The 70557-nt window shown below is 39.4% G+C and overlaps 6 protein-coding genes across 10 annotated transcripts; 2 read left to right on the forward strand and 4 right to left on the reverse strand.

The window, feature by feature from the left end:
* Positions 1 to 16852: 16852 nt before the first annotated feature.
* LOC133712373 (cytochrome b5) lies at positions 16853 to 19903 on the forward strand. Its single transcript, XM_062138482.1, has 3 exons — positions 16853 to 17164; positions 18908 to 18974; positions 19526 to 19903. The coding sequence occupies exons 1-3, from the start codon at positions 17078 to 17080 to the stop codon at positions 19774 to 19776; spliced, it is 405 nt and encodes a 134-aa protein (XP_061994466.1). The 5' UTR covers positions 16853 to 17077; the 3' UTR covers positions 19777 to 19903.
* Positions 19904 to 24400: 4497 nt separating this feature from the next.
* On the reverse strand, positions 24401 to 27601 carry LOC133711954 (cyclin-dependent kinase inhibitor 4-like). Its single transcript, XM_062138023.1, has 3 exons — positions 27058 to 27601; positions 25085 to 25288; positions 24401 to 24939 (listed from the first exon to the last, which is right to left on the reverse strand). Exons 1-3 carry the CDS (start codon positions 27456 to 27458, stop codon positions 24870 to 24872), a joined length of 675 nt encoding a protein of 224 aa, XP_061994007.1. The 5' UTR covers positions 27459 to 27601; the 3' UTR covers positions 24401 to 24869.
* Positions 27602 to 31752: 4151 nt separating this feature from the next.
* On the reverse strand, positions 31753 to 35836 carry LOC133712694 (E3 ubiquitin-protein ligase PRT1-like). Of its 3 annotated transcripts, none has more exons than XM_062138798.1 (7): positions 35670 to 35836; positions 35163 to 35191; positions 34880 to 35059; positions 33975 to 34361; positions 33699 to 33881; positions 32746 to 32861; positions 31753 to 32221 (listed from the first exon to the last, which is right to left on the reverse strand). In XM_062138798.1, exons 1-7 carry the CDS (start codon positions 35753 to 35755, stop codon positions 31952 to 31954), a joined length of 1251 nt encoding a protein of 416 aa, XP_061994782.1. In that variant the 5' UTR covers positions 35756 to 35836; the 3' UTR covers positions 31753 to 31951. The 3 variants fall into 3 exon arrangements, with proteins under 3 accessions (XP_061994782.1, XP_061994783.1, XP_061994784.1); XM_062138799.1 differs by having other exon boundaries at positions 35666 to 35789; XM_062138800.1 differs by lacking the exon at positions 35670 to 35836 and adding an exon at positions 35351 to 35644.
* Positions 35837 to 36688: 852 nt separating this feature from the next.
* LOC133709716 (uncharacterized) lies at positions 36689 to 39579 on the reverse strand. Its single transcript, XM_062135552.1, has 5 exons — positions 39285 to 39579; positions 39069 to 39191; positions 37760 to 37870; positions 37276 to 37342; positions 36689 to 37181 (listed from the first exon to the last, which is right to left on the reverse strand). The coding sequence occupies exons 1-5, from the start codon at positions 39420 to 39422 to the stop codon at positions 36892 to 36894; spliced, it is 729 nt and encodes a 242-aa protein (XP_061991536.1). The 5' UTR covers positions 39423 to 39579; the 3' UTR covers positions 36689 to 36891.
* A 1047-nt stretch (positions 39580 to 40626) lies between these two features.
* Positions 40627 to 49039, reverse strand: LOC133709444 (stomatal closure-related actin-binding protein 3-like). Of its 2 annotated transcripts, none has more exons than XM_062135190.1 (13): positions 48850 to 49039; positions 47973 to 48276; positions 47736 to 47864; positions 46268 to 46360; positions 45815 to 45955; positions 44675 to 44743; positions 43936 to 44019; positions 43032 to 43212; positions 42331 to 42447; positions 42124 to 42176; positions 41410 to 41544; positions 41069 to 41218; positions 40627 to 40964 (listed from the first exon to the last, which is right to left on the reverse strand). In XM_062135190.1, the coding sequence occupies exons 2-13, from the start codon at positions 48255 to 48257 to the stop codon at positions 40932 to 40934; spliced, it is 1470 nt and encodes a 489-aa protein (XP_061991174.1). In that variant the 5' UTR covers positions 48258 to 48276; positions 48850 to 49039; the 3' UTR covers positions 40627 to 40931. The 2 variants fall into 2 exon arrangements, with proteins under 2 accessions (XP_061991174.1, XP_061991173.1); XM_062135189.1 differs by having other exon boundaries at positions 42124 to 42182; positions 48850 to 49037.
* Positions 49040 to 49296: 257 nt separating this feature from the next.
* Positions 49297 to 51452, forward strand: LOC133709445 (transcription termination factor MTEF18, mitochondrial-like). Of its 2 annotated transcripts, none has more exons than XM_062135191.1 (2): positions 49297 to 50675; positions 51166 to 51452. In XM_062135191.1, exon 1 carries the CDS (start codon positions 49405 to 49407, stop codon positions 50581 to 50583), a length of 1179 nt encoding a protein of 392 aa, XP_061991175.1. In that variant the 5' UTR covers positions 49297 to 49404; the 3' UTR covers positions 50584 to 50675; positions 51166 to 51452. The 2 variants fall into 2 exon arrangements, with proteins under 2 accessions (XP_061991175.1, XP_061991176.1); XM_062135192.1 differs by having other exon boundaries at positions 49297 to 50645.
* Positions 51453 to 70557: the final 19105 nt, after the last annotated feature.

The following is a 70557-nucleotide window of genomic DNA, read 5'->3' on the forward strand; positions in this document are numbered from 1 at the left end:
GATTTGGAGCGAGTTGGAGGTGGCCGAGGATGACGGTCCATTGCCTGCGGCGGATAAAGTAGTCCGATAATGCAACTCGTAGTTGGGGTGATGAGGTCGATAAAAATAGTTGAATTTCCCTCGAAACAAAGTAGAGGATTAAAAGCAACACCACCAATTTGCATATGTAAGTTTGACCAAATTGTAAGCAAAATAGGCTATATATGTATATGTGTGTACAAATGGTCAGAAGCATGAGGTTTAAATGGTATCTGGGCGGTGGGGGTACACACATATGCCATGAAGTGGACGAGGTACCTAATTCATGAAGGTAGATGCGTATGCACATGCACCACAAAGCAGCCCATAACTAAATTAACATATATGTGAGTTGTGCATAAAGCATGGCACGTGCACCCTTTATTAATTGTCAGAGGGTATGGGGCTTGAGTCTAAGCTATTTCAAGTGTGATGTTGACAGTCTCAGACAGCTCGGGAGCAGAGGCAAAGTGATAGAAGAGAGAGACTTAGCTTAGATTGTGAAAGCCATAAAAGCTCGGGGCCTGTTTGGGTTGCTGTTGATGCTAGCGGTGCGTGCTGGAGGTGCTAGCGGAGCTGGTTACCGCCTGATGGTGCAAGCAGATCTGTTTCCCTCTGGTGGAAGACTTGCCGGCGGAAGGACTGGCTGGCGGAAGCTGGGGCTCAGCGGAGGTGCCAAGCAGCGGTGCAGCGGAGCACCCCCGGCGGAGTTTCGACGAAGGCCTGCAGAGCATGAAGCATAGTGGCTGCAGTTCGCTTTTCGGGGCAGTGGAGGAATTGGGCGGGAGAATGATGGTGGTGACTGTGCCGAGCGGAGGCGCTGACTGGAGCCGATGCTCGATGAAAGTTCGGCGGTGCACAGTCCGGCGGATACAGTGGTGGTGGTCGGTTGAGATGCCAGCTGAGCTCGGTGGGCGCTAGCGGAGGTGGGTGCTAGCGGAGCTGTGAGCGACATAGTGGCTGGCGGAGCGGAATGCAGCGACGGTGCATGGACTGAGGTCGCCGGGGCAGAGGTGGGCGGAGCGGAGCTCTGCGAGCAGCAGTGCAGCGGTGGGCTTGCTGCCGTCACTGGAGATGCTGAAGAAGGCCAGCGGAGGAAGAAGACGTCAGGTTCCTGTTGGCATATCGAAGGAGACTGCTGGGCGGAGCGAAGGAGAGATGGCTCAGCGGAAGAGCGAAGTGCGGCGGAGGATTTAGGCCAGCGGAGGCGGTGGGCAGCGGTAGTGGAGGTTTCGCCGCTGGTGCTCACGAGTCCGGCGAAGTTGGGCGGAGCGGATCCGCCGGCTAAGTTGGGCGGAGCGGAGGAGAGAGATAGCTCAGCGGAGGTGGATTTCCAGCGGAAGTTGGAGCTGCAAGTTGAAGCTCAGCGGTGCTGAAGTCTGGAGGGAATTTTGAAAACTGGATGGGTGCCCAGAGAAGTTTTCTGGGTGTCCAGAGAAAATCGCCACTGATTTTTTTTTTTTTTTTTTTTTGAAGGTTCAGCGTTGACCAGCCATGCTGAGCGTCGACCAAGTGTGACCAACTCCGCTGGGCGTTGACCAACCCCGCCGGGCGTTGACCAACCCCGCCGGGCGTTGACCAAGCCCGATTTGATGTTGAACGAGCGTCGATCGGCCAAAGCTCGTGGTAGGTGACGAAGCCTTTGTGTGCCGGCTTCCCACAGACGGCGCCAAATGTTAACGTTAGAATCCGGGGGGACTCTAGTTAGCATCAAAGAGAAAGAGATAGAGAGAGAGAGAGAGAAAGAGTTGACACGAGATGTATAGTGGTTCGCCTCCGCATGAGCGGGAGACTACGTCCACTTGAATGTTGTACTAGTGTGTCGAGCCTTGCGGCCCAACGAGATTACAAAAGATGTAATGGGATGAATGGTGTTTAAGTGGGAGGAGAGTTCCTTTTATAAGTGAAGGAAGCCATCTCCTTTACATTGTTTTCGATGTGGGATGAGATTATCACTATTCTAGTATAGAAAGCCTAGTTTGTGAGGGCAACTTTGCAAGGGCGGGAACGTGGCTTCCCGGCGACGGATTTGCCTCTTCCGGATACCGTGGCGTAGCCTGAACATAGGGCTACACGATGGATGTCGCGGTTGGGCCTTGCCATGTCTCGTGGACGTCCCAAAGTGGGTGTTACTTATGCTTGGTGATGATAGCAAACTAGTCTTGCTAGTGTAGGTATAAACACCTCTCTAAGAGCAACTCCTCTCCTTCTCTTTCTCTTACCGGTGATCACACTCCTAGTCCTAGTCTTCTCAGAAGCCGACTTTCAGTGCCACCAAACCCTCTGTCAACGTGCTTCGGTCCTAGTCTCCTCGGGAGCCGACGGTAGTGCTGCGACCACAACGGTTACAGAACCAGCCAAGCAAGGGTAACGCCCTAGCAACCCAGCCAAGCTAAAGTCACGCTTTAGCAAGATCTCAATACTTCCCGGTGATTTCGCTCTGCTCAATCTGCAATATTGAGTATCGACTTGTGAACAAGAAGAAACTTCAGCAAAGTCCTCGCCACGAGGCACAAAGAATCCCACGACGAGGTTGGTGCTCTCCTCTTCTACAATCGCTTGATAGAAGTCAGGTCAAGGGACACCCCCGACGACCGCACCCGAACGGTGCTGGCACGCCCGCGCAGAAAAGAGACTGTTGACCAGCTGCAACAAAATTGGAGCCAAACATATGTCACGAAAGCAGTGTAAATGTAATAGTAACCGTAACCGGTGATATGATCATCTAGGAGAGGTGATTCGCTCACCAGGAGTTCGAAAGTAACCGAGGGTATCAAAAACTCGAAAATTAGCAAACGAACTTCTAAGAACCAGAACCAATACCAGATCAAAACGAGCAACTGTCTCAGATCTAAGATCCGGAATTGAGTGGTTCCTGGATCCCAAATCTGGATCCAAATCCGGCCTGAAGCACTGAGGTTTGACAAAGCTGGCTTGACACAGATATAAGCCCAAATAAATCTACTGTGGACACCCTCGCTCCAACCCAACTCTGGACACCCGAAATGCAGGGCACCTCTCCTGAGCCGCACCGCCATGCCGCCGAGCCGCACCGCACCGCCGCTGCCATCCCCTGCCCAAGACCGGATCGAGGATCCCCTTGCAACCAAAGGGTCCAAGTACGGCGCCTCCATCCTTCACCCGAAAGGGCCGATCTCTTTGTCGATACCCATGACAGCCAGGATCGCCACTGACGTAGAGAAATCAAAAGCAGTTTCTCTAACCATCGCCGGATTTCAGTAACAACCAAAGCCGATTTGCTGTAGCCGAAGAAAGTCCGATCGTACCTCTTACCGGAAGCCTCCACTTGGTACATCCCGGATCCCACATCTGGTTTGGATCCACCAAACCACGGCACCGCCGTCCGTCACCATTTCTGAAGAGGGTGGCACAGGCACGAGGAAAACCCGAAGAGGGAGGATCCCACTGACAAACCGATGAAATAAGGATACAGCAACCGGATGGTTGGAAGGGAGAGGTACACGAGTCCAGAGAACTCGCCGGGCAATGACTGCGAACACCATTGACACAAGCCAAAGAAAACGGACGGCAAAACCCTAGGGTTAGCCGCCGCAAGGAAGAGAGAGCGAGCTCTCATTTTTTCAAAAATAAATAAGTTAGAATTTAGGATCCTTGACCAAAATTAATAAAAACTTGTAAATGAAAAATAATTTTGTGGAGGAGTATTAGGGGTAATGTTGTTGCCAAATGATTTGAGACTTTTTATTAATGTACAATACAATATAATGATGCGTTAAATTTAATTAAGTTCTTTGATTGACGGTTCAAGATAGGAAAAATATGGCGCTCTTGTGTGAAATAAGAGATGAATGTTTGGTTGGCATATTAATGGATGTCTATATATGACAGGTGTTAAAATTGGTAAATTAACATCGTTGGTTTAGTATAAATGAATGAGGATTAGAAAAGTAGGGTTCCAAGATGTTGAAATTATTATTATTATTATTATTTTAGAAGAAACGTCAATTTTATTAAAGCTAAGAGATTAAGTACATTCTCTAGAAATAATCTCCTTTAGAAAGGGAGGTGTAGAAGGAAAAACAACATTGCAAGGCCTGGCCTATTACATAATGCCCAACGAGCAAGAGAATGAGCAGCAGTATTTCCTTCCTGATACAAGTGTGAGAAAGTAAGTATGCTTTCACGAAGACATTGTTGCTGCTCCCAATTGGTCTACTTGCATTTTAGGTCATGAAGAGTTACTCTCTTCTTGCTTTTGTATTGTTTTCCTTTTGGTTATGTACAAGAGATGGGGGATGCTTCATTGGTTCGCTATTCTGTTTTTCTTTTTCTTGTACTTTACTGGTCGGACTTTGTAATTTTTTCTTGTTATTTAATAAAATTAAATAGGAGGACCAACAGTGGGCTCCCAGAGTGTGATGGACCCTTCACCTTCGGGTTTGAGAGTGGGACTTGTTCCCTACATTGTCCATCTCCGAGGAGCTAATATCACCTAATCTCTTATCTATTTAAAAAAAAAAAAAGTGAAATAATACTCAGAAAAGCAGCTTTGACATAACTAGATTTTCATTATCCAAACGATTAAAGATTTACTTTTCCAATATGCATGTCTGAGTGCTTTCTCAATATGTTAATCTAGACATAAGTTACTGAATCACATTACAATTCATTGTACAAACAGTTGGGTCAGTCTGAAATTCATTGGGTCTAACTGAAATAAACAAGCATGTTTGACAGCCTGTTATTAATTGGATAAAGGTTTTTAGTTTTTATAATTGTTGGTGAAGAGAAAAAAAAAAAAAAAAAAAAAATTATCTATTTCATACTTTTCCTGCTCTTTTTAACAGAAGTATCTAATATTCTCTCTTTTCTCTTTTCATGTTGCAGGTAGCTGAAACCTTGAAGATATAGGAATGCATAAATATTAGAAAGCAAAGTATGGCAAGTACAGTCTGATTTCTTTCTTTCTTCACTGCTTTTCTTTGTTCTACATAAATATATTCACCAACTCTTATTCCAAAAAGAAATTTGCATTATTTCTTCATTCAATTCCTCCATTCTTTAAAACTAACCATCTCTACAAATTCCTTACAGGTAATTCAATCCTCTTTGAGACTATTGTTTTCATAAATCGTACTATCTCCTTCACTCAAGAACCTATCCATCCAAGCCAGCCAGCAAAATTTAGCTAGGATTATGAATCAGTCCTGTTTGACACAAAAACCAGTTGGCTTGCAAACTGTCTCTTTTGAGCGTGTGATTGCGCGGGCGTGCCATCACTGTGGGGTGCAGTCGTCGGGGTAGTCCCTTGACCTGACTTCTTCTTCAAGCGTTGTGGACAAGGAGAGCACCAACCTCGTCACAAGGTTCTTCTCTATGCCTTCCGAGAAAGGACTTCTTGCCTTACGGATAAGGGCTTTGGTTGTGATCTCTTCGCGACACCGAATCGATACTTAGTATTGTAGACTAAGCAGAGCAATCACTGGGAAGTTTGGAGAAAGCACAGGGTTTGCTAAAGCGTGACTTTAGCTTCGCGGGGTTGCGAGGGCGTTACCCTTGCTTCGCTGGTAGTATCGGTGGCAGTAGCACTTAACAGTCGGCTCTTGGAGAGACTAGGACTGGAAGCACGGTCGCCGGGTTTCAACTAGGTTGAAAGTTTGCTCCCGGGGAGGCTTGATAATCTGAGAGATTAGTTGATTTGAGAGAGGTCATGATTTGTCCTTGAAACCTGGTATTTATACCTAGGGTTTCGACTGCTCCTTGCCATAGAAGGATTATTGATTGAAGTTTCCTATTCAATCTCCGCTACCTGACTCCCATAAGGGCTCGTTTTCCTTATGGGTTTCGGAATGGGTGAAGCTGTAACCCAATCCCAAGTAGACTTATTTTTGGGCCGCAGGTATCGGCCTACTATGCTGAATCCACTAAAGGTTCTTGCAAAAATTACTTTTGGGCTCAAACAAGTCCTACCAAAATTTAGCTGGCTGCCTTGGATATATTGGTTCTTGGCTCTAGCAGATACTACCATCTAGTATCAATGTAAGTATTGTATATACTGCATACATTTTTCTATTAGCTCCATTACAAACAAACATCAACTATAATAACATATTCAACATTATTTTCTGTCTTTTACTCATTCGATCTGCAGATGGCCAAGACCTGTCTTTTACCCAAAAACATAGGTTCTGTTGCATCTGTCGAGCATAACAAGAAGACAGTGCTTCAACATGTAACCTGTAATCAGTATAATAGAATAAGTATCCATTGTTCAGTATAATAAGTTCAGTTGAGTTATGGAATTATTTATATGATTTTCTTTCAGTTTTCGACTTTCAAAAGTTGATTGTTGTTATGCTTATTGTGTGATTTTTCTCGGGTGATGAAATGACGACGATCATATGGACAGCAATCAAACAAAAAGTATGAAGATTCGTTCTTTCCAGTGTGAACTTCGTTTCTGCTATGGTTTGGTGTAGAATTTTGATTTGAATTCAAGGGAAATTTTTTGTGTTTTGCTATAATTTTGTTTGTTTATTTGATTTTATTATGGTTGTTTCTTGATCACAGAAAATTAAAGTTTGCTCAATCTGAACAATCTTAATCTGCAAAGAAATTATGCTGCTAAAAAGCATAAAATAGAAATAAGGTATCAATCAGTCTCTTGCTTTTTCTCCTTTTTGTATAAACAATTTCAAATCAAACATGTGTCTGCTATTTCGTTTAGCATTATCATTTAGCATTTGTCTGCTATTTCTTGCATCAATATATCCATGTGTCTCACTCAAACTGTCTCATTATTTAAGCCGAAAGTAAGGCATAGTTTATGCTCCAAAAAAGTCGGAGCGATTCCGAAACCTAAACCTAGGTTTCGTGAGCAGTGCGGCGGCGTCCCTTGGCTCCGATCTGCAGCAGGGCGCTCCGGCGTCGTTTTCCAGACCAAGGAGGACGAGCTTCGATCTCGGGTTGCGTTGTGGTCGAGCCCGGTTTTGGTTCTTTCGGGCTGCGTTGTGGTAGACGACCGTGGTAGGCATCAGGCTTCTGGGGGAGGCTCTTCCTGCATCATCGGTTTCCAGTCGGAGTGAATAGGCGTCGGGACTAGAAGAAGAGATCGGTCGTGGTTTCGGGACTAGAGGAGGAGCGAGATCGGAGCTTTCCTGCTAGAGATCGGCGTTCGGATCGGCGGCTAGCATAGGCTTTGGTGGGTGGCGAGATGGCTGCCACGGTCTCCTGCCTGGGGAGGCCACCGGACTGATTTGGCGCTAGCGGGCGACTTCTCGGAAGGGCCAGATTCGACGGCTGGGTGTGAGGTACGTAGGGTGTGGGTAGTGGGCCTTGGGCCTCTGCCTTTCTGGGCGGCAGGGATGCAGTCTAGAGACTTGGGTCTATAGCCCAATTCCCCCTATTTTCTCACACTTGGGTCGGGTTTGGGCTTTTTGGGATGGTCTGTCCTGCTTTTTGTCCTGCATCTGTCCTAGAATGTTGCTGTGGGTGTGTTGAATGTCGCGACGTACACCAAAAGGGTCTTAGGCGTCAAGATGTTCAGGACATTGGTTTCATTTTTGGGCAGTGTAGGATTAGGGAGTTTTTTTTCAATTCTGCATTTTCTTTTTCAGCAGTTCCTTTAGGATTTTAGTTTTCAAGTATGGATTTCTTTTGGATTTAGTACTCTTCGTGAGCTTGCATTGTAATATGAGGGGTGCTTGTACCCTTCATGCTTGACCGAGTGAGGTCGTCATGATTTCGATCAATGGATTAGTCTTCCGTTGCCCTCAAAAAAAAAAATATATCCATGTGTCTCATTTCTCAAGTACGAAATCGTTTAAGAATAGTTTCTGTGCAGCTTCTGATATATATTGCATCAATACTATAAACTCTCAGTATATAAAATCGTGCTAATGCTCATTCTTTAAATAAGGTCAAATACTTCATATTGTGCTTCAGGTTTAATTCATTCATTATCAATCTATTTTAATTCCTGAGAACATCTACATTCAACAATTTTATAAGAACTGGTTGCTTTGACACAGTTTATAATAACAATATTGCATTCAATATATAAGTATACATTGACGCTCATTGGTATGTCTTAATCTGGTATTAGAGATTCATTGTATAGAATATTTGATTATTTGTCAGAATTCAAATACTATGTTTTCAGATTATGAACAAATGGTAATCTAATCTAGCTATGTAGTCCAAGTATTAGTAGGTAATTTGATCACTTATCTAGCTATGGATGAACATTTACTGCATTGTTTGTCAACTTTTGAATCTATGGTTGATTGCTTGAAATTGAGTGTAAGTTTTAGCTTTTGTTTGATATTGATAAATTGCATTTCTATAAATATGTAAACATTCAGTTTTCAAGAGGTTTCTTCTGTATGATTGAGATATCTTCTGTATGTAAATGAAACGAAAATCTGGAGAAAACCGAGATGCAGTTATGAATATGACATTGTTTGTGTTTGGTCGATAATAATGTACTTTTGTGGCTTCTGTATCAGGGCATTGAAAAGAGGAACTGATCGATAAAATTAGAGAGCAAGTTAATGGTGGTCGAGATGAGAAGAAGAAATTAGAGAATGCGACGGAGGTAATCGTTGATATGAATTAGGATAACTTAAAGGAAGATAGTGTGTTTCAAGGTGTTCGACTCTAAGAAGAAGATTGTTGAAAGTGTTAATCTCTTGAAATTTAGCTAACGATTCCATTGGAACACCCTATCTTCCTCCAAGTTATCCTCATTCAGATCAACGATCACCTCCGTCCCATTCTCTCTAATTTCTTCTTCTCATCTCCACCACTATTGTTCTCATATATCATACTATCTCCTAGAGTCAAGAACCGATCCATCCAAGCCAACCACCAAAATTTAACTAGGATTATGAATGAGTCCTACCAAAATTTGGCTGGCTGCCTTTAATGGATATGTTCTTCGCTCTAGGAGATACTACCATTTATGAAAACAACAAAAAACGTGAATTCTATCAATGTAAGTATTGTATATGCCACACATTTTTCTATTACCTACATTGCAACCAAACATCAATTACATTAGCATATTAAACATTATTTCCCATGTTCTACTCATTCTGCAGGCCATTCTTACAGTTCTGATCATGCTCCACAAACCAGATTCCAGACCTCTCTTTGCAACCAAAGTAAGATGACAACCGCACCTGAAGCTAGATACAACAAAAAATTTCATACCAGTCCAAATGTACAAACCAAACCAAACCCTTTGCACTATATAACATTACAAGCAATAATATTCTTATGTATAGAAACAATTACTTTTCTAAGTAATTAATCGATAATAGTAAATCCCGCAGCAAAGTGCGGGCTGTAGAGGTGGCAAACGAGCCACTAAGCACGAACCCGACACGTTTAAAAGCGGCCTGGCACGACCCGAGCACGTTAGAATAACGGGTTGGGCTGGGCCTAGAAATATTGGCCCGACCCAGCCCGATCTCGTTATAGGCCCGGCACGGCCCGAGCACGAAGTATACAATGATGAGATTTGAATATTAGACCTCTTTATTCAAAATCTCATGAGAATTCCACCAATGCTATTTCATTAATGTTGTCAAAATAGTGAAATGAAACATTATTATATCCTTGTTTTTACAGAAGTATTTTTTCTAAATATTAAATATATGTTTATTAATAAAGACTAATCTCACAATAATACAACTATAGAATGAAGAAAAAAATGATACTAAATCTTTATTTTATAATTTTATTAATAAAGATTAATCTCACAATAGTATACTAAAAAACAATATATTTTTGAGTTATTTTTTTTTCTTTCTTTCTTATAGTGGAACATAAAAAATTATTAGAAAACTAATCTTAAAAAGCTAAGATTTAGAAAAATATTGTAGTGTTGTAGAGAAACTGAATTTGAGAGAAATTTTCTGTCCATCCTCATTGATAATAGGGGCCTCTTTATATAGAGGATTACAATTCATAGAATCTCAATCGTACAAGGAAAGTAATCGTACATTGAATAGGAATCTAGATCCTTCTAATTTAACCCTATTACCACTAACTCAAGTAATCTAGAGTTTGGGCCAAACACAAATAGAGATATCCTTAAACACTCCCCCTTGTGTTGTCCAAACGCGGTGCTTCTCTCGTTGCCTCGTTAAAAACCTTGCCGAGTAACAAAAACCCAGTGGGACAAAAATAACCTCGGTCGAAGGGGAAAAAGAGCACAACACACCCGTCACGTTTCGAGGTGAACATGTAGACATCTCCCCCTGATGTCTGCGCCTCCCCCTGATGACTACGATCATGGGAGTTCAGATAATTTCCGCAAGCCAATTCTTGCCACATGTTTCTCGAACGTGGATTTGGGCAATGACTTAGTAAACAAGTCTGCCGCATTGTCCTCAGATCGAACCTGGTTCACTTTGATCTTGAGGAGCTTCTGTTGTTGCTGATTGTAGAAGAATTTGGGCAATATATGCTTGGTGTTGTCGTCTTTGATGTAGCCTTGCTTCATTTGTTCAATACAAGCAGCGTTATCCTCATAAATGCTCGTTGGCTCATCTGTGGTAGACTTCAAACCACAATTGCTTCGAACATGCGTAACTATGGACCGAAGCCATATACATTCACGAACTGCTTCGTGAAGAGCAATAATCTCTGCATGATTCGAAGAGGTAGCGACAAAGGTCTGCTTTGTAGACCTCCAAGATATCGCGGTCTTTCCCATGGTGAAAACATAACCAGTTTGGGAGGTAACCTTTGTGTGGGTCAGAGAGGTAACCAGCATCAGCAAAACCTTCCAAAACACTTATATCGTTTTGGGATGGGGAGAGGGAACGCAATCCACCATATGTGGCGTCCCCGACACTTGATGGGTCCGAATCCATCTTCTCTCTGTAGGGATAGAACAAGCCCATATCAATCGTACCACTTAGGTATCGAAAGATATCTTTAACACCAGTCCAATGGCGTCGTGTTGGTACAGAGCTATATCTAGCTAGCAAGTTCACAGCGAATGAGATATCCGGTCTTGTGCATTGTGCTAAGTACAATAATGCGCCTATTGCACTTAGGTAGGGCACTTCTGCCTCTAGCACTTCTTCATCGTCATCTTTTGGACGAAATTGATCCTTCCTTGGATCAAGACTACGGATGACCATTGGGGTGCTTGAAGGCTTAATCTTGTCAGTGTTGAAACGCCTAAGCATCTTTTGGGTATAAGCTGATTGATGAATCAGGATACCATCTCTACGGTGCTCAAGTTCTAAACCGAGGCAAAACCGTGTTTTCCCAAGATCTTTCATCTCAAACTCGGATTTCAAGTGTTCAGCGGTTTCCCCTAACTCTTTAAGGGTGCCAATTATGTTCATGTCATCGACATAAACCGCTACTATTGCAAATCCGGAACTTGTCCTTTTTATGAACACACATGGGCATAGTTCATTGTTGACATATCCCTTTCCAATCAAGTAGTCACTTAGACGGTTATACCACATCCGTCCGGATTGTTTCAATCCATATAGTGAGCGTTTCAATCTAATCGCAAACGCGCTCCGTGGTTTAGAGCCACTTGATTTGGGTAACTGAATTCCATCTGGAATCTTCATGTATATCTCTGTATCTAGATCCCCATATAGATACGCAGTAACCACATCCATAAGCTGCATGTTCAGTTTTTCGGAAACTACCAAACTGACAAGGTAGCGGAACGTTATGACGTCCATTACGGGAGAATAGGTCTCCTCGTAGTCGATTCCAGGGCATTGTGAGAAACCTTGCGCCACAAGGCGAGCTTTGTACCTTACAATCTCGTTTTTCTCATTACGCTTTCTAACGAATACCCATTTGTGACCAACTGGTTTGGTGTTGGGCGGTGTTGGCACAACATTGCCAAATACCTTTCTTTTCGCTAGAGAATCAAGTTCTGCCTGGATCGCATCTTTCCATTTTGGCCAATCAACTCTACGTTGGCATTCATCAACGGAGCGTGGTTCGATGTCATCGGTCTCAATAATCTCACGCACCACTGAATACGTGAATACATCATCAATGATGATGGAGTTTCTTTCCCACGTCCCATGTACACTAGTGTAATTAACAGAGATCTCTACGTTCTCAGGGATAGGTTCTGACATTGAGGCGTCCCCCAATGATGTCTCTTGGACATAACCATAATCCGGAACATTCTCATGGGACGGATTTTGAGTATCGATGATCAAAGGATTTGTTTGTGCCTCATTCGCTCTCTTTCTAGGGCGAGTATCCTTCGAACCAATTGGTCTACCGCGCTTCCTTGCGGGACCTGCGGCCATAGATGCCACATCATTGCCATGTTGGGCAATGGCGCCATCTCCTGGTGTCACAGGAGAGGCGTGATGTCCAGTATTTGGGACATCGATCCTTGCAGGCACGTTTGCAGCAGGTATGTGTGATCTCGTCACTTTGGCAACATCAGAAAACGCATCAGGCAGAGTGTCTGCTACGTTCTGGAGCTCGATTATTCTTCGCACTTCAAGTTCGGACTGTGCGGTATGGGGATCGAGATGAGACATAGTGGGGACAGACCACGACAATTCCTGTCGTTCCTGTTGAACATATGTGTTCTTATCTCCCCCTAACGATGGGAAGACGGTCTCATCAAAGTGACAATCCGCAAATCTAGCGGTAAAGAGATCGCCTGTCAAGGGTTCAAGGTAGCGGACGATCGTTGGAGATTCATATCCAACATAAATGCCCATTCGTCGTTGTGGACCCATCTTAGTACGCTGTGGCGGCGTAATAGGCACATAAATGGCACACCCAAAAATGCGTAAGTGCAAGATATCAGGCTCGTACCCAGTCACTAGCTGTAACGCAGAGTAAGATTGGGTGGCAGTGGGTCGTAGACGAATTAGCGTCGCTGCATGCAATATTGCATATCCCCAAGCAGAAACAGGGAGATTGGTGCGCATAACCAATGTCCGTGCTATCATCTGCAGTCGTTTGATAGCGGCTTCTGCGAGACCATTTTGGGTATGAACATGGGGAACTGGATGCTCTACATCAATCCCGAGTGACATGCAATAGTCATCGAATGTTTTCGATGTAAACTCCCCAGCATTATCAAGTCGAATTGACTTAATAGGATGGTTAGGGTAGTGAGCCCGTAGACGAATAATCTGGGCGAGGAGTTTAGCATAAGCAGCATTTCGAGTGGACAACAACGCGACATGTGACCAGCGTGTCGACGCATCAACCAATACCATAAAGTATTTAAAAGGTCCGCATGATGGTTGAATTGGTCCACAGATATCCCCTTGGATTCTCTGTAAGAACGGAATGAGTATTTTGGGATCCTTTGCGTAGGACGGTCTCGGTCCTAATTTCCCGAAGGAACAGGCTTTGCAGAAAGAGCGAGGGGCCGTAGAAGCAACCAATGAGGATTTTGGTTGGGCCTGAGCGTTTGTAGCGCTATTAGAAGCAAAGTGTGTGACTACATCTCCCATTATGGCGTTAGAGCCATGGAAATTGGTGTGTGTGGCGTCACGGCCACTAGGAGGAACAACCATGGCGTCATGCTCATGGTTGGCGCCATTAATGGCGTCATCACATGGGACTTGGGCGGCCCTATGGCGCCCCAAGACGGCTGCAGCTCCAGATGCTGCAATTGTTGCGGTCTTGCTAAGTCCTGGAATCAATTTTCGATTCTTGCTTCTTCTCACTTTGAAGAATGGATATCCGTGTGAAGTCTTTAGTATACGGAGCATCATCTCTCGACCAGGATGTCCTAGTCGGTCATGCCAAAGCCAATATGTGTCTGAATCCAAGAGATCTTCTCTTATGACATTATTGGATTCAATAGGTCGAATTGTAGTGACATAAAGTCCACTAGATTGACACATAAGCTTCTCTAAGATGCGCTTTCTTCCGCAATCATTAGAGGTAATGCAAAGGAATTCTATTCCGTTCTCACTATGCGTTTCCGCATGGAATCCGTTGGCTCTAATATCTATAAAGCTCAATAAGGTTCGATTTGCCTTAGGAGCGTAGAGAGCTTCAGTGACTTTAATCAAGGTGCCATTAGGCAAAAGGAAATGGGCCATTCCATGTCCTTGAACTAAACCTGATGGCCCAGCCATCGTAGTCACAGATGAATATGTAGGCAACATCTCCAAGAATAATTGCCTATGTCGTAGAATGGTATGCGTAGTCGCACTATCCGCAAGACATTGAAGTTCATCCATTCCTAAAAGAAAAGCTCGTAATTAAAAAGGAGTCATAAAGAAAAGAACTCAACTTTTATTAATAAGCCAAACGGAATTACATCATCGTTTCTTTAACCAATATGGCAATTGCCTACATCTCTTGGAAAATAAAAAGACTTAATCAAAATCGCCAGTTTCTGGGTCTTGATCCTTGTAGTCTTCCACCCTTAGATCGAGATCTCCATCTTGATCTTCTTGTTCCATGTAATTTGCCTCCCTTGCTTCACAATACATCTTGTATGCGTTTGCAACATTTTGGGATGCTTTACACGCCCTTGCCCAATGTCCTGGCAGTCCACATCTGAGACAAGCATCTTTACTGTCAGATTCCCTTGATCGAGGCGCTTTAGGAGCGCTTTGAGGGCGGTTATATCCTTTTGTGGCGTCACCACCATAACCGGAGGCTTGGCCTCTCTCTCTCTTCACATGTTTACCTCCACGGTTCCGTGCACGCCTATCTTGACGGTTTCCTTCCTCTTTAGGGCGAGAATATGGACCAGAACGTCCAGAAATATCCCTATTCTTAGGGTTTCGCTCCTTGCGTCCTCCCTTGGAGGCGCGACTATAATTAGACTCCGGAATTGACTTGGTTCCCACGGGTCTAGAGTTATAGTTCTTCACAAGTATGTTGTCGTGCTTTTCAGCTACGTTCAAGGCACCAATTAGCTCATGAAACCTTATGATGCGTCTAGCATTGACATCAATCCGATAGTTTTTGGCTATCATCAATGCAGAGACGGGGAAGGTGGAGAGAGTCTTCTCGATTAACATCGTATCAGTGATGTTCTGTCCACAGAATTCCATCAAAGATTTGATACAAAGAGCTTCCGAATTGTAGTCAAGTACAGACTTGAAATCACAGAAGCGGAGGCTAGACCATCTCACTTCTAAGTCTGGAAGCAGGGAATCACGGACGTTGCCAAAACGCTGCTCGAGTTCTACCCATAGTCTTCTTGGGTCTTCCTCATTGAGGTACTCATTTTGGAGCGCGTCATTCATGTGCCTTGTCATGAGGATGATGGCTTTAGCTTCATTCGCCTCTCTCGTAGCTCTATTTGCTTCAAAAGCAGCAGCTTGTTGAGGAGTACGCACGTCCTGACTTGGCTCTTGGATCGTACTCAGGATCCCATCAGCCTTAAGATGCTGGCGCACATCACGGACCCACTTGTGGTATCCAGCGCCTGTTGTCTCTAGTGGAGCGAAGCTCAACTTGTTCAGGTTACTCATCCTGAAAAACAACAAGAAAATAGGGTTAGTTTTGGAGCGAAGAAGGATACCACGAAAAACTATAAAATTTCTGAGCGTAGTTGCTTCCAAGAAATTAGGGATTTTCTGAGCGTAGTCGCTTCCAAGAAAATCCGATTCCAAGAGGGGTTTTTGGATTAGATCGAAACGACGATGTATGTGGTCGATCGTTTTCTTCTCAACAAACTCTAAGTTTGGAGGACTCTACAAGCTCCAAGCTTGGAGTGAGCACGAATCCCCACAGTTCGGCTATTGGTCTCCCCTATGAAGAAGAAAAGGGGGGTAGAAGAAGGGATATTGGAAGTCCCCGAGAAAAAGAAGAAGAAATTGAAAAACTTCAAAAACGGGAACTTTTAGAAAAGTTTACCTTGAAAAGATGCCGAAATTCTTGACCGGAAAAGATGTTGGTTGGGCTGTGCAGTGATACTGCAGGGTCGCTGCGAGGATGTCGCGAGGACGCTACGGAGATGCCGCGAGGACTGTTTCGGGGCCACTGCGGGGATGCGACTGTTGCGGGGATGTCGCGAGGACAGTTGCGGGGCCACTGCGGGGATGCGACTGCTGTGGGGATGTCGCGAGGCCGCAAGGACAATTGCGGGGATGCTGTGGAGATGCCGCGAGGCCGCTGGTGAGTCGCGGTCGCGAGAGCAGGCGAGCGCGCGCGAAGGTAGAAGGCAAGCAGTGCTTGCGAGCGCTACAGGGGCAGCGAGGCTAACCTGGTAGGGTTAGCGATGAGTTGCGACGCGGGGGCTGCGGGGGCAGTAGTAGCGCAGGCAAGGCAAATCTGGTGAAGCTTGATCAATTTCTGGGGTTTTGGTTTCTAAAGCTAGGGTTAGGGCTTGTGCTGATAACGTGTTGTAGAGAAACTGAATTTGAGAGAAATTTTTTGTCCATCCTCATTGATAATAGGGGCCTCTTTATATAGAGGATTACAATTCATAGAATCTCAATCGTACAAGGAAAGTAATCGTACATTGAATAGGAATCTAGATCCTTCTAATTTAACCCTATTACCACTAACTCAAGTAACTTAGAGTTTGGGCCAAACACAAATAGAGATATCCTTAAACATGTAGAACTTTATTTAATTTAATGTTCTAAGTAGTTAAATAAAATTAATTTTATTTACTCAAATTAAAATTTTAAAATCGTGTTTTATAATGGATAGGCACGAGCACGGCCCGTTTATTGATCCGGCAAGATATGAACTTGGACCATGAGCCAGACCAGACTTAATGTTTAAGTAAATAGGCCGGCACGTGCCTCGCACGATAATAAATGAGCGGCCCGTTTGCCACCTCTAATTACTAGAAAAATAAAAACAACCAAACCTTTGTACCAAATCACTCGGCTCATCACCAACCCATGCTCGCACTCTTGAATGTAGCCTACCCACCAGGGCACAACCATTTCCATCCACCTACTTCCAAAACTAACACCCTTTTCTCTCTCTCTCCTCATTATTTACTCTCTCTACCCTTTGCTTGGCAGCATTAACACTCCAACCTTCTTATTGACGGATCGATCTACATTGGTTTTGGAGCATACAACGTTTCCACCCAGGTTGCATCGGAGATTTCAAGAAAAGCAAAATGGGTGGCGATGGAAAGGTCTTCACTTTGGCTCAGGTCTCCGACCACAACACCCCGAAAGACTGCTGGCTAATCATCAATGGCAAGGTTCTCACTTTTCCCATTTTTCAACATAAAGCTCTCTCCTTTTTCTTTATTCTTGTCCGACCCAACTGAATCTGAAACAAGGAAAGGGAAATTTGAAGGCTTTGCATGTTGGGTTTGACCATTCATATGATCAAGTTTGACAATTGAGACATTATGGATCTTGTTTGCTTTTGATCTTTGTTCTTGAAGGTTTTGTTGTGGTGCATGTTAATGTTCATGGGCATAAGCCAACCCACAAATTTGTGTTAATCTGATAGCTCAAGCTTTAGCTTTTTTTGATATATTACTGGAGTGAATTGTCAATCATTGGTTGTTACTGCGAATTTTGCAGATAGATAACTTAGATTATTAACATATGTTGAAGTAGATAGCTCAGATTAGTGTTCATGCTCATAGCTTGTCAGTAGCTTGATTCTGAAAAGAGTAACCGACACAATTGGTATGATGTTTATACCTTGATCTCTAAATGGGTCAGTTCCAATCAAACCCTTTAGCATTGATTTATAAGGATAGATGTCCTCCTTGGATCTTAGATGTTGCTTCTAGCAATATCAATGCCTATATTGTCACTTTAGTTAAGTTGTCAATTTTGTTCCGTCTTCTTAAGCTTTGTGATTTGGCTAGAGATATCTCGTCCCTCTTTTGAACTCTGCAATTGTATTCGTAAACTCTGTACTTTGACATGTTATTGTAGTCCATGTTAAGCGATGAGACTCCCTCTTTAGTGATGGACTGAGTAAAAAGATTACTAAGATGACAATATTTCAGATCATCTTGTTTTGTTAAATTTCACAAAAGAGAATTAAATCAGAAGAGAGTGCGGTCCATTATTTTTCAGAACATCTGGTTGGGTTCAATAATGAGATTCCATAATAGTTTGACTCACTAAATAGAATCAATCTGAAGAGCTCTTTGATCATAATATTGACATCATCCCATCAACCAATTTTACTTGTCTGATAAAAAGCACTGAAAAATAGTCTTCTTCTTAATATATTTCTGCTGTTTTACATAACTGGAAAATGTTAATTTTCAAGAAGTCATTGCTTTCCTTCTATGGTTTGTGAACATGGTCATAGGGTGTTGGACTTTAAAATAGTAAAGATAACATTCAATATTTTTTGTTTGTCTTTTCCTTGTAATACAAGATGGATGCCATAAACGTGGTGTTTAAAGATCTAAGCCAAAAAGATGTTACTATTCTTCAAAAGTATTAATAACTATAAGTAATGCTCGTTAGCTTCTTTTGAGTTTTGATTATGTTCTCTACAAGGTTATTCTGGTTTAAATCTAATCATTACTTAAACAATTCCAATTCCAGCTTAGTTGTATTATTTCACTTTGCATTTAGCTGTTCTAGGTTGGGGTGAAGATGAGCATTCAACATAGATCTTAACGGCCTTTTGATTTCTTGCAAAGCTTTGTATTTGCTTTGGAGTTTTCCTTTGTATCATGATGTTATCAATAATATTTATGGATTCATTAAACTAACTACAAAACAGTACTATATTTGTTGCCTTTATCATCAAGCCAGTTTATTTGTATCGTACGCTTAACTGCCCAAAAGTGCATCTCCAGGAAATAGATGTTTAATTTAAGTCTTGAACAGCTTGAAACAACTTCGCTAAACACTAACCTATATTATGTAGCGCTGTTCATGTTTTCCAGCATCAAAAGCTGGTCTGCTACCTTTTAGCTGCCAATTATATCATGTTCTTATTGCCAAATTATTTCTTGGATCAGGTTTATGATGTGACCAAGTTCTTGGATGACCATCCTGGTGGTGATGATGTTTTGTTGTCAGCAACAGGTACGTAGTTGACTGAGATATCTTCCAGAATGAAATTTTGACTTTTATCTCAAATTAGCAAGCAAGTGAACAATTTAGTTGAATATTTGATTATCTTGCTGAATTATCTTTAATCAATTGGATGATTAAATTGCTTATAATGTAGTATCTCTATAATTATCATGCTGTAATTCCGGGACTGCTTCAAATGAGTCCATAAAAAGGGTGTGACCTTAATGGACTAAGTTGTTTTGTGAGACCCTTAAATGAGGAACAGTATTTCCAATTATAAATCAAGTGTGAATGGCTTTGATGCATTTCACTCTCTTTGCATCTCAGTTATTAATGAATAAGTAGTGTGACATCCCTCAATGTTGTTGATCCCGTTGACTTCGCCATTCTATTAACATGATCTACAGTCTGCGATGATCTGATGTCTGTATTTCCCAACTGAAATTGGTGTGCATGGGTGCATGCATATGCACGCATGTTATATGTGTACATGTTTTTTCTAGTCTCTATGCTCATCTATAGATACAAGAGCTAATTCATGTTTTTATGTGGCAATTCAGGGAAGGATGCAACTGATGATTTCGAAGACGTGGGTCACAGTGATAATGCCAGAGACATGTTGAAGGACTTCTATGTGGGAGAGATCGATGCCTCTACTATCCCCAAGAAGACCACATACACTCCTCCCAAGCAGCCTCAATACAATCAAGACAAGACTTCAGAGTTCATCATCAAACTTCTCCAGTTCCTTGTTCCCATTGCCATATTGGGTTTGGCTTTTGGTATCCGCCTTTACGCCAAGTCCTCTTAAGACTCTAGTCCTCTAGATTATGTTATTGTGTCAGTTAATTAAAATTATTAGACAAATGCTGTTGTGATGACTCACATATTTACTACTTGATTAGGTTTGCAATCCAAGACTTGCTTTGTTGTCTCTCTTTGTTTTCTTGCATTTGGATTATTCTTTTACTGGAATTCTTTGCCTGTCTTATCACCTCCTTGTTTGCAGTTATTTACCTCCCCTAGTCCATCATGTTTCAATCAGTTAATACAACTAATAGTAAAACTAAACCGGTGCACTATGTACCTTTTTCTTTCTTCATTGAGTTAGAAGGAAATGGAGAACTCGAACTCTGTCTTGGATCTGGGGTATACTCTTATAAGCCTACAAGTGGTTGAGACGTGAGAGCATATAGCTCCACAGTTGATCTTCAAGTTTGAAATCCCCTTCCCCAAGTAATTTTTTGGTTAGAAAATGTAGAAGGGTGACTCTTTTAAGAAGAAGCCACTACTTTATCTTCTGGTGCTATTCCATCAGGTTGGTCTCTTCCTTCCCCTGGATAAGTTTAGATCAACTGTGATATGTTGGGAGTGGATCTGCAGGGATTGGTGTTATAGCTCATGACTCCAATGGTTCTGTGGTGGCTGGGAAAACTAAAAGCTCGGCACTGGATCAGCTTTACAATCTTGAGGCTTGTGCAAATCTGGTGGGTTTACCCTTAGCTAAGGAAATTAATCTTCAATATCACTTTGGAATCTGACTCTGAAGTCTGAACAGCTATATAATGCAGTTGTGAGGGGCTATCCTGCTGGTGATTACCCTCTTGTTAAATGCGTCAGAAGGGCTAATCTGGGTTTGCTGAATTGTAGAGTGTGTCTAGTGAAGAGATCATCGAACACAGTTGCGGATTTGCTTGCTCGGCAAGTGAAAAAGGTGATGGATTTGGAGACTACTGAAAGGAATACACTACAATAGTATCACTGTTTTGCTGCTGCCTACTGTGCAGTTTTTAGGAAAGTTTCATAATGTTCCAAAAAAAAGAGAGAAAAGAAGAAAAGAAGCACGACTCTTCAAGTACAGAGGAGTCAAAATTGAAAAATCCAGAGCTTATGGCCAAATTTAAAGGCAGGGGTATGGGAGACCCATCACCAGAAAGTAAACGCACCAGAGGGTGGAAAGATGGGGTCGGCGGTGGATCCATTCCAGGCTACTTCTCTTTATGTGTAACCCTTTTAATTTGGATTTTTGAAATCAACCCTGAACCATGCATGTTCTGGAAGCAAATCACAGCATGATCCCCACTTCTGTCAAACTTTTTTCTGCTCCTGCAAAGAGCATTGACAGTGATATGTGTCCACCTTGTCCTCAAAGAAATTCTTTAAGATCCAGATGCAAAAAAAGTTGGAAATCTTCAAGATAAACGAGGTTTTGTAGGTAGGAGTTTGAAAACAGAAAGAAAAGAAAGAAAATTTCGATTCATTTAACTTTTGATGTTGTCTCTAACTTATTCTCCAATTTAAGATTTATGTGGTATGACACTGTAAATACATCTTATTTTATGTTTGATTATGTAGAATAATTACATCCAAAGTGTAGCTTAATTTTCACATTGCATCTCATTGTTTAAAAAGTCTCAACTTCCTCATCTTAGTAAGGGAGAAAGTAGCATTTTGCCATAGTAAGATTGAAACACCACCACCCGAATATCCCGAATTATTTACTTGCAAATTACCAATAGTAAGATTAATTGTTCAGCAAATCTGCAGAATTCTTCACAATTATTAACAATCTAGCATTGTGCTCTAACTTGAAAAGATTCAGAACCATGATGGAGAAGGGATTACCAAATCTTTTACCAAAATTTGTCTATGACTTGCTGGGGTATAACACAATAATCATCTCAAACACAGTAGTAGCCTGGTCATGATATCTAAGGCCTAATGGGACCTAGGTTTTAATATTGTTAAAGAGCATCCTATGGTTGTCATAATCATTGATCAATGCAGAGGCTAATCATCAATGCTAAGTAGTACTTCTATTTGTAAATGCATGGGTACCTTGTGCATTGATGAGATGAGATGTTTTCAAATTTAAAAAGCAAAGCCCAGGAGGGAGGAGAGGAGGGGGGACAGAGCCTCTGCAACAGTGATTCTGTGACTGTGTCCATGTGTGCATCAGAAGGAATACTGTTTACAGTTTACAGTTTACAGTTATACAGTTTATAGTTATATATGCAGAAATGCCCAGACAGTGACTCATCCCCGTTAATAAGCAGTGGTATTGGCTCCTCCAGAAGCATGCATATTACATGATAGCATGGAATGGTACCCTACCAACCGCTCAGCCTGTCTCATGTGCTCGTCTTCAATTCTTTCAAGTTCATCATCCACACCAACCTCCACCGCCACAGATTGATGAAGGAAATTATCAGTGGAATTGATGGGGCATTTTCTTTGGTGGGTTGATTATGTTATTTGAAAAAGCTTTTCTTGTGTTTGGCAACATTTGACTCATAAGGGATTTATGTAAAATCTCTAGTCGCAAATTCAAAGTTATCATAAAATGAAGACATTTACTTCAAAACAAGTTCACACATAAATGTATAGTAATCTAGATATACGTTTTACTTTTTGTTGTTTTTAAAGTGTAAGGAATCTTTCAAAAATAAAGTGTAAGGAATAAGGACAAAGTATTCAACTAATTGTCTCAAAAAAAAATTAAAGAACATTAAACAAAGCAAGTAATCTAATATGAAGAAATTTGTGAACCGCCATTGTATAACTGTAACCAATGCTCTGGCTAGAGTCCAACTTCTTTGTTGGGGTTTTCTCTTCTTCATTCTGTGGTAGAATCATCACATTCTTGTGAGGGCGTATATCATCAAATATAAACTCATAAAGACATGAGCAAACAAAAGTAGGTACAACAGTATCCAATTTTCTCAAAGTAATTGGTAATTGTATAAAGGGTTATAGATAATTCAACCATAAGATTCTTGGAAAGCATCATTTTGCTTCTTTATTCATTCTTATTTCATAATGTGACTCACTCCAACAATTCGTTTTTGGATAGTACAAAACTACAAATAAACACCAAAAAGGCCTGGTGCATGTGGGAGACAGCTTCCTTGTTTGGTCTTCCATTGATAAGCAAAGCAATGAATGCACACTTGAATACATAACAACAATAATAGGATCACTCCATGAAAACCAGAAAAGCTTTCATTGGAAATTGAAGATTCCTCGCTTTCATCCAATACCATTTAAACCGTAACAACCACCACCATCTTTCCTATCACTGCTAGCTTGTGATTTCATTTCGACCAAAAAAAAAAAAGTGCATAATATTAACACTTAGAGCAACTCCAACAGCTTCCCTATATTTTGATTTTTCTCTACTTTAGGGAAAACTGAGCCTCTTTTGCTCCAACAGATTCCCTATAACTATCCCTATTTTAGGGAAAGTGAGGAAAGAGAAAACCAAATTCCCTATATTTACAGCAATCTCTAAAATTTTAAGGAAGAATATGGAGATTTTAGAGATTGCTGTATAATAGGGAATCTGTTGGAGTTGGAAAAGAAAAAGATGCTAAAGCTTTGACTTTTGCTTCCCTATTATACAGAAATTATAGAGAAGCTGTTGGAGTTGCTCTTAACGATGCTTGCTATTCCTTCTAAATGAGGCAACATATAGCACCTATTGCATTGCTATCGAAACCTACAAAGTTCTGACTCCTACTTTTCGGATGCAATCTCCAACTTTATGAAAATCATCACAACGGATAAAGTATCAGAATGTAAAGTTCAGTATCAAAGTTGGTGCTTTTTTCTTTCTTCATTCTACTGTTTATGCTGCAACGATTGGCACTATTAATTAACTGAAATTTGTGTCTAGAATTCTGGACTGAAATTTATTACCAGCAGAAAGATAAATGAACAAGAAATAATCCCTAGAACTTGACTAAACACGAAATTGAGGTTTGATCAAAATACATTGTAGGGTTGAATCTTACCCTAGTAAATGACATTTAGTACGTATAAACCCTGTGATCATTAAGACATCTTTGTGCAGCCTCATTTGCGGAAAATCTGTGGCTCTGCGTTACAGACTCGAGGTTTGGATGCCTAGCCTTAGCAGCCCGCTAGACTTGTTTTTCCTAAAACGCTCAAAACGGAGACATAAACCTCATAACATAAGCTAAAGGATGTTCTACACTGTCATCTTATTGCATACAGTTCTGCATCCAGCAAATGAATGATCTGCCTTGCATATTGTTAAAGCAATGAAACTCAGTTTCAAGCAACAAATGGTTGCAGTTCACTTCCTCACTGTCACAATTTTTCACTCTCTCGACTCATCCGTCCACATTAGAATTTAGGAAGATGGAGGTTACAGGTTAGTAATCTCATTACACTCACTCAATTTAATGTTTCACGTTTCTGGTTGGCATACAAATTAAATTTTCTAGTGCATAGGAGAAGAAAAGATTCTTGCAATACATAACCACCATAAAGCATCAAGGCTACCCTACCACTACCGTCAAAAGCACCAAACGAATCACCAGGGAATATAAGAAAAGAACAGTTAGTACTTAATAATGTTGCTGAAGAACAGTGATATAATATGTTCACATGGAAAATATTACAACATGAAATGAGGGAAAAAGGGTCATATTTATTCCAGGAGTTTCACTAAAGTTGCATCAGTACAAGTATAGACAAAGAAGGGAGGAAGAAAGTACAGTGCAAGAGAAAAAGAGGGCCAATCTAAGTAATTTTCTGTACCACATAGATTGACCACCTAATCGACTCAGCCTAACCCTAAACCCTAAACCCTACTACATCCCGAACCCTCTTTAATTCCCTTCCTCACATGATCTGTTAGACAAAGGACTTTGATTTGTATCTGTTGTGTACTCATAACATATGTTATGTTACAGACCATTAGTCTACACATCTTAGCCAGTCCTACTTCTTTACAAGTAAAAGAAGGGCAATGGAAAATAGAAATAGCACCATCACCACAACTACTAAAACTAAAACCTGCTAGTTTAGATATCCTAAGCCCAAGATCAACCCAGAATGGGGAGGAAAGGAAGCCCTCACAGAGTGCTAGTGTGTCTTCTAAGGATCCAATTTCTCCCATTCATAACGTCCTGGTAGCGGCTTATCATTCACAGGGTCAAAGTTGTATCTGCAGATAAACCCACAATAGTAATATTAGATCAAATGGTGAGAGAACAAAAGCAAGCTTGTTTTTGGATAATATGCAAGGAAATTCAAATTCAAACTTCCAAACTTGAAGCAGTTTAAAGAAGTAGTAAAAGAGTAATAGTAACTTGTCAATGAATTGCTTCTGCTGCTCTTCTTCAGCACCAGCAAAGAACTCATCCATGTCATGTGCTGTTGGTATGTGTCTCTGTGATGAGTTCTGTATTCTCCGGTTAGCATCAGCTGAATTAGTAGGCCTAGTAGTAGAACCAGGGGTTCTGATGGTGTCTGGATCCCTTATCAAGCTGCAAGGTGTAGATTCCCTTGTGGTTCTGTCATAAAAAAGTCAATCTCATTAGATATCACAACCAAGCAAAGCCAAGCTAACATAAGATGATACAGAAATTCATTAAAAACAGCATACAAGTTCTGCTTCTCAAATGGTGGTCAAATATAGGTAAGCTTAATGCAATAATAACATCACTAACAAAGTGACTGTGAATTCTAATTTTCAAGAGCAAGAGCTTTTATTCAGGAGCTACAGACAACATCTAATATTATCCTTATTACTTATTGTCCGACTCAAACATGGAGGATATCTGACATGTATGGTCAAGCAAACAGGAGTTGACCAACCATAAGCTGTAATAACTCAAAAATATTGAAGTGCAAGATGCATTCCTGCTACCACATGGTATGGAGAAAATTTTTACTTGACAGCTTTCCCATATTTTTTACTGAAGCTCTCTAACTTGGGTCCCCCCCCCCCCCCCCCCCCCAATGAATCAATCGTTTTATATCCTGTATCTTTTCTCTGTTCCCAGTATCAAACAGACACTGAACTGTTTTCAACCATTACACGTTCAATGCATCAAAAACCAGCAAACAGATACTTGCCAAGATTGCTACTATATGCCACATGATCCAAGATGCAAAATTCTGTACGGAGATTTGTAAATTGAGGCGTTGAAGAGATTAGGTCCTATGCTCCAAGATAAGTTAAACGATCTCAACTGTATTGAGCCATAGATATCTAACAACTAGAAAACACAAGAGATAGCAGAATTATTTTAATGTTTAAGAACCATGTTTGCAGAGCACTCAAAAAAAGATCAGGGCATAAACACTAAAGTTTGAGAAACAGAAGCTCAAAATAGAAGGATAATGCACTCAATTAGCAATCATGAATAAAAAAAATTAGGAGAGAATGACATGTAGCGAAAACACTCGAATTCGTAGATGTCTTCATTTTCCAGTGGAGAGGAAAACAACAGAAACGTATTAAAAGATAACCTGGTAACAGTTGTGAAAAAAACATTGCTAGGGAAAATTAAATCTTGTTTTTCATGAAACCAGTGAATCAAAAGTCCCAACTTTTTTTCCTTAGATAAACCTTTCGCTCTATTTGCAACAGATAACTTTTAGATCAAAAGAAAAGAGCCAGACAAGTAGTTCTATCAAGCTATGCTACTAAGTCATACATTTCTTCTCCTCTTTTCCCAGTTCCACTGCTACCAAACAGTACATGCAAGACAACCCAAAAAGAAAAAGAAGAAAATCCTTCTTTTGAAGAAGGATTACAATCCAGTTGTAAAATGAGAAAGACAAAAAAAAATCTATGTTCTCTCAGCAACCAAAGAGGATATAATGATCTAAAGAAGAGCGAAAAAGAACAAAAGCAGCTTTTCTTAAAAGAAAATCCATGATCAAACAGGAAAGTAATGCAAAAGCAACCATCAAGTTTTCAATTTACAAACTTTTTATTAGCTTTTCCCATAGCTGAAAAACTTGCAATTAGTGTTCAATTCAGTACAATTTTGACCCAAAACTTCAAAATCCATAAAAATTAAATCTTAATACTCTTCCATTTCCTTTAATTTCTCATCATTTCAAACAAACCCTAAAATGAAATAACCACCCGACGGTTTAAATTGAGCAAAAAAATTCCAACTTGACCAGAACACTGAAAAACCCAAAGCCCCCATTTTCCCAATTTCCTTCATTTCTTCGAAATTTTTAAAAGAAAAAAGAAAAATTAACAGGAAGAAATTAAAAACACAGAAAAAAAAATTAAAGCATATATCCCAGAGAGAAAACCCACCTCTCTCTACCTTCAAACTCGGGCACATTCTCTCCGAACGAAGCTTCTTCAGCATCACCGAAATCACCATTTTCGCCATTATTATTCTGCTCCTCTTCCGGCGACTCCTCCTGTTCCGGCGAGCCGTCGTCGGCGGGTGGGTTAGGGTTTTCCGGCGTTGGCTGTTTGGGAGTGTGGTGGTGGTGGTGGTGCTTCTGCCTGCGGGGCTCTCGAGGCGGGAGAATCGGCGGGTGCTTCTGGAGGCGGCGGCTGCGGAGCTGGAGATAGGAGGCGGAGGAGGTGGTGGAGCGCTGGAGAGCTAGGGTTTTGGCTCGGGTGCGAACCCCGAGAGAGGCGGCCTGCGAGACTTCCATCACTGCCACGTCACCAGTGGCTTTCGTCTTCCTCATGTACTTGCCCATTGCTCTTTCTTCTTCCCTCCCTCTAGTCGTTATTTCTGGTTAAGCTCCTCTTCTGCTGTGCTGCTGCGTCTCATCGAATCCGGAGAGAAACAGAGAGAGAGAATTGAAAATTGCAAAAATTAGGAAGGAGAATGAAGAAAGTGAAGGGTGGGTGAGTGGAGGGGGTTATTTGTAATTTTTCTCTCTATTACTCTTTTCTCAATTTCTCTTTTCTCTCCATCTCTCTCTCTCTCTCCTTTTCTTCTTCTTCTTCTCAACCTTTTTTTCTTTTTCTTTTTCTTCTTCTTGTTTTTATTACAAAGCTTTTTTCTGTTTTTGAGAGATAGAATGCCTTGTTGGTAAATATATAAGGGGATGATGCATTTTGGATGAGATACAATGAAAAATTGGCTTCTTTATTATTTACTACAAAGGAAACCTTTTATTGCCAAGCTTTGTCCACCTTGTATTTTCAAATTATTACCAAAAATAGCCTTTTCAAATTATTACCAAAGCAATTTGTTTTTGAATTACTACGACAACTAATGATATTTTTGAATTATTTCCAAAATAGAGTGTTTTCAAATAATTACCAAAAGAAGATTTATTGAATAGAAATTTAAATTTTCGTTAAGTTAGTTGCGCTACGATCCTCGAGCACTAATTATGATCTACTACAGTAGTTGGCGTTTTTTTATCCAAATAATACCAATTACATTGGTTGCTTAGATTCAGGTGGAGGGAAAATTTGGTTTGTAAAAAGGTTGAGGAAGTAGATTGGAGCAATAGACTGGGGTAAGCGATTCATGATGGTATTAGGTGATTTCCTCAAATTTGAACCAATTCCGTCATTATTGTAGTCGATTTGGACACCAACACTACACTAGCAGTTTGGATCAATTTTAGGGAAAAAAAAAACAATGCATGTTAGTATTTCAAATTATTACCAAAAAAATAGTGTTTTCAAGTATTTACTATAGCAATTGGGGTTTTTTGTATCCAAATAATACCAATTACATCGGTTGTTACGAACTTACGATTTAGGTGGAGGGAAAAATTGGTTTGTAAAGGTTGAGGAAGTGATTTGGAGCGATAAACTAGGGTAAGGGATTCAGTACAGTATTAGGTGATTTTCTCACTTGAACTAATTCTACCATTATTATAGTCAGTTTGATATGGTTTGGACACCAAGACTACACTAGTAGTTCGGGTTAATTTTAGAAAAAAAAAGTGAAAAATAATGTCTGTTACTATTTCAAATTATCACCAACAAAATGGCATTTGGATTGTTACCAAAGCACTTTTACTTTTTAATTACTACCAAAATTAATGATGTTTTTGAATTATTTTTGAAATATAGTTTTTCAAATAATTACCAAATGAAAAAAAATTGAATAGAAATTCAAATTTTCGTTAGTTAGTTATTAGCTTCGAGCTCTAATTATGGTTTACTATAGCAGTTAGGTGTGGAATCAATGTCATCGGGGGGTTTTTGACCTATACAAATCACATTGGTTGTCTAGATTTAGGGTGGAGGGAAAATTTGGTTTGGAGAGGTTGAGGAAGTGGTTTGTAGCAATTAGTTGGGTTAGCTGACTTAGAACGGTAACGAGTGATTTCTCAAACTGAACCAACTCTGTCATTAATGTAGTCGGTTTGATACAATTTGGACATCAACACTACATTAATAGTTTGGATTAATTTCAGAAAAAATACATTAATGAGTATAAACGATTTGTTTGTTATCCATCATTCAAATTGATTTTTTCAAAATTGTAATCGCGTGTCATCTTAACTGAAAATTACTGGCATATGTAAGAGTAGAATGAACTAAGAGTTTTTTTTTTTTCATTTTCAATTTTCATTTTCTTCCAAAATCGGAACGGTATGCCGGCGCCTAGGCCGATTTTTAGAACTATGCTTTCAAGATTAAATAGATAAAGGACTCCATTTTTCATAAAATAAGAAGCCTAATATGATATTTGTATATCTTCCTTTATATCGCGATACGAGTTGAAGAGAAGAAGCTATAGAGCTGAAAGGCACAAGTCATTGGATTCCCTTTCTCAGTGGCCACGTGGAAAGTACATATTTTTCATTTTTTTATTTTCCAAAACCTATTTTCCCCTATAAAGATAATCCTTTCCCCTTCCTCACCCGCCATTCGTCGACACCTGCAACCCACGCGTCAAGTAGCTCAACGGAGAAAGGGAGAGAGTGTGGTCCACTTTCTTTCGCGAGAGTGGTCTGTGTTGGTGTTCGTAACGCACTCTTAAAAGTTAGAACCTGGTGGCAGTGCATCGATTTGGAAAGTGACCAAAAATTCTAGTAGGAACAAAATGCTTCCGTTCCGTCCTATGAGACCTATCACCTACAAGGCTACGAGCCTATAACTTAATAAATCTCATCTATGAAATTCAGCAGTGTCTTTTAACACTTAAATCGGGTAAAAAGTAAAAACAATCACTTTTGCTTGCTCATGTTGGAAAAAGGGCAGGTCTATATGCAAGACTCCAATTTAGGGTTTGGGGTTTACTATTCATTTTACTTTTTTTTTGGGAAACTACAAATTCAAATCGTACTCTTTTTCGCAACTACAGAAAACACGAAAAGACCGATACCTCTTGAGGCACTTTAGAATTTTATTTTTATCGGGGGTATTGTTTAGGAAAATAAGTGAGGGAAGATAATGGTTAGGTTGTAGTAAAACAATAAACCTACTATTTATTAATTTTTTTGTTCATAGAGAAACATATATGTCTTTTCATTTATAAAGTTAGAATAACACGTACATAAGTTCTTCAAACTCAAATATGTGGACCAAACAACAACCAAATCTGATAAACACCGCTTATTAAAATTTGGGGGTTCATTTATTCAAAGTGAACCTACAAACAATGATAAATATGTAGATCACCTAGCTTCTTTTTGAATCCGAAATGGTTTGTCAACCACCCAGTTTGTTGAAAATGAAAGCGAAGATCAGCCACTTCAAACTTCTTATAGGTCAAAGGCTTGCCCAATAAAAAAGATTGAGAGGTTTTTAGAACCAGGATGCCTCCAATCCTATTGTCAATTCCTTTGTGGTCACCATCCCTAACTAAAGCCAAGGAGGAGGCAAAGTTAGCTGTGATGAAATCAATGGTCGTAAGCGGAAAAAACTTGAAAAGAAGAAATTAGGATTCGAGTTTTGGTTTAGCTTGCTGATTGTAGTAGATGAGAGGCTTTTTTCTATTATGTCCATTTTTAGGGAGAATGTTTCAAATGATTACTCAAGTTTCACCTGTTTGACAATTTAGTAACTTAATTTTTAAATATATCACTTTGGTAACTCAACTTTAACTTCGTTATTTACTTTATTCACTCCTTTTTTTTTTTTTTTTTGTTAAAAAGAGTATTTTTTTGCTACAATATCAAATATATTTTCATCTAACCAGTCATGAAAAACTAAGAAGTTTGAATTGGATTAATTGCTTGTGGTCGCTGACCTGTTATGGTAAGGAAAAAAAAAAGAATCATGGTCAATCGGCGACAAAAAAATCGTAGTTTTTGAGATCGGATTGCAAAGGTATCTTTTAAAGACACCTTTTAACAAATTAGTATAAACACTCTTGGATCGGTAAATATAAAATATTTCAAAAAGCACGAACATGACCATTACTTATTTGAATTCTCGTTAATGAACATTCAGTAAAATTTCACTGAAGCAACTATTGCTGATCGATGGCTTCTCACCTAAACTATCATACTTTAACCCCATGTGAAATCACTCACACAATGTGGCACTACCAATTTCACACAATTTTTCAGTGCATAATAGATATCACCCAATAGTTCCTCACCGGAGATGAGTGACGCCAATGGTCAACTGCCGATGGATGTGAGTGACAGCATAGACTTCTTCGTCCTATGGCATTGGCAACAAAACGCATTGCACTTTTCTTGTCATTCACCACTTGGGGATCTAGAGCAAATATCTTTCCTATTAGTGTCCGCCGAATTTGGCAGCAAACTTGTAAAAAAACTTAAGGCAAGGATACCTAATCATAACTCAACTGTTATGAAAATGAACTTCACGGGAAGAAGTTCCACCCATTTATTTAGCAACAAAGATGAACAGAAAAAAAAGAAAAGAAAAAAAAGAAAGAACTGTTCCCTGCATTTGACACCAACAAAAGAAACAGAACTGTTCTCGACCATCAAGAAACACAAGTAATTTGCTACTGGTAGCTGCAGCCATATCCTTATCGAAAGCGTATCTCAAGTTCAATAGACATTTTTCTCATGCCAGAAAATTGAATAATGATACTAAAAAGAACAACGAAACCACATGACTTATTGCATTGAATAAAAATGGATCTGACAACAAATTCAATATAGTTAGATTTTAGGATTATAGCGCGGTATCTTCTCATTCTTGAGTCAAATCCGGTAAACAATCATTAAAATCATCATCTGGATCTCGTGAAGTATCAACTGACATCACAAAAGCATCAGAACCATTTTGCAGATTGTTAAGAGCCATTTTCTGGTTCTTGTGGAATGGGAACAGGAGGGACATTTCCTAGGTGTTCCATAACCTCCGCGCCATCTTCATCTGACTGGTAGGGAACAATATCTATCATCTCTGGCTGTACAATCTCAAGCTTGTGTTCTGGTTTATGTTGCTGATTGAATCGACCAGACATCTTAAAAGGGGCTTTATAGCATGCTCCACATAGGTCAAAACCCATTAGCTCCACACAATCTTTACATCTGTACCTCTCTCCAATAATTGGAGACATCTGCAAAGAACAGAATAGAGTTAGGTAGAGGAGAAGAAAATGCAATACACCTTGCAACTACGATCATCCTATTATAATGATTAGTATCTCTACTATATCTATAATGTAACCGCCTCAATTACAAAACCATGTGCTGGAATAATAGTGAGAGTCTTCTAACAGTAAATCATGAATCCTCTTTCTGCAGAATATATCATATAAATAACTTTGACCACATCGAAGATAAATTTTCTTTGGAAAAAAAAAAAAAATTGTAAGGGAATCGCCTAGATTGGTTGGGGAAACAATGAGCAACATGAAAGAATAAAACATATAACTAATCCCCCAGGCAAGATGCAGTTCCTCTGTCCAATGCGGCTATGTGGCTAGCTACTAGGAAAAAACCCTTGAGTGTGGCCTCTAGCGAGTGGTGTGATTTTAAGTTGGGTGCATTACTCATTCAGAGAAAGACTCACCAATAAGCCAGGTCCCTAGGTGCTTAGATTCAGAAATGAGAAGTTGGGAGGAGTATAAAAAGACATTACCCCACAGTAGTCACAACCAATTCCAAAGTGAACTTTTGGCCCGACACCATACCAGCAGGATAAGTATTCATCAGAAAGTGTTGATGATGATCGGCCCGCACGTTGACGAACATTCACTGGATATCAAATCAAGTTAATCTCATAAGAACACCAGAAATTTACCAGGCATAGAACAAATAAAATTAAAGAGGCAGGAAAATGAAAAACTTAAAACATATGTTGTACTACAGTAATATGTGTGCAGTGCAATTGATTATATCTTCGGCATAGTTGAACTACACAAAGAGCTTGACCATTCTAGTGTGGATGTCTGCAACTTTGAAAAATCCAAATATCCACCCTCCACCATGCAATCCAATGTGTGAAACTGTATTTTTAGGTCCACCCTCCATCAAGGGTCAGCTCATTTTTTGTGTTTAGCCATGTGGTCTTCTATATTTGCATACCTGCTAAAACTATAACCTCATTCTTCTTTGTTTAGAAAAGAAAGAATCAAATCTTTCATCTTGTATAAGATGTTCTATCCAATCCCTGAACCTCAGTGAGCTTTTAAAATGTTGGCTTTGTGTTCTTTCAGTTTTGGTCTCTAAAAATGTATGTCTTCTGTATTTCATATAACTCAAAGACTAAAGTATGTTTTTGTAATAAAGATGCTAATATAGACTTTGAAGTGCTATTTTACAATCAAAAGTTTGAGTTGAGGACAACATAGTAAAAAAGAATGTTGTTCAATCAAAATTCTGAATCTCAAAGATCATCTTGGCGCTATAAGTTTTTCACAATTGAAAAGAGCTTTTACAGATACATAGCTGACCAGTCGAGTTTGAAGAAAAACAATTACTAAAGCAGTCTTAATTACTGAGATATAATCCATCAACCCTAACAATACAAATGTTGTATAAAAAAAAAATCAAATAAATGCACCAAAGTAATGAAATTTTTAAGATTCTCACACTGACTGTCAGCTTGTTTTAGTGAAGATGCTTGTCTCTGTGCATAAGCTTCAGGGTACTGCTCCTCCAAGAAATGCTCTAAAACTAAGCACACACTTGGAAATCCATTTGGATGCATGCTTTGACAAACCTGACACCTAGAAATTCCATCTTCTGGGATGCTTATACAAGATTTACAATATACTGCAAAGAAAAAATTTAAATTAGTATATACTGGTATATACCTTGACTTTTAGGTCAACATACCAGTTATAACTTATAAGTGATATAGATTACCATGGCCACAATTGAGAACAACAGGTTGATAGAGCAAGTTCTTGCATGCAGCACATAGTAGATCAGAAACAGAAATCTCCTTGTGAGTTCCATTTTCAAGATCATTACCATGCAAACAATGCTCTTGGATGGCTGCATTTTCAGTTCGTTCAACATTCTTTGAAGATATTAAAACGCTTGAACTATTAGCTTCATGGTCTAACATTTCTGGTGAATTTACAAGTGAAGGAGATTCTCCTACCCCAGAAGAACAACTTTCAGAGTTCTTTGACTTTGGACAAGGGGGAGAATGTGCAACATTTCCAGGAATATTTGACTCAGTAGGCTGTGGTCCGGCTAGCGGATTTTGAACTTCAGGTGAAAAGAAGCCAGCTTCCTTCTCTTCTTCTGGAACAGCCAAGGAAGAGAATACATGGAATTATTCAATGAGGCAACATCATGTCATACTCGATGAGTCTCAAGTTAACTGAAGGTCATCTAACCAACTACGATTCTTGCATTCCTACATATCTACAGGCATTGTGTTTCATTGGATACTACATCTCTGGAGACAGATCACATCAATTTCCCAAGAAAGAATATCTTAATGCATACATATGCTTACCACAGTCTACAAAGAGTCAAAATAAGCATACATGGACAAGTTTGATGTCGTAAGAAAAACGTTACTTTTCATTTGCAAAGCATGCATTATTAAATGCTCTCTAAGACACAGAGGTAATGCATACAAACATGTTTTCACTATCTCAAAGCATATATATATATGCAAACACACACATATATTATATTACATATATAGAAAATTCATATATCTATTATATGTGTTATCTAGAGAGCAGAGAACTAATAAAGAGTGGTAAACCCAGTAAATGTTCAAGCAGCTTAAAGAAAGTTTCGAAACACACCTCCCACTTGCTTTTCCCTTCTCTGATATGCTGTCGGATACAACTTTTGGAGTATGAAATGCAGCAAATTACAGATACTAGGGAAATGATTATATGGGAATCGACAAACTGGACAATTGGATTCATGACAAGCACTCATGGAATTGAAGACGCACCAGAAACATGAAATGTGGCCACATCCTGCAAACAACATAACGGCTTCAACAGGGATACCTAAGCATTCATTAAAGCTAATGGCCAAGTGGATAAAGTTTGATAATGTCTTTATCTTGTAATTTCTCACCTAATACAACTGGCTTGTAAAGAAGATCCCTGCACAGTAAATGAATAGTCTTTAGACATGTTATTACCAAACAAGATAGAAGGTAAAAAAGATAACAGAATATTAAGTTTAACACCATATCACGAGACTTGCAATGAGCACTCATGTTGAGTCATGGTGAATGTTAGCCATCTGATTAGTACACATACCCATTTGTTCTGATAGAAATTTGGCTTCAAACTTTTCCTCCTATTTAGCTAAATTTGAATAAGAACTATTTCAAACACAGAGATCAAGTCATTGAAATTTTCTCATAATCACCTTACGAAGTGCTACATCATAGAAAAAGATTGAATCTTTAAGACAACAACAAGCCAAGCGCAGCCACCATTAAAGAAAAAACGAATGATTTCAATCTCAAAAGAATTGTAATTTAAACACCAAAGAATGGAATAAAAAAAGAGGGTATAGGTGGATAAGATTTCAGGGATTGAAAAAGACAGAAAGATGATGAAAGAAAGTACCGACAGGCAAACACAGCACTGGAACTCTTCAGGGAAATCCTCAGGTTCAAGGTCTTGTTCTTGTTTTATTAAGGTTTCCTTGTTTTCCATGTCGAATAGATTTTCAAGACTTTTTTTTGGCAAAGAATAGGTTTTCAGACTGACAGGAAAAGCTGATTCCTGTTATATATCAGCATCATCATTCATTATCTTTAACACATGGCGGTTCACTCCTTAACTCCTTTTTTTTTTTCTTTGTGAAAATAAATTGTATGTTGGAGGAAATCGCCAAAACATGGTTATTTACCCTAGATTTACATATATTGCATTAATCTCTTACTTATGTATAATCATATATTTTTCTATATATGATTATTAAAAAAAAAAAAAAAGATTCCTGGTTAAGTAAGACAATTGTACATGTAATGTAATGAGGCTCCTATTATCAATGAAAATCATGTATTGTCTCCCGAATCTCTTTTCTCTACAATATTGTACAGGTTTTGTCAAGATTTTTTTGTTTTTGTTTTGTTTTGAAAAGTCAAATTTAATAGAAGAAGAAAAGGAACAAAACAAAACATCTCATCCTACAAAAGGCAAACATCCTTTTCAATAAAAAAAAACAAAAGGCAAAAATCAACAAGATTTCCAATGTAGGGAAGCTTGTGTTCCTTGAGGTAAATTTAATAGAAGAATAAAAGGAACAAAACAAAACATCTCATTCTACAGAAGGCAAACATCAAGAAGATTGGAATAACCCTAATGTAGGGAAGCTTGTGTTCCCTGAGTATATGAAAAGAATTCCAAACATCAACATCGGGTTCTCTGTGCATGTTGTCATGTCGTCGTCCATAGTTGAGTGTGGAAATTTTCCATATTGAATCATTAAGAATCATGGCAACAAGTGCCCTAACATAAACTACTGAGCCTTTCCTTTTACTGGAATCAATCTGTTGTCACATGAGCAAGAACCATGCCCGGCTTCAATGAATGGCCAAGGACATATGGATAAAGATTTCAAAATTATCTCTCAATGAAGAAAAGTGATGCAAACGATTTGATGACATTCCACAGTAAAGAACCTAAATCCCACACAGCCACTACAAGAAACTGAAACAACAAAGAAGCTTGGTCTTTAGCAGTTGTACAAGACAATTTTATTGAATTCTAAAGACCAAGGAGGAGCTCTCTAATGCATCTCAAAACTTTCTTTTAGAATGCTAAGGCACAGGAAGGAAGTAGCTTGCTCATGAAGCCATACCACTTGGTTCACCATTACTGAATTTGCCTTTGTTTTTCCGAATAAGCTGGAGAGGAATATTCTTATTTTCCTCCTTAGTGAGCCTGAGGCGCTTACTGAGATAAAGAAAATTGTCGGCTCTTTGTCTGGCTATCTCAGCCTCCTCTTCAGGGGCAATCTCCCTTAAAACCACCGTCAGTTGGTGTTTTGGTCTCACTTTAATTCCATTGCCTTTACCATGGTAGGCCAGTCTCTTCTTGCTGAATCCCACGAATCCCTTTCCAATAGATGCCCCAGCTGTCAATTAGGAGAGAATCCATAATAAGGAGGGCAGAACTTTTAACACCATATAAATAGACAAATGAAACTTTACTTCAAATGCATTATTTACCAACAAGTAGCTGATCTGGATCCAACCCATGTTTATAAGTTGCATCTGCTCGAGCTGAGTAAATAGCCTGCAAAGAGTAGTTTCTTGAATAAAGTCATCCTGTTATAAAATATAAAGGGAGGGTCTGAAACACACACATTCAAGCATTAGACATTTTTTCATCTGTTAGTTAGAGTTGAGACTTGAGAGTAATCAAAGCATTAGTGTATCATGTACTTAAAGTCATTTCAATGTTCAAAATGCTGAATCATTCATACAATGTAATAGAGGAAAGTAATGTTCTTAAAGCGAATTAGTTGATCACAGGATATTGCACTCCTGTTCATATAGCACATAACAATTTAATAATATAAAAATCAATTAATTCCATTCACTCCTTGCCTTCAATACAAATGCTTTTTATATAACACAAATAACGTATACCAGGAATTTATTTCATTTAACAAGCTTTTGAACCAAACAAAGTGCAAAATGGCTGACTCACCTGATACACGGTTTTTGCAGCTTGCTTGTCTGTCACTGACAATTGTGACAACACATCTTCAACACGCATACCACGAACCAGTTTGCCAACCAGGTCGATCTTGTTAGGGTCCTGAGAAAAAGGGGGAAAGTTGAGAATAACCCCATACATAGAAGTTATTGAGAAGCCATTTAGGCGATGAAAGATCTTTTCTGTTTGAAGATCAAACAACTAAGATATAATTATCGAGTTTTATTAGCAGTCAACCTAAAGGCATAGAATCTACAAAAAGGCATCGGTCCCCTTGCAGCAAAGATTACACTACACCCACAGAATAGTAATAAGAATAATATGAAAGTAGTAGGTTCCAAGCCCCCTCTCCTAATCAAGCATCCTAAAGTAACTGAATCAGTCAACTCATCTGTGCTCAATACACAATAACCTTTCAAGGCATATATTTTCAATGATGTGCAGAACATTCATTTTTCTTTGTGGGAATGCATACTCTTCACAATGAGATGAGGAGAATAACTACGCTGAGTCTTGGGGCAGCAATGAGCTCTATAGTAAGATAGTCTTACTAATATTGCTTGGACATGCTGCATTTGCATTCCCACTCTCTCCATTCTCCAATTACATGGACAGACGAGCCTTGAGAAGATGACTTTCATTCAAACACCATATGGTGTGCTTGGCTAATCCATTGCTAGGCATTTACATAGTGCACGTATTCTGGTGTCACATTGCATTCAACGAATGCTATGATGATTACTAAAGCAATAATTGTTGTGATCTTGGATACAATTGTCCTCGGCTCATTGACAAAGGCAATTATCAGTTATCTATGTTCCCATGCCATCATTCTTTAGAAGTGAAAGGGCATCGGAGAGGACATGAACCTGGCTCCGGTCTCATTTTAAGATTGTCCTGCAACCAATATCAGTGGTGCAAAGGATAGCTTTTCTCAGATCGAGGGAGAGGCCATACATTCTTACTCGAGGAGGTTCAACGAGACCCATATTTAGTGGGCCAGTTGGTAGTCAGTCTAGAGTGCAAAAACGATGATGCATTCAAAGGAAATACAACTATGTCCCAAAACTAGAAGTGGGAAATAAACTTATTCTGAAACATATATAGTTACTTGTGCATAAAAATTTCCTAAGAGTGCAGTCCTATTCGAAGTGCCTATCTTTTGCCAAAAAAAGAAACAAACTTTGTGAGACCCTGACTCTTATAGAGAGCTACAGATGGTTACATGCATTGTAAACAAAAGCAAGTTTAAGTCTTGACCCAAAAACAAATGTCAACCAATCAAGGTTAGTTAGTGTACCTGAGTTACGCCCTTTAAGACATACTGAACTTGTTTCAAAGACGGAGGCGGTGGATTTAAGGTATTGGGAGACGGGACATTAGACGAGGAATCCGCAAGTAAGTTCCTTGAACTGGAGATTCCCTGCGGCGGTAGCAAAAGACAAGAGAAACTTAAGTGGGGGAGTGAGAATTGAAACAACAACAACAACAACAACAAGAATGACAAGAGTTTTACCGAGTGTTGAGAGTAGTGATAAAAGGGGCGCCGCAAGAGTGATTGTTGGGTCTGAGGAGTTGAAGTGGCCTCGAGTAGTGTTGCTTTCCCAAAATGTCGAGTTAGGGATTGTATACAATTCCTTTGCCAACCGACCATGGCTTAGAATGAGCTGCACAATAGCCTGAAGCGAATTAGAAGAGGAGGTCGCGGTGGTGGGTCGCCGCTGGCGGCGGAGGAAGAGAGAATTACAAGGCGCGCCTTTTGATCTGATATTCGAGCCACAAGGCTGGGTTTAGTGAATACTGAATGCTCGACTCGATTTTTGTTAAATTACAAACTGGACTCTCAATTTTAGTAAACTTACAAAGTGGACCATCAACTTTTCGTTCAATTACAAAGTTGACCCGTACTCCTTGAAACGGTTCGTTTTATACACCAGAGGAGTTTAGGCTTACTTTTTTTTTTTTGTTTTTTTTTTGTTTTTTTTTATAGAAATGAATGTTTATTCACATGAGAAACAAATACATTATATAAGTACGGGATTGTTCTGATGACAATCCAAAACCTAATATGAAAGTCAGGAAACAAAAGCACTCACTACTAACTAGCTGCGCTGCCTGTAACTTTCACGAAAAAACATACTTATAATTATAAATCGGAAGAAGTGGAAAAAGGTCTTCACTTCTCCTCACAGCTAAGCTAAGGTGGCCTCATTAAAACCTTGTTTAGATGAAACCCAATGGGAAAAAAAATCTAAACAGAGTAAAGAGTAGAGGCTTACTTGAAAAAGGGAATTTTTTTAGTCTGATAAAGTTTTAATGGAATGATGTTCTGAAAACTATATTGCAAAACGAAAATGTGAAATAGATTCTAAAACGTGTATGGTCGCATGTGGGTCGACCGGTGAGGTTGCCGTTTGGTCAGTAGGGTCTTCAATGAGTTTGTTGTTTGGTTGATAAGTCTTAGCGACTGGTTGCTCCTCTCCCTTTATAAAAAGAGAACACTTTGTAACTACAAGCTATCATCACATGCTTCTTCCCTGATCACTTAACTTAAGCAATGACTCCTTTGTCGTTTAGGGTTTAGGTAACCAGCCACCCATTGTTCAGTTAAATTTTACTTCTTTTATTACTCTAACCACCATTCATTGTTTAGTTTAATCTGCTGCGCAATCTTATACTCTTTTTGCCGATGAGCCGTGACCTCTTCGCTAGCTGGTCTAACTAATACCGTTGAGGTTATGACTTCAAATTTACGAGTAGGTGGGGTGAGAATAAAAAAAAAAAAAAAAAAAATTTGCAGTTCAATGTGTACTGAGAAACATATCTATAGGTAACACATTCAGTGCAATGAAAGGATATATAAGCAAATCAGCCACAAAGAACCAATTAATAATGAATTGGAAACTCGTTACAACCTCTTACCAACAAAACAAAAGAATAGAGAGAGAGACTTGTTACAACCCGATGCTAATTAGGCAAACAAAAACACTGCCTAAATGATGCAACCCAGATTAGTAGGCACCCAATTAATTACTATAACATACATTTTACTCTCATCATGATTCATGACAAACAAATACACACATGCAGTCACACACACACACAAATACACACTCAAGCTGTGAGACCTGATTGTACACACATTTGCAAAACTCAGTCGGCTCTATACTCTATCATCTGGTCCAGCAATCATGACCTGTCATTTGTCATTTGAAATATTTCTACATCAAACTTCGTACTAAGAGATTCAACTTCACTAGGGCAAGGGAAAGTTGATATTAAGTGGCAGAAAAAACTCACATTGCAATCAAGAGCATATTTCCTGGCAAGAAGTATTGCTGCATTTCTATCTCGCTCTGTTTCAAAGGTCAATACAAATGAAAGACCCTTCCTTGGTTGCCAAAACACTCCCTTGGCCACATTAGCAACATCACCTCTAGCGCCACATAGCTATACATAGGAAAGAGTAAGTGTAAACAGCCCTTCCGCTGTGAAACTAATGCATAGCAACTAATTATGCAAAGAAAGAGTAATTGCATCATGCTTCACAGTCATCTATACGTTTTAGTTTTTATTGGGAATGAAATAGATGTGGTAGTTTTCAAATAATCTATCCTTTATTAAAACATAGAGACCCTTACCTGCATCGACGAGGAATAATTTTCTCTAGACTTTGTAATCCATCCTCTACACAGCTTCATCCTCATCTTCCCCACATGAAATACATGAACAGAACGTGATGGATGATCACGCCCATTCATTTGTGAAATAACAACCTACAAAAATCATCACATATAAAGCTACATTAGAACTGAAAGAAGTGGCGCGCTAGGATAACCCATGTATCTTTTCATTTTTGGGGTTACGCACATGATGGTAAAAATAACAAGAAATGTATAAATTACTCAACCCTAAACCATACAACCAAAGGCTAGTACTTATAGTGTTCTACTACAACTCATTGTATAATAGTCATTATTAGTTGAGGCTCTAACACAAATGACACGTCAAGCAAGATTTGAATAAAAACCTTAAGCATGTGATAGCAAAGATAAATGCTAATCAGTTTGAATTAGGAGCAGATGGATATCGGCTTGAATCATTGACCAAAACACACCCAACACTTCACTTTCTTATTGCCCTGAAGATTCAAGCTAAATTTCTTGCTGGATTCTAATAATGAATACTAATAAGATTGTTTGGAGTGTAAATGACGCTTGAAGTCGTCACTGTGACCAATAGAACTAAGAAACCATTGTTTCACTGCAGTTGGTATGCATGAAGCTACTTATTCCAGCAGTATAAGAATCATCAAATAGTTAACAATGAAATAGAAGAAAGAAGTAGGATCTTACATGAAATTCCGTGTTAGATTTTCGCAAAAGTGTGTCTATGTAGCTTTCAAGTCCTGCAGCTGTTAAAAGTAATTAGATTTTTGTTTCATCTTCTCTAATACTATGGATAATCTGTAAGGTTGTGCAAGTCAAGAGATCAACTCAGATTACAATGAGAAAAGTAAATTGCACATCAATAACAATCGAGGTTAAACAGAAAAAACCAACCAGGATCAATTGGACCAGCAGTTGTAACTGTCACTTTTTGACCATTGGAAATAATGTCTGCACCCAAGGTTCTTCCAACATCAAAAGGCTCTGGAGCATAAGTTAATTTATTGGCACCTGATGAGATAGAAATTCAGCCATATAAGTTGGACATCATATAAAAAACTATAGCATGATTCAGATATTATTGATTATTTTCATATTATTGTGAAGAAACCCTGTACATGTGAAGCAACAACAGTTAAAATTTACAACCATTCTCTAAGAACAAGTAAACTTACAACAGGGCAAGCAGATAGGACTGTAAACTTTAGGAGTTAAAATTTCATTACTGAAGTAGTCATAGAGCAGTTGGAGAAAAAGTTTAAGAAGACAGTGAGGGAGAACAACCTGACCCTCACATGCTGCACATGCAGCCTCATCAAAGGGATAGAAACATTATGTCTGGCATTTTTAATTGATAAATGGGGGTATCGGAAGGAGATATTTCAAACCTATGACTCAGGACTACAGTGCTGATAGATTCAATTTTGCCATGTTAGATTACAAACCTATGACTCTCCGAACTATAGATACCATGTTAGATTGAAATTTCACTATAAAAGCCAAAGAGTTGTATCATTGGAATTGACCAAACAAAAACTTCCAGCTTGAAATTCTTTTGTAAGAGTTCAAATTTGATATATTGGTTGCATGAATACCTGAAATAGCTTCATTCCAGCTGCCATCTGGTGAAACACGATACCACTGGATTGAACAGTTCGAAAGCTGTGGAGCATTTTCTGAGCAAGGTTGGATTTGTAGATATGAACCTAGAGTTTCAGAACCAACCATAGCATATCCGCGAGATTTGTTTTCCTCTGCCCTCTTGCTCATTGCCAGCTGGGAAGAATAGGGAAATAAGGTAGGGCAAAATCATAACTTCTGGATTTCTGGAAGTTGCATAAACAATAGAAATATTGACTAAATGAAAAGGAAATGCTGTATCAGGGAATAATCACAAACAATTATAGGAAACAAATGAAAAGTATGCAGAGATCTCAGCCAATAACTGAGTCAATGAATGCATAATATTGACTTTATACAGCTTTCCTGGATAGTATTTAGCAGACAGAAATTGAACATTTAGCACAAAAAAATTAGCAGGAATAGAATTCTAAATGGCTCGAACGTCAGGGAACAGAGAGTCTTAGGTGCAGATAAAGGACCTGTAGTACTTGTTATGACAGTGACGCCTATGTGGATATCCAAAATGATACTGATATCAAATACTACTTGGAAATAAAAGACAACTTTGGAGATCTTTCTTCCACCTCATTCTATTAAAGATCCAACCCTCAATATATCTCCTACAGGTTCTTTAGGTCTCTTAAATAATGTTCTTTAATGCTTGGCATTTCTACAGCAGGCTCCAACAGCACTTTGGTTCTGCCATGAAGTTATTTGCTAAAACTTAAAGGTTCTAACATTCAAGTTTCACTAATTCAGAATTACTTGGGGATTTATCTGGAAAATAGAAGTACAGAAGCAAGTCATACAGACCAGAAAGAATATGATATATCTGAGAATATATCTGAAGCTAAGAATCTCTAAAATTGTACAAACCTCTTTCTGAAGCTTCACTGAAACTATGCATTTCTCTCGAATCTGTGTTCGTAATGCACGAAGCTCATGTTCCATGTCCATCACCTAAAGTTAATTGCATCAAGATTAATTATCTAATCCAAATATACAATTAGTCAATTAAACATGATGGCTAGTATGACTAGAATTAAATCACTGATCAGTAGGTGTTGCAATGATAAGAAAGAGGCAGGTCTACCATGTTGAAGTGAAAAAAAAAAAAAACCATTCTAGTTTATAAGTTATAGAAAAGTTGGAACACATAATGATGAATAGTTTTTCAATCATAAACTAATTAGTAGTGTAGTACTACTAGAAAGACAACTGAAAAGAAAAACATTTTGGACATTAAAAATTACATATTCTTCCATATATCCGGACTAAATTTGACAATTAAGGGATAAGAAAATACATTCTTTATAAAAGCAGGAACGAGGCTACATATGCTTCAAGTGTTGCTCTAATGGTTTATCAATACTAAAGCTGCTACAACACTAAAAATATGAAAGTTTGTAAACTGAAATCTTTGAATATGTAAGCGAGGCATATGCTGTATTAAACAGTATAATCTTAAAGATTATGCTCCTTTCATAGACCCACATGTAATGCTTTCAATTACAATTTACAAAGTCATGTATCAACTCAAACAAGTAGCATCAAGAAATACAAGCATAAACCAGATATTAAAAAAAGAAATCGAATTCAGAAAATAGCACAGCACCTTGCTTGGCTGATGCATCAATTTAATTCTCCTAGCTTCCTGGACCACCTCAACTAGTTCCTCCACATCCTGCATTTCCAAATACAAAATAAGAAATCATCAGTTCCCTTGATGTAGAATTTAAAGGTTCTTTTGATCACAATTTTCTCTGATGTGACTTCCAGATTCCATCACTATGAAAAGATGTAAAACATGGTGAGAAAAATATATGAAGGGCAAACGAAAAAAAAAAAAGGTTTAGTTTTGTAACTTCCTGGCAAGGCATGAAGACATACTGCCAAAAAAATCGAGAAAACCAATCTTCCAATTTGAAGACAAATAAGTAATTATCATTTAATTCTTCTAAATAAGTATTAGGTTAGAATAACTAGTCAATAACCGGCACCTAACCTAATACCATGTTAATCAGCAATCATCTTTATTTCAAGTCCATTGAGCAGCGTAAGTTTGTTTGCTCAATTTGTAGGAGAATGGTTTCTGAATTGGCTTTTCTGAGGGAAAACCCTTGAAGAGGAACCAAACGATGAACCATTACGATCCTTGTTCTGCATTGCAGGGTGGTTGGGGTGAGAACATCCACGGTTGAAACTTCTTGTGCGTGCGCATTCCTTTAGGGGCAGGATCTTGTCTGCCTAACCATTGTTTAAGTCATAGGACAACCTTTTTCCCTTTCCCTCGACAGATGGAAGGCCTTTAAGAGGTAAAATTTCCCATTAAGGCTTAGTTTTCAATTTTAAATCTCATGATTTGAGCACAGAAAACACCAGAGCTAAAACATACATCCTAAACGAGCACATCTTGAAAAGGGACAAGGGTCACTGTTTGCCAAGCTCGGATCCTGCTGATCAGGATTCAGGAGAGTGTCTAACTCTAAAGATGAGTTTTAGCATAGTACCAGCTTACAAACACATTGGCAGTCTGTGCTTCTTAGTTAGGGTTCAAGGATGAGATGTGCCCATGGATTTCTAATAATGGCCTAGAAATAACTTGTACTTAACCAGATACTGATAAATCAGATTGAATGCTTAAGAAACATTTTTTTTTCTAACTAAGCCTGCTATCCATAAAAAGCTGGCCCATCATTGAAAGAGGTAACAAGTCCTGTTGGATAAAAGAGCACTATACCGAATTCATACGAACCTGTTTTTTAGGATCTTCTGTAGTTCTGTTTCGTTCTTCAAGAGCCTCTCCAATTCTCTTGACTATTCCCCTCGCACTTTCGATTTCAGCACAGGCAAAAGATTTCTCTTGGCTAACCAGCTTTTTAGCATCTTCAGAAGTCTGTATATAAAAATGCAAACAAAATTAGAAACAATTTCATTTATCTTGAAATATAATAATTTAATGGGCGAGCTGGTACAATTTAGGTGCATCTGGAGAAAACTGAAGCTGAAGGAAGAGGGTAACTGAAGCTGGCTGTTCAGTTGCATGCATGTTTTCACAATTGAAACTCATTCACATCTGAATGCTTGATTGTAGAATTTTAAGATGCAACAGTTTCTATGACCTTTGTATTCTTTAGAGTCACTATAAATCCTTACAGAAATCATTTTCTAGAAAATACATATGCAAATTCCAAAAGGCATAAAGGACCTGTTTGAGAAAGCTGGCTAGCTTTTTCACTTCAAACTTGTCCTGAATCAATTCTCCTTCCTTTTGAGTCAACTTAACAGCTAAAGCCTCCACCTGCATCAAAGAAGACAGTTGGATATATGTAACCTTCCTATTCACAACAAAAGAAACACAATAACAAAGGGAAAGAAACCAAAAGTATAAGCAGTCTACATAATCAACTTTTTTTATATTGCTACATAGAGTTATCATATGTTCATAGGTCAAGTAATGCCTTTGTAAAGGAAAAAGAAAAAGAAGCTTTTCCACACTACATACACTAAACAAGTGAAAAGAAGTAGCATAGTCACTAAAGAAAGCAGGGGATGGATAGGAATACAACATGACAGAAGATAAAAGGTTTTCTGTGTTGGATGGAAAGGTGTTTTTGTTATTGACCTAGCAATTTGGTATACAATAATTCATACTGTAAAATTGCACTCCCAGATTAGCTTGTAAGCTTTCACGTAATTATATTTTATTCCCCTGCAGTTTCCTTGACAGAGAGAGAGGGCCAAAATTGAGAGGATGGAATTGCTGTTGATTAAGCAATTGGGGTTATATCTTTGTCTTGAACCAACAAGAACTATACCATCTCACTCAAGAATGTAGCAAAAGGCTGTATTATTTAGATCCTCTGTTGTCTGTGGGATTGCACAAGTTTACTTTTGATGTTAAACCAGGCCCTAAGAAAGCCCCATCATACATGGTCTACAATTTCCTAAGATACATCTGGACTTTGTTACAATAATATACCATAAGGCTGAAGTATACACTTGTTCAACCCACTTCAGATCCTAATTGCTGCCATTTGGCTTTCTCTATGTTCCAAGATTCAAATAATGAATTACTTTAGAACCTCGGAATGACAAATTTACAATGCACATCCTGGTCCAGATCAGGTGTATTTTAGTCAACAAATTGCAGCATCATTCATCACTTAGTCCTCGTATGAGCTTTTATGTGATTTCAGAACATGAGGAAACAAACCAAAGACAGCATATCATCTAACAAAATGCTGTACTCAAGGGTGGTACCCACGTAGAAATCATTTTTCTTCAGAAACATAATTATGATGAAAGTAAAAAGGACATCAGAAGCGCAAAGCACAAATGAGATGAGATCTAGGCTCTGGGGATTGTAATATTGAAAGGTCAATCGAAGTGTTCGGACTTAAGAGAGGACCACAATACTAATTAATATAATCTATCTCAATAAAATTGAAACAAGCAAAAGATCTCCGAACCACCAGACTGTCACCAATATAATTTGCTCATATTGGTTTTTGAAGAAACATAACATATACAAGCAAATCTGTTACAAGGCTACTTCCTTTAATTGTAAAGCATTTTTATAGTTGAAGTGGGTGAAATTCTACATATCCCACATTCTAGGGGCAGACTGTTAATATGAGCAAGGCAACTAAAATCAAAGTTCATGGAAAACTAACCATAGAAATAGCTTCCTCCACATCCTCCTTGTTTCTCCCTGCTAAAAGCCCTCTCAAATATTCCAATGCATCTCTCAGCTTCTTCAAAAGAACATGTCCCTCCAAAGAAGCCACTTCTCTAATTTTTGCCTGTTTTTTTTTTTTTTAAAAAAATGGAAGAGTGCAACTTGTCATCATTTTACTATTTGTATGAGCTTTAGTACATCTAGAATGAAAACTGATGAAAATGTAGGAAACCTCTTCAGACAATTTAGCAGCAGCAGCCAAGTTCTTGTCAAATTTACTGGCAAGGTCACGAACTGAAAGACGTTTATGCTGCTCTGACAGTTGGGTCATTTCTTCTTCAACTACCTCTTTTAAGGTTGGACCATCACTACCCCCCTTCGGCTCATCCAGAATCTGATTATCAGGTCCTAGTCTGTACTTTGGGAAACCATTAGAAATGAAGCTGACATCAGCTGAAACTGAAAGAACTCCCTCTGTTGTGAGATTCTCTTCGAATTCAGGACTTATCTTCGTCATTGCTTCAGATTGTAGTCCTCTGTCAAAGCCAAAACAAACTTAGACCTCAGCAATATTAACAAATATCAGATCTTCTTAACAAGAACCATCAACAGCAATTAATGAACAAAACAGCAGATGCATACATGTTCTACATCCCACTTATTCCCAGACTCTACCATGTCATGGAAGCCCAATCAAAAAAAAAAAAAAAGAAGAAAAAAGAAATAGAAAAATGAGATTCAGTCATCCATCTAGATCAGATAGTCTAAGTCACAACAATCATCTGTCCCTAGTTCCAAACCGAACCATCATTGTGAACTACATTTCAAAGTTTCTCCACACAAGATATTCTTCATCAAGTAGCACAAAAATTTCCGAAAAGGTACATTAAAGTAGAAACGTTATGCTAATCACTATGCAATATGAAGCTCACAAATGCAAATAAGAGCAACCCAGAACTCCAAATTTAGAACACATGCAACTTCATCCAGTAAAGCCTAAATCAAATACTTTCAGGATTCAATGCATGAACTAAAACCCAGCTGAGTATCCCCCAAAAAAAAAAAAAAAAAAACATAAATGCAGCTGTAAAATGTGTAGTTGTACTTACAGATCATAACAGAAAGTGTGACCAAAACAAATGCTGGTGGAAGCTTAAGAGATCCTCCTTTGTTTCTTGTTGTTCTCAAACATATGTGGGAGGTAGACACAAGAAAGTATAAGACAGCCCAGAAACAACAAGAGGAAGAAGCAGAAGAAGAATCTAAGGAAGTGGGTTGGGTACTGCTTTTCCAAAAGCAAAAAGAAAAAGGCTTCAAAATGGTCCCTTTTGTTCTTTTTACCTTCATCATCATTGTAACTCTCTGTAAAAAAGGGGTCACAAATTGAAACACTGTCCCCGCCCTGCTAGGCTCACGCGCCGGCCCCATCCACTGACTCCGGACCCACCCCAACTGCCAGGTTGGTACCCAACTCCACAGTGGCGCGTGACATCTTAGAGCGTGGGAATAGTACCATATGTTTGTCTCAGAATAATCTCAGATAATGTAGTTTTCTGATTGGACCGAAAAATAGTGTAAAGGTGGCAACTTTACTAAAACCCAGATAGGGGAGAGAGACTAGGGTTTTAGAATTAGCTGTCAAAATTGAAGCTTGATCATCCAAAATGGTGGTGGCGCTCAGATTAGGGTACCCAATTATCTGTAGATTGGTTTCTTCCAGGACCAAAAGTTTGGGTCTTGGAAATCTAAAACCCTCCAATATTTCTCTTCAGAATCAGTTGCTTCACAGACCCATCAGCTCAGAAATCTCAAAGCAAGCCAATTTCACAGTCACTTACCTCATAAACTCATGTGGGTTGTCCCCAGAAGATGCAAAGTTGGCAGCTAGTAAGGTAGAGTTGCAATCCCAAGAAGGAGCGGACTCTGTTTTGGCTCTTTTGAGCAGCCATGGCCTCTCTGAAACCCAGATCTCAAAGGTGGTTAAGTCACACCCAAGAGTCCTTGTAGCTGATCCTGAGAAAACCCTTTCACCCAAGCTTGAGTTTTTCAGCTCTGTTGGGCTCTCAAGGGTGGACCTTGCTAGAGTTCTAAGTTTTAATCCACATCTTTTGTCAAGAAGCTTGGAGAATCAAATTGTGCCCTCTTATAATTTCCTCAGGAATATGATTTCCAAGGAGAATGTTGTGGCGGTTTTGAAGCGCAGGTCTTGGATGTTCTTGGAGAATCATTCCAGGAATGTGATGCCCAATATTGAGGCTTTGAGGGAGTTGGGTATGCCCAGAACATGCATTTCTCTGTTGCTTGCTCATGACACCCAAGTGTTGATGCACAATCATGATGAGCTTGTTCAGCTTGTGAATGAGGTCAGGGGGATGGGATTTGATTTGAAGAAGTCGACTTTTGTTGTTGCACTGAGAGCATTGTGTGGGAAGAGCAGTAGGGCCATATGGAATCGAAATCGCGAGATTTACAAGAGGAGTTGGGGCTGGTCTGATGATGATGTTATCTCTGCTTTTAGGAAGAGCCCTCAGTGTATGATTTTGTCTGAGAAGAAGATTATGCGGACAATGGATTTTCTGGTGAATAAGATGGGATGGTCTGCATCAATGATTCCCACATATCCTGTAATTTTGTGTTTCAGTTTGGAGAATAGGATCATCCCGAGGTGTTCGGTTGTCAAAGTTTTGATGAAGAAAGGATTGGTAGATGAAAATGCGAGTCTGGCTTATGCGGTGCTGCCCGCAGAGAAGCAATTCTTGGAGAGGTTTGTGACCAGATATCTCAGCCAAGTGCCTAACCTGTTGAGTGTGTATGAAGGGGAACTTGATTTGCAGGATGTATGATCCTTTGGGTAGCTTCGAGTTCTGATTGGTGTTTGATGCTGCACTAACTCAAATACTCAATGGTAGCAACTACTTTTGAACTGTAGTATAAGGTTGTGCTGTTCAGTTAATGTTATCAAATGAGAGTTTCTAATTTCTAACAATTTACCTTTACAGTCCACTAAAGTTCTAAATGCTTTTCAAATTTACATTCTCTTTTTCTTGTAGCAAGCATGATTCTACATTTCTGTGCTATTTAGGTTTCTTCCTTAAGGAAAACTAGGACAAAATTGATTACATCTTCATCAACTAATGTGTCAGAAGATCTTAACAAAATCCAAATGAGAACTAGGAATGCCGTAAAAAAGGAATTGGGTCTAGACCAACATATATGTATACAACAGGCTATTCAAATGTTGCCGGAAGTAACTTCATTTGTTTTGAAAGGAGAAAAGAATTGACTGCAGCACTCTCAAGCATGCTCTTCCAAAATAATTTGTGAAGAGAACATAAGTCCCTTTTTTCTTTTCTAAATCAATAAAATTATGCTGTATGTATGTAGGATGCTAATGCAGTTTTCTCTTTTCAATTATACTCTTGCAGTCATTGGAGCGCTGGAACATGGCTGGCAGAAGTGTACGAAGATTCAATATCGGCCTTTGCACGGTCACCAGTTCATTGATTACAGTGAGTGTCACCTCGGCCAGTTATGGCTAAGGGTCTGATGGCTTTGCCATATTGAATAGAAGTCAAAAGAGTCGGGTCATATATTGGTCTCAAGTTAGAACACACGAGATAACAAATGTTTCTGATATACCACCTTCTATAACATATCATGTTTCTATTTTTAAGTTCAAATCAACAAATTGAGATCCATTGTTAGCGTCATGTTTCTCTTTAAGTAGCACCAGTCTTGCTTAGTTGATTATCCTGGGATATACATGTGCTAGAGTGAGGAACAAACTTTACATGCTTTACGCGAGCACCTAATCATAAAGATCTTACATGATCAGAAATATCGTCTTCAAGTGATTGGTCTGTGCACACAATTTGTGGTTTACCTATGATGAATCAGTCGCCGAAAGCCTTGGTGGCGGAAAGGATATTTCTTTTGTGCTATTGGGTTTCATAGTGAAAGCTAAAACAGTACTGTTTATTCAGCAAAGATCAATTTGAGGCTTCAAATAGATGACAAAGTAGGGAAGTGAATGCTGCAGCCGATTGTGTTGTGTCATTGGCTTCAATGTTGGAGTTCTCCCTGGACTGGGTTCATAACCCGCCTCCCTTCCCTTCATACCTTGTTATCTGAAGTTCTGCTCCCTGGTGAGGGCTTTGTTCATGTGGTTTTCTTTCGTTTTCTCTCTCTCTCTTTTGTTGTGATGTTTTCCAATATGGAGAAGTTTGTGGAACCTGGAGCTATAGTTTGTTTGATTAAAAGATATCGTGTAACAGGACCGATTCTACTTGAAGACTACAAAGCTTTATCGTCTTTACATAATGATCCTGGTATTTAGAATAGTTGCTTTTTAAAAGCAGAGAAATGTAAAGATCTACAGTCCAAAGCGTGGCATTTCTGTATTTCTGTCTGGTGGTGGAGAAATGATTTAGACGGACTACTTGGTTTTGCAATGAGCTGAAGATTTAGAGTTGTTCACAGGATACTTGATTCGCAATAAGCATTAATTCTGTCATGAACTGCAGAAACTTGGTTTTGAGAAGGCCATCTTATTATTGTATAAACAATCATAACAAATACACTGAAGGTGACTGAATATACTATCTTATTCTAACTTTATAAGCATATAAGATGGTCTCTTCGGTCTATTTCACATGCTATCTGGGTATGCATCAAATAACAGTGTGACCAAATCTGGGGTCTACCTATCAACTGCCCACTGGATTCAATCCCCACCGTGAGTAATCACTAGAGAATTGTCGCATTGAATTAGTCTATACTCTATTGAGCCAAGAACTTTTGAGTCTTAGTCCTATCATCGTGTCATTTCTATACTGTTATTCTCGAAGTTATGTCTAATTCATTGCAATCTGATTATGAACATGACGTGACAGTATGAACATTCCACGATAATACACTAAATTTTTTATATTTGAATATTAAATAGGAAAATGACAATCCACGTAGAAATTGAGTCTCCTCACTTACAAATTACAATCCATTAACCCTAAATTGCTTCAAACTTAGATATAAATAATAATAATAATGAAGAACTCTCATGATAATCAACACTATTAAGATCCTAATCAACTCCATTTGAAACAGTAATCATACTTCTTCGTCTTGGGGTTAAACTGGCATGGGCCACTAGGTAATGTACTCCATGAAACGGTGCATCTGGTATCTGTGCATTCTGGTTTCTCTCTCGACTGTATGAAGATATTGAACCGGTGGAATACATTTGGCCACTTCCAGTTGCAGTATATTTCCGTGGAGAATCGGAAATTGTACTCATACGAGGTGTGAGGGGGCAATGTATGGAGACCAAGATCACCTTCTTGGTTGGATTTGCACGTCATTGTAAGGCTCGAGCTCCCGCCCAAATTATTAGTGACAATAACACGTTTCTGCTTCGGAAATGTGACATCTGCAATGCACATGCATATAAAGTGGAGCAACAAAATCGCTACCAACAAGCGGGTCCTGGTGGTGAAAGCCATATCCTTGGTGCTATCTAATCTCTTCTGATCTCTTGACTCTCAGTTAACCTCTATCTTGCAGAAGAAGGGGAAAAAAAAAATGCTCAGCACAGAAACCAATTTTCAAGCTCAACAAAACATGACTAAAGCATTGCTACTATTTCTAGATTAGCAACTAAAAAAGCAATGATACATATCATACATCCTGGATTTAAAAGTGGTAGAAAATATGGCAATGTTCCAAACTTCCCTCAACAGAAGGTAGAGACCAGGATTTGAACTTTGCAGTATATAACAAATTGATTACAATACAAAAAAAAAAAAAAAAATTTCACTGCAATACACTGACTGAGTGAACATATTCTTATTGATGCTTGCTATTTCTGATTTTGAAATGGCAAAATTTCCAGCATAATGGAGAGAACCTTACCGGTGTGCAAGGCTTTCCCTTGATGCATATTACATAAATAGTCCTATAGTTCTCAACTTAAAATTGTCCAAGATATAAATTACTAATGACTAATGAGTAATCAGAGACACACTCAAGGATCCATAAAGAATATTTCTGAAATATGGATTTGAAAGAACAAAGGAAGAAGATCCAAACACCCACAGAGCTTCAGCCAACAATAATAGGTAAAATATCCATTAAGAGAATGTTGCTACTTGATCTCACATAAAAAAAATAATAAAAAAATTGCCAGAGAGAATATTGTTGCAGATGTCTAATTTTTTTTTTTTTTTTTTTGAAATGGGCTGGTGCGGCTGCCCTCAAGTCTTGATACAGATGTCTAATTTAACATAGTAAAGATTTTGTTTCAAAGCATGCTTTTAATGTCTAATTTAACACACTAAAGTTTAAGGACTGACAAAGGTGTGAAAGTTTTTCAAATCGATTGTTTTGTAACAAGGTTGCTGCAAGTTAAAGAAAAATTTTCAGAAAACTGGTAGCAAGAAAGAAACATTCACCAACAACTATTATTTCAGTGATTTCCAGCAAAACTCTCCAGATTTGAAGAAGATATGTAAAGCTATTATTTCGCAAAATTTCATGTCATTCGCAGTTCAAATGAATGGTCAAACAAGAATCCAAAGTAACAGAAGATGCTGATTTCCTGAAACACTGTACTAACTTCAAAATAGCACAAGTATCTCATCTCAACTCCCTTTTTCATGAAACTGAGTTCAAAATGATCATTGAAGAGCCTACTTTAAGGTATCAAAAACTGAGATTAAAACAAGAAGTATAGGTTTTTCGAATCATGGAATAGCCCACTGGTTCAGCTTGGGTGTTGTGTTTGAGGCATATCATCAAGCACATGGTGTGCAGTATTTGAACTTTGATCTTTTCCAGTTCTATTCATCCTAATGGAGTTACCAAAGCTAGCTAGTAATAATCAAAAATTCAAAAGTGCATTCAACTAAAAGTAGATGATCTTACCAAAAGAAGTAGTAAGTTTCTGATATTGATGCAAAAATAGAGAGAAACTTAGCAGTTTGAAAGCTCAAAATCCTCCAATTGTTCTGTCACACTGAAATACGTGAATTATGTTGGAATTTTGGTTATAATATTTCAAAATACAATATTTATTTCTTGAGTTTAATCATATCCAATTAATTGGTGCTTTGTTTTCCAATAAAACCTTCATTGCATAAGTTGGTATATATATTTTATTTTCACTACATCCGTTACAGCTGTGAGGCATGTTAATTGCTTCTTTATCCATTGTTGACTAATAAGCTTTTCCATATTAGTTACAAAAGCTAACATTATGAATATTGATAATCATTATCATACCTTAATTACTAGTCTTCTTTGCTGAGTCATATATTCTCTTGTTTCCTTCCTATTATGGATATACGTGTATAATCACCACACATTCTCCTCAAGAGTTCTTTTCTCATATTCTAGTCAACTTTATGCTCTCAATATTCCTTCTTTCCTAGGCCAAAGGAAATTATCAAACTGTTCTAGGATCCAAGTATTGCGAGTGTACGCTTACAATGATTAACAGTTATTGTATCCTGGAGGGTAGGGCACCACTAACCTGCGACACCGAGACATTGTCTCCTAGGGGCGAAATCTACTCTTAAGGGCAGTGTTTACAAGCTTCAACCTTGAACCTCTTTTTGAATGATGTGTCCTTTGGAAAAAAAAAAAGAATGATGTGTCCTTTGGAAGCCTACAAATACAAGAGATAAGTCTTATAGTTCTTGTTATTTTAATCTATATGACAATAAAATAATGATAATTATTTGTTATTAATATATTGTTTTTGTGTGATTTTGTAGGAGATAAAATCCAGTGATGGAAGTAGCAACCATCGACCAAATTGTCCAACAAATTAGACTTACGCGTTTATGAGCTTAAGAGGTGTATTGGAGTGAAAGTCCCTTCCCGCTTGGTTTTTGTTGTCCGAGTGTTTTGGTAGGGAAAGACGTCTAAATTATTCCCAAAAATATAAGGAGAGAGGATATAATGAAGCTCAAAATGAATTGACTGAAAACTAAATATAAGGATGATACTTTTGTAACATGAATAAAACATAAGCTAAGACAACTTTTGTTAATAAAAGAAGCTGAAATTGTAAGAAATAGATTAAGGAAATAGAAAATCATTTGATTTCTAGTTGGAGTACAAGAAATATATAATGAAATGGGAAAGCATACTATGATTAATAATTTATAAATTGGGCTAGCTACTAATCAACGTTAACGAATGTTCACATTTGACTTAAGAGGTAACTCCCTAAGCTAGTTTATAGAATTTATGGCTCTCATGCTTTGATTCATTTTTAATTGAATATTCAAATGTAAACTAAATTACTCTAAACTAAAATAGTTTTTCTATTAGAACCTCCAAATTTACTCACTTGACATCTATGTTTTTTACACCTCTTATCAAATTTTCAAATACTAAATTTACTCACTAAACCTCACTAAACTTCCTCAAATAACCATCACTCATATAATTTGCAAACAAATTATTATCTTTAAAATAAAAATTTTAGTCATTTCAACGATTTGATCACTCTATAAATCTTAACTAAATATATATTTCTTAATCAAATTTGAGTTTCAAAAATTAATGTCTAATCAATAAGAAAATGTCGTGAACTATTTTGTTTTTTTTTTTTAATTTTTGTTTGTATTTTAGCTGTGCAAAAAAAAAATCACTTGTTTTTTAATGTTTTTTTTTTTTCTGTATTTTTTGTTCCACATGATTAATTATTTAAATATTTTTAGTTTTTTTTTAACTGCTAGTTTTGTTTTTTTTTTTGTTTTTGGAAATATAATGGATTGACTTAGATTTAGGTCATAAATCATAAGAGGATTTATTTTGTTTTCCCTCACCAATATGCGTTCAACATATATATCATACATTTTTATGTCACATTTTTTTATTTTTTAAAAAGAGGATCAAAGGGTTTCACTCCTGCCCCCATGGTGACATGATCTTAATCATATTTTTAATTCTTATTAAATATATATGAATGCTTTAATGAGTATGTAGTGAAATTGAAAAATGAAAATAGATAAGGAAAATAATAAGAAATACATTAATCTAATATTATTGAATTGAAAAGTCTATATAAAATAAATATATGTAAAAGTAAATTGGAATTGGAATTGGTCTACTCATTTAATTTCATAGCCCCTTTATATAGGGAGAGAATTACAACGGAAATATCAATTACAATGATGACATTAACTGCTGATTGGTCCGTAATCCTTGCTGATTGATGGTAATTGCTAATTCCTTGATTCCCTCTCCGTCAATCACTTTGACGAAGGCACATAATGTGTTTTTCCTTTAACACTCCCCCTTGTGCCAAGTCAAAGATGAAATGGTGCATGAGTTGTTGCCTCACTAAAAACCTTGCCAAGTAACAATAAAAACCCTGTGGGACAAAAAAAATACACATTGGTCGAAGGAAAAGAGCACAATGCACCTTTTGCATTTGAGTATGACATGTGTGTGTTAGACTCCCCCTGACGTCTACACCTCCCCTTGATACTTACATTAATCAGGGGAGCTTGGAAAGTCTTTGCATTCCTATGCTTTTCACATGTTTCTCAAATATGGCCTTAGGCAATGATTTGGTGAACAAATCTGCCACATTCTCCTCAGACCTTACTTGATTCACTTGAATATTGAGGAGGGCCTGTTGTTGCTGATTGTAGACAAACTTTGGCGATATGTGTTTTGTATTATCACCCTTGATATATCCTAGCTTCATCTGTTCGATGCAAGCTGCATTATCTTCATAAATGCAAGTAGGCTCTTCAGTGGTAGAACTCAAACCACTAGTCCCTCGAATATGTGTAATGATAGCTCTTAACCATACACACTCACTGACTGCCTCATGTAGAGCAATGATCTCTGAGTGGTTCGAGGAGGTAGTCATAAGGGTTTGCTTGGTTGATCTCCAAGATATTGCCGTGTTCCCAATGGTAAATGCATAACCAGTTTGGGAACGACCTTTGTGTGGGTCAGAAAGGTATCTAGCATCAGCAAAACCAACCAAAACGTCATTTGGCATTTCGTTGTAGTGAGTGGCGCTTTCGCCATCAACATTTCCTTTAGGGATTGCAGTTCCGTCTGCGGTCCCTCTTGTCTCTCTGTAGGGAAAGAACAGTCCCAAGTCAATGGTTTCTTTTAGGTATCGAAAAATGTTCTTGATACCATTCCAGTGACGCTGCTTTGGCGCTGAGCTAAATCTAGCTAACAAGTTCACTGAGAATGCAATGTCTGGTCGAGTACATTGGGCTAAGTACAATAATGCGCATATTTCACTTAGATAGGGAATTTCAGCTCCCAACACCTCTTCGTCATCTTCCTTTGGACGAAATGGATCTTTCCTTGCATCCAAACTTCGACCGATCATGAGAGTGCTAGTAGGATGCGCTTTGTCCATGTTAAATCGCCTGAGCATCGATCTTTTGGACATACGCAGACTGGTGGATTAGTATTCCACAAACTCGGTGTTCCAGTTCAAGGCCTAGACAGAATCAAGTTTTCCCAAGATCTTTCATCTCAAATTCGGATTTCAAGTAGCTCGCGGTTTCTCTTATTCCATCAAGAGTACCTATTATGTTCATATCATCGACATATATAACTACAATTGCAAATCCAGAACTTGTTTTCTTTATGAATACACAGGGGCACAATTCATCGTTCTTATATCCCTTCCCAATCAAGTAGTCACTTAGACGGGTATACCACATCCGCCCGGATTGTTTCAATCCGTAAAGTGAGTGTTTCAACTTAATTGCAAACGCACTCCGTGGTTTAGAGTCACTTGACTTGGGTAATGTAAGGCCATCAGACACTTTCATATATATCTCTGAATCCAGATCCCCATAAAGATATGCAGTAACCACATCCATGAGCTGCATTTCCAGTCCTTGGGAAACTACTAAGCTAACTAAGTAGCGGAACGTTATAACGTCCATTATGGGAGAGTATGTCTCCTCATAGTTAATTCCAGGGTGTTGTGAGAAACCTTGCGCCACAAGGCGAGCCTTGTACCTCAGGACTTCATTCTTCTCATTACGCTTTTTGACAAAGACCCATTTATGTCCTACAGGCTTTACACTTGGTGGGGTTAGCACTACCAGACCAAATACCTGTCTCTTTGTTAGAGAATCTAATTCTGCCTGGATTACTTCTTTCCATTTAGGCCAATCTGCTCTTTGTTGACATTCTGCAATAGAGCGTGGTTCGATATCATCGTGCTCTATGATTTCTTGAGCAACAGTGTATGCAAATACATCATCAATGGGTATGGAAGATCTTTCTATCAACTCATACGCACTCTCATAATCCATTGAGATTTTTTTGTTCTCTTTAATCATTTCAAACATCGGAGCGTCCTCCAGTATTGATTCATGGACATAACTATAATAAGAGACAATCTCATGAGAGGGATTCTCTACATTGATGATTAATTAATGGATCGGTTTGTACCTTACTCGCCCTCTTCTTCCTTGGGTGAGTGTCAATCGAACCAAGTGGCCTCCCCCTCTTCCTTTGGGGAGCCACGACCTCAACCACACCTCCACTAAGTGTGGTTGCAGTGCCTCTATCTGAGGCATCGTGCCCCTTGTTGGGGACTTCTAACCTTGCAGGCACATTTGCAGCTGGTATATGTGATCTCGTCACTTTTGCGATATCAGTAAACGCATCAGGCATCGAATCTGCTACGTTCTAAAGATTGATTATTCTTTTCACTTCACTTTCACATTGTGAAGTGCGGGGATCAAAATGAGATAGAGTGGGGACAAACCACGACAATTCCTGTCGTTCCCTTGGAAAATCCTTTTTCCTATCTCCCCCTAACGATAGGAAGACTGTCTCATCAAAGTGACAATCTGCAAATCTAGTGGTAAAGAGATCGTCTGTCAAGGGTTCCAAATAGCGGATAATCGTTGGAGATTCGTATCCAACATAAATACTTAATCGTCTCTGATGACCCATTTTGGTGCGTTGTGGTGGCGCAATAGGCACATATACTGCTCAACCAAATATGCATAAATGTGAAATGTCAGGCTCATATCCAATTACCAACTGGTATACGCAGCAAATGTCCACAGAGTAGGGATTCCGCAGAAAATAGCTCCTATCATAATGATGGCAAATGTCCACAGAGTAGGGATTCCACTTTACAGGAGAGCTCAGAAGCAACGGTCTATGCAGAAGATTGCATACAACTCAAAAGTGATTCAGAGTTAATTTCAGTTAACGGAGGATTGGTAAGCAAATCAACTGATGGAAGCAAAGAAAGAAAAGGCAAGGGAAAAGGATCATCAGAAGATGGTTTCATTACAACAAGGAAACGCAAATTTGCAGCAACAAATGATGAAAACTCTTCAAAAAGACCACCAGAGTGTGGTAAAGGAACAGTTCCATTAGCAGGCTGAAAGGATGTTATTAAAAGAAAGGCTTTAGCAGACACAACAAATATTCATCATTCTCCGGCAAAGATGAACACTAGGAAATGGAAGTGCCCTCAGCAAAGGTAAGCCAAATTTGGGACCTCCTTTGAAGCAGCTTGGACTTGAGTAATGGATTCACAAGTTGTGAGAGACTGAAAGCCCAAGAATTGGAGATCTTGGATGTTGAGAGAGGCCGATAGAACCTAAAGACTAGAGCTTTGGGGTTTGAATGATTCTTTGACATCAAAGAATAAAGGCCTAAACAACGTTATTTCCAATGCACGCATATGTTGCAATTGTAATTTGATGGGGGTTCTCTTTTCACTGCAGGGTTTATTTACTTATTTAAATACGAACTGTACGTAGAGCATTTTTCACATTACACTCCATTAAACTAAATCCAGCCTAAAATATTAATCAGAGCAGGCCAGAAGGTTGATTGTAAACCATTTCCCAATATTTAGGCTCACACATGCGAGTCCGAAATCCAATTTATGAGAAGTCCCGACTCCTGCTGAGTCGATGGAGATGGGAGACCACCCGCCTAGTTTGGAAAAGGATACCAATTATCTCAAGCTTCCAGAACAGCACAAGAAATAATGAAATACTATTCGGACTTTCCAGATCGATCATCTTCCTTCAGATGTTTGCTAACCGAGTTTCCTACAAACGAATAAAAACAAAATATGAATGAATTGACATGAACATAATATATGATGTGATGACACCGCAAACAGATCATCTTCCTTTACGGAAAATCCATCAGTACTATCGCACTCATCGGAGCAAATTAAATCAAAGAATTAGAGAGAGAGAGAGAGAGAGAGAGAGAGAGAGAGAGAGAGTAAAACTCACAGGATTTGGCGAGCTTGTAAGACTTGAAGGACGAAGACCGATGGATCGAAACTGAAGGACGAAGACCGTACGTGTTCCAAGAAGGACGAAGACGTGTTCGAAGAGATAGAGAAGAGCAGAAGACTAGAGGTTGAGAACTTGAGGTCGATCGAGTAATGAAAATCTGAAACTGAATCGAACTATATACCTATACTTGGGAGTCAGTAGCGTTGATCACCGGAGCTCGATCAGGTACCTTTCACCGTCTGTTTCTATAATTGTGTGCTATTTCATAGTTGCAGTCGATAGTTTCTTTTAGCGGGAGAATTTCCTATTTGTGGGATCGAGATGGGTACTGATCCTCTCCTTGGCTGTTATTTGGCCTTAGTTATTCTTGGCATTTATTCTCAACCGTCGAGTAGATATCCAAGGGCTAATAACCCCCCACGTCATTAAAATTTACATTAAATGCAGAAATTATATCATCACCGTTAACTACGTACTCTTTGACGCCGTTTCCTTCTTTTCTTTTCCCCTCATCCTTCCTCACTTCCTCGTGTGTCACGGAAAGATCAAACTTGATCATGGAAATACTGATTCAAATTCCAAGCTTTACCCAAATCAATCCCTCCCCACCTAAGAGATGACAAATCAAGAATCAGTATATATATGAGGGATATGCTCAAATCAACGCATCCCTCCCCGGCTCCTCCGATTGAAATATTTCTGAGAACTTCAATTTTTAATTTTTTTATGAATTCGATCTCTTATATATATAATTCCTTCGGCACTGTTATGAATGTTTTTTATTTTTTGGGACTTAACAGCACCGTAAAGTGGCCGACCGATTCGCCTGTGGGTTGACATTGATTATAATTTCGATTCTGTTGTAAATATTAATTATTATGTGGCTGTCCACGTTATTAGTTAGGGATACATATAATATCTCAATAATCTGAACACTTATCATGTAAACCCTATCTCTATATAAGGGAGGCATCTGAGACTGAATAACAGACTTCTCCATTTTCCCCTCATCTCTCTTTATATATTTCTTACTCTCTACAAAGCATGGAAAAAGATTTCGGGTGCTCTCAAGTTATGAAGGATGGAGAAGATATATGTCTTGCTGACAGTGCCACTACACATACGATCCTTCGCGATCAGATTTATTTCTCCACTTTAACACCTTCTAAAGCCAATGTGACTACTATCTCAGGTCCTGCAGACCTGATTGAAGACTCCGGAAGAGCCCACAATAGGCTACCAAATGGAACTCAATTGTCCATTCAAGAGGCTTTATACTCTTCGAGATTCAGAAGAAATCTCCTCAGTTTTAAAGATATTCGTTTAATCATGTGGAATATCTTTGCATTACGTCCAATAAAAACTGTCAAAAGTAGATATTGGAAAAATTGGTTGCCCTATCATCTGGGTTGTATTACACAACCATTCAACCAATTGATCAGGCATACCATGTTGTGAACCAGCAGTTCAAAAATCAACATACATTTATGCTTTGGCATGACCGTTTAGCTCACCCTGGATCCACCATGATGCGTAGGATCATTACAAATTCCAATGGACATCCATTGATGACTAAACATATTGTTTTGCCAAGCAACCCTTGCAAAGCCTGCTCATAAGGGAAATTGGTGGTTAAACCATCTTATGCAAAGATAGATATCGAATCCCCATCTTTTCTACAAAGAATTCAAGGGGACATTTGTGGACCTATTGACTCATCTTGTGGACCATTTCGATATTTTATGGTCCTAGTTGATGCCTTTACAAGATGGTCGCATGTTTGCCTCTTGTCTACCCGTAATGTGGCAATTGCCAAACTACTTGCTCAGATAATTAAATTACGAGCTCAATTCCCGGACTACTCTATCAAGTCCATTCGTTTAGACAATGCTGGTAAATTTACATCTCAAACCTTTGATGATTATTACATGTCTATGGGAATTGAAATTGAACATTCGGTTCCTCATGTTCATACACAAAATGGTTTGGCAGAAGCTTTTATTAAGCGACTTCAAATAATAGCGCGCACTTTGCTAATGAAAACAAAGATGCCAGTTTCTGCATGGGGACATGCAATTTTGCATGCAGCTGCTTTAATTTGGTTGAGGCCCATAGCCAACCATCAGTATTCCCCATTACAACTTGTTTCTGGGAGCCAGCCCAATATCTCCCATCTTCGAACATTTGGTTGTGCTGTTTATGTGCCTATCGCACCGCCACAACGTACAAAAATGGGCCCTCAACGTCGATTAGGAATCTACATTGGCTTTGATTCACCATCCATTATTCGGTATTTAGAACCCATGACGGGTGATACCTTCACTGCACGGTTTGCAGATTGCCATTTTGATGAGACAATATTCCCGCCGTTAGGGGGAGATAAGACTGTTCTAAATGAACGTCGTGAATTAATGTGGACTATACCCACTATATCTCATCTTGATCTTCGTACTAAAGAAAGTGAAATTGAAGTACGAAGGATTCTACACCTTCAAAATATTGCTAACACAATGCCTGATGCATTCGCTGACACAGCAAAAGTGACAAGATCACATATCCCAGCAATAAATGCACCGGCAAGAATTAATGTCCAAATTGGACAAACTAATGTGGTGGCCAATGAGCCATCTGTTGCACGCCTGAAGCGTGGCAGACTTGTAGGTTCAAAAGATTCAGTTCCCAGAAAGAGGAAATCAAAGGCACATCTGAATCCAAATGAAATTGCCCCTGAAGAGAATATTGGCATGGGCAAGACATTAATGTCCGATCCACAATTCATGATTCTGTGACTACAGAAGAGGAAAATGACATCGGTGAGACACTAGCCCATGAAGAGGCTCAGGTACCTGAAAATAAGGAAATTTTAGTAAACTATGTGTACACCAATGAGTTGTGGGATCGTAGAGATATGATCATAGACGATATATTCTCATTCGCAGTAGCTACTGAAATAATAAAAGGCGATGACACTGAACCTCGCTCTGTTAAGGAATGTAGACAGAGACATGATTGGCTCAAATGGAAAGATGCAATCCAAACTGAATTAAATTCTCTAGAAAAACGCAGTGTTTTCGGACTTGTTGTCCAAACACCACCCAATGTCAAACCGGTTGGATATAAATGAGTATTTGTAAGAAAGCGTAATGAGAAAAATGAGATTGCAAGATATAAGGCGCGACTTGTTGCGCAAGGTTTTTCACAAAGGCCTGGGATAGATTATGAGGAAACATATTCTCCTGTAATGGATGCTATCACATTCCGCTATCTAATAAGTTTAGTAGTTTCGGAAAAACTTGATATGCGACTTATGGATGTTGTTACTGCATACCTATACGGTGAGTTAGATACTGATATCTACATGAAAGTCCCAAAAGGACTTAGGTTGCCTGAAGCAACTACAAAACCATGCAATATGTACTCAATCAAACTGAGACGATCCTTATATGGATTGAAGCAATTTGGACGAATGTGGTACAACCGCCTCAGTGAGTATCTACTTAAGGAAGGATATGTCAATGATCCTATATGTCCTTGCGTGTTCATTAAGAAATCAAATTCTGGTTTTGCAATAGTCGCAGTTTATGTCGATGACATGAATTTGATTGGAAGTTCTTCAGAACTTGGAAAAACTGCTGAATATTTAAAGAAAGAATTTGAAATGAAAGACCTTGGAAAAACAAGGTATTGCCTTGGGCTGCAGATTGAGCATTTGGATAGTGGGATTCTTGTCCATCAATCTTCTTATACCGAAAAAATTCTGAAGAGATTTGGTATGGAAAAGCTCACCCACTGAGTACCCCAATGGTTGTTTGGAGTCTTGACACTATGAAAGATCCATTTCGTCGAAGACAAGATGACGAAATTATCCTTAGTCCAGAAGTACCATATCTTAGTGCTATTGGTGCCCTACTTTATTTGGCACAATGTACAAGACCAAACATTGCATTTGCAGTTAGTGTGTTGGCAAGATATAGCTCTGCTCCAACATCACGCCATTGGAAAGGCGTAAAAGACATTTTACGCTACCTTCATGGTACAACAGATATGGGTTTATTCTTTACAAATAAATCTGTTGATAATCCCACGATTGTTGGATATGCTGATGCAAGATATCTCTCTGATCCGCATAGAGGTCGCTGTTTGGACCCAAAATGAACATTTTGGCCTGACAAGGCACGTCTTAAAGAAATTGAGCCAATGTCAGTGGCTCAAGCTATATATATTGTCGACAAGTTCGAAATATATATTTAGAGGCTAAATAAAGCCTAATATGGAAGCATGGAAGCATGAAAAGTCAACTATAGCACATTTTCCTACTTCGGCTAGGAGAAGCCGAGCTAAACAGAAGGAGCGGCCGCCTGACCAAATGAACTCTAAATGAGCTGAAACTCTGCAGATCCATTCTAGACAGCCCAATGATCATTTCTTATGAAGAGTTCCAGAGCTACTTTTGAGTGGAAGGCCTTCAAACAATCAGTCCAATTTGCTGCAGAAGCAAAACTGGAAAACTGGACCTGTAAGAGGTCCAGCAGCATTTCCGGCCCAAGAACATGGAAGAAAGCTCTGAAAATTGGTCAGGATGATCTACACTCATAGTGAAACATTTTTTATGAAGAAGTCGAAGGCTCATTCAGAAGTCTTGTTGGAGAAATAATTGAAGGAATAAAGGGGCAGAAACTGACCTAAAACCAGCTCAATATTCACATGTTCATGTTTCCTACCCACATGAAGAAAGCTAGATGCTTTTCTCTTTTTCCTTGGATATATTTTTCTTCTACAATCTCTTTAATAGATCATCACCACTTCCATGTTGCTGCACCTTCATGCTTTGCTTTCATTTCATCTTTTCTCTATCTTTTCCATATTTTACAAGTGAACTTAGATCTACTTTCATTATTTTTCTTCCACTCATCATTTCACTCTTCTTTTTCTTCCCTATATAAACACCTTCTCCTCTCATTCTAAGACACCCATTCACAACATCAAAACATCTCTAAGATGATCTAAGTTCTCTCTAGAGCAACCTCTCTAAGAGCAACTCCTCTCCTTCTCTTTCTCTTACCGGTGATCACACTCCGAGTCCTAGTCTTCTCAGAAGCCGACTTTCAGTGCCACCAAACCCTCTGTCAACATACTTCAGTCCTAGTCTCCTCGGGAGCCGATTGTAGTATCACGACCAAACACCACACCAACACAGACACACATACACATTCACAACATCAAAACATCTCTAAGATGATCTAAGTTCTCTCTAGAGCAACCTCTCTAAGAGCAACTCCTCTCCTTCTCTTTCTCTTATCGGTGATCACACTCCTAGTCCTAGTCTTCTCAGAAGCCGACTTTCAGTGCCACCAAACCCTCTGTCAAAGTGCTTTGGTCCTAGTCTCCTCATGAGCCGACTATAGTACCGCGACCACAACGGTTACGGAACCAGCTAAGCAAGGGTAACGCCCTAGCAAACCAGCCAAGCTAAAGTCACGCTTTAGCAAGTTCTCCTCACTTCCCGGTGGTTCTCGCTCTGCTCGATCTACAACATCGAGTATCGATTGTGATTTTCAAGAAGCTCAGCAAAAGTCCTCGCCACGAGGCACAAAGAATCCCGCGACGAGGTTGGTGCTCTCCTCGTCTACAATCGCTTGATAGAAGTCAGGTCAAGGGACACCCCCGACGACCGCACCCGAACGGTGCTGGCACGCCCGCGCAAGAAAAGAGACTGTTGACCAAGCTGCAGCAAAACTGGAGCCAAACATTTTGGCACGCCCAGTGGGACAAACTGTGAGCTGTAAATCACACCACTATTAAGAAGTTGAGGTTAGTAAGGGGTTGTGAATCATAACGGAATAGGTGAAGTCTCTTTTGTTAATATTGACCTAAACTCCTTATTGGTGCCTAGTGCAGGTCCCTTAAGGTTAAGGGCAGTTTTTATTAACACTTGTTGAACTGTCTTCACACTTATGATCTTTCTCATCTTAGTAAGAATAGTCTATGTGAAATGGTGTCTAGAAAGGGGACAACGTTCATAACAGGTTATTGAATCCAGAAGTGCGTACAAATGGGCCTAAACCACTATGGGGGAATAAATCATGCCAAAATGGATTCTGCCTCTTTTGTTCGCCCTCCCCCACCTGGCCATTTCAGTAAGGTTGCCCAAAGGATTTGAAAGAAAGTTTGTGTCTAGGCGACTATACTTGGGCCGCACGTCTAAACCTTGATTCACAGTGTCTTATTGAATTCAGCTACTTTCAATTCAGACTTCCAGAAGCCATTGGGAAGTCAAGCGCAAACCCTTATCAAAAGGTTTACGTTAACTGCCCGAAACATAAGACCTCCAGTTACAGACTGCACTCGCGTGCAGACTGTCGTGGTCTTTTAGAAGAATTAGTAATTCAAAGATTTTCTCTGCACACGCCATCAACAGATATGACGACCGAACGAGGAGAAGGTCAACAGCCCACTACTGAGGGCGAGGCAGTTCTCACCGCCCAGCCTAATGAGGCCGGAAAAGCGTCTGATACCACCAGGGTGGCTGAGGACGAGGTGAGAGCGGATGTTTTTGTACCCATCCCTATCCCAGAAAACGCCAGCCTGGAAGCGCAACTTAACATCATGCGAAAAAACAATAGTACATTCTGGGCAAAGACGACTAAAAGACTCGAGGAGCAGCGACGGATGTCCAACAATCTGATAACGAAAGTCAGGCTGGAGATGGAGCGCAATGCGGAGCTGTTGCAAGGGCATATAGACCACACGTCACGACAAGCCCAGGAGCAACATGAACAGCTCGTGACCTTGATAAATGCCCAAGCTGCGCAGACTAAGGTCGTTCTCACAGAAGTCGCGGCTATTCGCAGTGAGGGATCCAATACCGCGATCCAAGTTGCCATGCAAAAAACTGAGATGGATCAGGCAAGAGATGTCCTGAATAAGGTGTTAGGGGACCCCAATGCTATTCTAGGGTCCCTCGGCCAGCCTACAGGGTCAGGCAAGTACATACCACCAAATGCTCGAGAAAAAGCAAGCGGCGGCAGTACAGCCACATCTGTTACTGTTGTATCAGTCAGAGGTAAAGAAACTACTGTGGCAACGGGCGGGAAGAACAACGCCGCGTCATCAGTCACGCAAGGGACCAGGACTTTGAAAATCAATGAAGGGGCCTCTGTCGGTCATATCCTGTTTCCCCAATATGACAGCGATGGAGTTGAATACGTGCACCACGATCCACCTCCAGCAAGCCATTATGGTATCGACCGGGTTGAAAGTTCAGCGAAGGTCACCACAGCCACAAAGGGTCAGCCAGCAGTGGGTTTTACGTCGCACACGTCAACCGGACACAAAATGACCCATGGAGGCGGCATATCTTTGGTTAATCAGGCTTCACAGGTGCCACCGCTGATCTGGCCAGTTGATGAAACAGTGGTTCACCCACCTCCTCCTAATCCAAGATATATAAGGAGAGAGGAGGTAGAAGCAATGATCAGGGCCGCGAACCAGAGGCCTAACCTGGAGGAGGCCTACCAAGGGCCCTTCCCACCGCATATTACACAGACACCTTATCCTAGGGGATATAAGAACATTACGTTCTCTACTTTCTCGGGAGAGGAAGTCGAAAATGCCGCGGCCCATTTGGTTAGGTTTCGAGTACAGTGTGGCCAGTACCAGAACGACAACAATCTGAAGTGTAACATCTTCGCCACTTCTTTATCGGGGTCTGCCTTCACCTGGTTCACTAAGCTGCAACCGGGATCAGTTGCGAGTTGGCCCGCGATGGAAAAGTTGTTTAAAGAAACCTTCGGGACTATTGAGCCGGAGGTAGATCTGGCTTCACTTACTCAGATGGCTCAGCAGCCAACTGAATCCGCTGTTGCATACCTTCAGCGTTTCCAGATCCAAAAAGGGAAGCTGAACGTGATTCTTCCGGAGAAAGAGCTGGTAAAGTTGGCGATCAAAGGCTTAGGGCCTCGCCAACGCAAGAAGCAGCATGGAAGCATGTTCAATTCCATGGGGGAACTGATCACAGAAGTAGGAAGTTTCGAGCACTTGCTCAGGGAGATGGACGCTATGAAAAACGCCTCGAAGGGAACATACATGCCTGGGAAGCATAGAACAGTGGCTGCGCTCAGCCATCAATCAAGTTCCTATGATCCTTACTATAGGTGTGAGGAATCCGGCCTGGCAGAGGCTGAAGAGTCCGAAGAGGACGAGGTAGCAGCGCTCGAGCTCACTGGGAAGAAGGCGTCAACGCTAAAGCAACTGAAACTGTGCAAAGAGCCGGTGAAGCTTAAGTCGTTGGTTTTCACCAAACCAGAGTTCGCAAGTTATACTTACGACGGGAACAAAGCGCATGAAATCTTGGATGAAATGATTGCCGCGAAGATGGTGAAAACCGACTTCGGCCCATTTCCCAAACCAGAGCAGCTAAGGGGGAAGAAATACTGTAAACTCCATAATATGTGGAATCATAATACAGCCGATTGTGTTAAACTGAAGGATTAGATCCAAATCTGGTTAAATAACGGTAGTTTGCAAGTAGAGGCACCGAAAACAGCAGCAGCGTTGGTGGATCTAGATCCCTTCCCAGATACCGGCATCAACATGTTGGACGTGGCATGGGGTGAAAAAGATCAGCAGAATCAAAGTCCAGACCATGCGGCTAAGGATTTGAAAAGGGTTGGAGACAAAGTCATGAAGCGGGAATCCAAGACTCGTTTACCCATCGTCCTATGCTCACGGTGCAAGGAAGAATGTGACACTCAAGCCCTAGATGAGGAAACATCCCAGACTGTCCGCTTTGGATCTCTGCCGCCAATACGGTTAGTATCATCCTCTAGAAACTTCCAACCGTGCAGCCCAAGAGTATACAGTGGTTCAGAAACTCTTTCTCCAAGGGACTCAAACTTATTCAAAAAGTTGAAGACCGCGAGGGAAGAAGAGCAAGTAGATAAGTGGCAAGGGGTTTTAACCAGACCTTACATTCCGCCAGTATTGACGTCCTCCATCAAAGAAGGGAGATGGTATACCCAGAAGAAGGGCAAGGCAGTGGAAATGAGCTCTTCAAGGAAGAGAAAACTCCAGCGGAGGTTTGGAGAAGCAAAGCGAACCTTGGAAGCGCTGGATCAGGGGTTGATTAAACCATCGCAGTTAGTGAGATCTCCAGAAGAATACCAGAGACAGGTGGAGGCACTGACCTCCAAAAGGTTCATCGCTCCGCGGGTTCTCCAGCGGTTTCCTAAGATGTCGCAACGGGCTTCAAACCCCAGCGCTCGCCAGAAGGAAAGTCAAGAGAAGTCTCTAGCTCCCGCGAAGCGAGAATCGCCACCATCCCGCAAACCTAGCGTTTGGCGGAGAATATCTCTCGAAGGAAGAGATAGCGAGCCTTCAATATTTGACAGGCTGGGGAGCAAAGACAATCGGTCCGCGACTGTGCAGTGGAGGCCTAAGAAAGTTCAAAGCTTGGTGGTCGCTCTCCCAAAGGAAGTGCCAGCGGCGAAAAAAATTTCAGAGTCGCTGAACCAGGTTCCCATGGTACAGGAGCATGAACAA

The sequence above is a fragment of the Rosa rugosa genome, chromosome 5 (assembly GCF_958449725.1).
Source record: "Rosa rugosa chromosome 5, drRosRugo1.1, whole genome shotgun sequence".
NCBI lineage: Eukaryota > Viridiplantae > Streptophyta > Magnoliopsida > Rosales > Rosaceae > Rosa > Rosa rugosa.

Coding starts and splice junctions, on each gene's coding strand:
- LOC133712373 (XM_062138482.1), top strand. CDS start 17,078: ATGGGTGGCGATGGAAAGGTCTTCACTTTGGCTCAGGTCTCCGACCAC. Junction 17,165..18,907: donor GGCTAATCATCAATGGCAAG/GTTCTCACTTTT, acceptor TTCTTGGATCAG/GTTTATGATGTGACCAAGTT. Junction 18,975..19,525: donor TGTTTTGTTGTCAGCAACAG/GTACGTAGTTGA, acceptor GTGGCAATTCAG/GGAAGGATGCAACTGATGAT.
- LOC133711954 (XM_062138023.1), bottom strand. CDS start 27,458: ATGGGCAAGTACATGAGGAAGACGAAAGCCACTGGTGACGTGGCAGTG. Junction 25,289..27,057: donor GAGTTTGAAGGTAGAGAGAG/GTGGGTTTTCTC, acceptor TTTTTATGACAG/AACCACAAGGGAATCTACAC. Junction 24,940..25,084: donor CAGAAGCAATTCATTGACAA/GTTACTATTACT, acceptor GTTTATCTGCAG/ATACAACTTTGACCCTGTGA.
- LOC133712694 (XM_062138798.1), bottom strand. CDS start 35,755: ATGGAAAACAAGGAAACCTTAATAAAACAAGAACAAGACCTTGAACCT. Junction 33,882..33,974: donor TGTTCTCAATTGTGGCCATG/GTAATCTATATC, acceptor TTTTCTTTGCAG/TATATTGTAAATCTTGTATA. Junction 32,222..32,745: donor TTGGTTGTGACTACTGTGGG/GTAATGTCTTTT, acceptor TGTTCTTTGCAG/ATGTCTCCAATTATTGGAGA.
- LOC133709716 (XM_062135552.1), bottom strand. CDS start 39,422: ATGGTCGGTTGGCAAAGGAATTGTATACAATCCCTAACTCGACATTTT. Junction 39,192..39,284: donor ATCACTACTCTCAACACTCG/GTAAAACTCTTG, acceptor CTACCGCCGCAG/GGAATCTCCAGTTCAAGGAA. Junction 37,182..37,275: donor TCCAGATCAGCTACTTGTTG/GTAAATAATGCA, acceptor CCTAATTGACAG/CTGGGGCATCTATTGGAAAG.
- LOC133709444 (XM_062135189.1), bottom strand. CDS start 48,257: ATGACGAAGATAAGTCCTGAATTCGAAGAGAATCTCACAACAGAGGGA. Junction 47,865..47,972: donor CTGCTAAATTGTCTGAAGAG/GTTTCCTACATT, acceptor AAAAAAAAACAG/GCAAAAATTAGAGAAGTGGC. Junction 46,361..47,735: donor TGGAGGAAGCTATTTCTATG/GTTAGTTTTCCA, acceptor TCTTTGATGCAG/GTGGAGGCTTTAGCTGTTAA.
- LOC133709445 (XM_062135191.1), top strand. CDS start 49,405: ATGGTGGTGGCGCTCAGATTAGGGTACCCAATTATCTGTAGATTGGTT.